Raw genomic sequence first — 70,577 nt, forward strand, 5'->3', positions numbered from 1 at the left:
GGAGAAGTTACTGCTAGAGCAGGAAGTTATGAGGACCTCGCTTCTGCAATGGTGCTATGCCAGCTACAGTGAGGTACTTAGTCTTTTCCAACATATTCCAGTAGTCCTATGATCCCTACCCGCAAAAGCATTTCTGCAATGATCAGATGCTTCATTGTTGTGGTTATGCAGTTTGCTAATGTTTGATTTGGTTTCTTTCCCATGCTTATCTTGCTTGCGCAACAACGACTCCACCTTGTGTGGTTGGCTGGGTCAAGTCTCTTTTGCGTAAAAGTTCCTTCACAAGGGCCTGTTCCTTGAACGGCTGTAATTATTTCTGTGCAGGTTTTCAGTTCCTGGATGCACTTCTGCGCCGTGCGCATATTTGTAGAGAGCATTCTTAGATACGGTCTGCCACCATCGTTCCTGGTAATCCGCTCTGCTAGTCTCTGACTCTTTGTTGTGATACTTAACTCTATCTTGTGTGTCTTGTTGTCTGATCTCTCTATTGCATCAGTCTGCCGTTCTTGCTCCGTCTACAAAGGGCGAGAAGAAAGTGAGGAGCATCTTAGAGGACCTTTGCGGCAATGTCCATAGGTGATTCTTCAGTGCTTGGACTGCTGCAGTAACTACTTTGTTAAGTCATATAGTATCTTTTTTTTTCCCACTGAAACGCAACATTTGGATTACAGTATTTATTGGAAAGGCGAAGATGACGTGGCAGTTGCTGGTCTGGGAGGTGAATCAGAGGTCCATCCTTACGTCTCATTCACCATAAACTTTGTTTGAGCATTACTGGTGTTACGCCGTCAAGTAAATCGAAACGATGGAATGGTTCTGTACATTGCTAGTGTTACGGCAATTCTTTGTTGATCTGTCAGCTTTTATCTGATCATGTAATTTATATATTGGATATATAAGCCGATCAATAATGTAGCTTTTGAGGAGACTGGAAGTAGATGGATCACGATCACCATGTAATTTGTAAAATGGGGCTACTGTTACTGTAATAAAGGCACATGTCAAATATCTTCAGCTGCGGTGGCCTCTTGCTGAGCTCCCTCGGCCTCCTCGGTACTAGTACTGGGCGCCTCAACCACCACCGTCTTCCTTACACGGAACATGGCCAAGTGGATGTCACCTGCAGTAGACACAGAGACAGATCGATCGATGCAAGAGCTAACAGCTAGTGATGGACGACGGTTCGAGATGCATGCATGCAGCAGACCGAAGATGAGTAGGCTGCCGGGGTCGACGGACGCGGGGAAGCCCGGGTTGAGCCGGCGCTCGTTGATGTAGGTGCCGTTGGTGCTGTCCAGGTCCGTCACCAGCAGGCTGCCGCCCTTCTTCTCCAGCCGGGCGTGAGCGCCTGAAACTGCATGACCACCTTGTCGGCGACCGTGCGTGGAGGATAGCATAATAGCAACAGCAGCTAGCTGACCTGTGGCGACGGGGAGCACGATGTCCGCCTTGTCGGCGACCCGGCCCACGGTCACCGCCGTGTCCTCCTGTGGGAGAGTCGTACGTGAGTGCCAGTGCCAGAGCCAGACAGGGGGGGTGTCATGTGTGGAGAGAATGGATGGATACTGCACTTACCGAGACTATCTCGATCGCCCCAGGGCGCGCGACTTTGTAGCCGATGTGGCGCCAGTCACCGTCTCCTGCAACAACAACAACAAAAATGGTATCCAGACGTTGTTCATGCAGCAGATGGAGCGAGGAGGAGAACCTGACCTGCAGGGTCGAGAACCCATCTTTCCGACGACGACGAGACGGCGGTCGACCGGCCGCCAGTGGCACTGGAAGAGCGCCTCCAGCTACCCCTCTTGCTGTCCAGCGGCCTCGTTCTTGCAGCGAGGCAGAAAATAACCAGACGCTGCTGCTGGGGCGAGGGGGAAGGAGGCAAGGTTGCTGGCCACCTCCTGGAGCCGGAGGCAAGGAGTAGGGAGGACGTGGCAGCCATCGCTGCTTCCATCAAGACAGGACACGGAATGCACCGGAGCCGGAGAAGAATGGGGGCGTCGCTTGTGGGCGCAATCCCGTCGTGCTGAGGCTCACACCTCACAGCCAGTCGTTTCGTTGCGCTCTGTCATCTGCTCCGCTCCGGGGCGGGGCGACGTCAGCATCAGCTATGACCACCTGGTCGTTATCCAGACCGTTGGATCATCCGAGTCGGGATGAAAAAAAAAACAGCGGAACGTCTTTTTTTTTCTCTCTCTCTCTCTTTTCCTTTGCTGGCCCACGCCCACCTGACCGTCCTCCGCCTTTAGGCGAAAAACGCCTGCCCCTCGTTAGGCGGCCTGGGCCCTTTCGTTATTATATATTATATAAACATGGCCCCATGGCCTATGCTTGCATATCCCACCACGGCGGGCCCGGGCTGCAATCAGCCTGGTGGGCCGGGAGCGCCCAAGTTCCCGTCCGTCCATCGACATAATTCCCCGTCACAGTTTCACTCCCACTCTAACTCAACACCATCGTTTCCCTCTTCTAAGCAACTCCAAGACTCTTTATATTATTCCTAATCTATATAAATAGAGTTTTTTTTAAAAAAAAATACCCTCCAACAACATATCTAAATGGCTATCCAAATATATTCATCTTATATTCCGAGTTTCTGGGTAGCCAAATATACAACAAACGTGAATAGACTCTCTAAAGCGCAAACAATATATAGAAAGACAGTTGGAAACTGAAAAATGTATAGAAAGTGGTTTTTTGTATATACAAATGACTGTCTAAATGATAATTTAGATAGTGAAATTTAGAAAGACTCTTAAATATGCTCTTCATTACCATTTGAAGCGTCATTTGCATAAAAATTGTTTTGTTGTGCATTTTTCACTCTCCAACAGATTTTATTTATCTTGTTTGCACTATAAAGAGACATTCTTCGTCTCCTATCGTTAGCTAGGGAGAAATTCAAATAAAAGATGTCTATATTTAGAAATCGTTCCAAGCAAGCAATTAGAAAAAGGGTGTGGAGAGCCTCTCCGCTATCTACAGTAGATCTTTATCTCATCCACTATTTCAAACTCCACTCTACAAACAGTGTTAAACAATGTCATCCCTATCTATTAGAGACATGTTTAGTTTCCTCCTCAGCATCAACTGCCGCCGCTCCTTCAGAGTTCCGGCCGCCGTGCCGTAAGTTCAGAACTAGACACGGACACCAGAACCTGAACGACAAACAACAATCCAATTACTCAACTCCTCGCCAACATTCCCTTGGCAGCGCTTGAAAGTAAGCCTAAAGTGGCAGTTCATATGCAGCCGCTCTGCTCATGATCGAACTGCACCTTTTTTCAGAAGAAAAAAAAAGGAAAAGCGAGCGGTTGATTTATCTGCATTATTCCTCTCTTTACTCAGTAGATGTTAACCTGATAATGCGTGCAGCCTTTCTTTTTTGATTGCACCCGCCGTGATCTTCCCTGTCTGCTTCCATGCAATGCAATCATCACGACAACAGATTCGACGTGCTGGACGAGATGGCGAGACGGTTTTTCTTGTAACTCATGCATTGGCGAGGCAGTAGTTGCATAATTCTCTATGCAACTCATGCATGAGAAGTTGAGGTGGCGACATCAAGTTCAGAATTTGCTGTTGGAGCCGATTTTCAACCCCACAACTCACGCTATATGAGGTACAGAAGGAGAGAGGAGCAGACATGAGGGCTGATTTGGTGATCAGGTATTACGATTTACGAGAGGATGAGAGGGAATTGAGGGTAAAATTAGTTTATTTTCCACTCAATCCTCTACAATCTCTCTGTGATCAACTTGTCACCAAATCAATCCTGAAAGTCTTGATGTGTCTCTGTAGCGCGAGCAGCGCCGGCGTCCAGCAAACAAAACATGACGGCGACAGCTATATATAGGCCCGGGTCGTAGAGGTACCCTGGCTGGCATCTAATACCAATCATTAGCCAGGTGAAGAAGGCAGGCCCTAATCAAACCTAGTCATGATCATGATAGTACAAACAACCTGCAGCTCACAAATCCTGATTAGGATAAGGATCGGATGCCCCGGTCTAATCTGGACAAAGATTTGCATATGCCTCCCGCGCTTCGATCAGTATACTGTATTTAAAATGGCCATTGGCGGCTCAAAAGCCACTGCCAATTAGCCCACGGCTGTTGAGCAGTCAGTCTCACACACATTATTTTCTCAACATTGTTTATCAGTCCATAAGAATAAGATAAAGTGCCTGGGGCCCAGATAATCTAATCTTGGGTACTACCCACTACTATAATATACAGCAAGCAGTCATACGAGCTGAGCTGTTTGTGCACAAAACCATGGTATCATGTCGAATCAGAGAGCAACTTGGACCCGTTTGGTACCGTACAACATTTCCAATAGATTCTAAAGCCCTCTTTGGTATAGCTTCACTTCAACAATTTTAATTTTATTCTAACTTCTTAGAATATATTCTAAGGCCCTCTTTGGTAGAGCTTCACTTCAACAATTTCAATTTTATTTTAACTTCTTCCATCTAAACAGATCTAGCTCCACGAGCTATAGCTTTAAAAAACTAGCGGCCAGTTTCATGAAATTCTTAAAGCTCCTTAGAGGGTACAACTTCACGAGGAGTACATTTTTGAGGTCTGTCAAAACAGCATTTCGAGAGGAAAAAAAAACTTATCAACGAAACGAACGGCAGTTCCTGTCCCTGAGAAGCAGTTCCATACGGTACTTTGTTTCTTGCAATTAATCATAATCGTGAACGCGACGTGACAGCCTCTCCAACTGAGCATCGCTGCCGGCCGTGCTAGCTACACCCCCCAAACGAGCAAGCTGCAGATGATCTTTGGCCCATCAAATTTGAATGGATTTGTCACTCAACCACTGGCATGTGCCCTAGGGCAGGAGCTAGCTAGCGGGTAGCCGGTAGCAACACGAATGAAACGGTTTGGTGCACCCCAACAGAAATGGACGACATTTACTAATCTCGCCAGCTCCAGCTAAACTATTGTTGCACGGACGATGTAGCAGAGAGCACACATATATAGATATGCTTGCGCTTGAAGCTGGACAAGCGCAACAAGATCAGCATAAATTTACCTCGTCGGTGCAGGTAGGACCTTTCTCTCATACATCATCGTTGGTGGGATGTTTCTGCATGTCCTTGTTCTCTCATTGCATAACATGTATGTCCATACTCATATACTTCTCCTATATAGACCTTTCATAGATGATCCTCCTCCTTGTGATGATCTTACCGCATGTAGTGCTCCTCCTTCTACCACTGACACTCCACCACCACCACCACCGTCACTCCTCCATACTCGTATGGATATCCGTATAGAGGACAAGGAGGATCATCACTAAACCATAAACCCATGACTCCCTCGCACAGTACCTCCAAGCAGCTGAAGCACTACCGGAATTTGGCTCTTTGCCGAGTGCCATATTCTTTGCCGAGTGTTTTATTTCGGGCACTCGGCAAAGAGCCTCGGCAAAGAGCTCTTTGCCAAGTGACACACAAAAAACCCTCGGTAAAAGAAAACACTCGGCGAAGAAGCTCTTTACCGAGTGTTTTATTTTTGACACTCGGCAAAGAGTTTCTTTGCCGAGTGTCTTTTTTTTGACACTCGGCAAAGGGCTCTTTGCCGAGTGTCACAAATACAACACTCGGCAAAGAGCTCTTTGCCGAGTGTTTTTTCTCCAACACTAGGCAAAGACAATTTAAAAATCACATTTTAAAGTAGTAAATTAATTCAAATGAAAAAGTTTTCAACTACAAATTTGTATAACTCATCATGATGTACAATTTATATATTGAACATTTCTTCATATGACAAAATAAAAATAAATTTGTTCACAAAACCTATATCTCTCTCGTAGTTTATGAAACTACGAGAGAGACGTATAGAATTTGTGTATATTGTTAGAACCATCATCTGAGATAAACAAATTACCAAACAACCAAAATAAACTTTGTAGATCTTGAGAAGTTATAGAAGTTTATAGTTGACAACTTTTTCATTTGAAGTCATATTGTCAACGAAAACTATGTCTGAATTTTAAAAATTTAAAATTTGAATTTTGAAAACGACTTCGAAAGGAAAAACCACCAACATGAAAGTTGTAGGTATTGAAGAGTTATGAAACTTTGTAGTTGACAATGTTTTAGTTTGAAATCATCTTGTTATGCAAAACTATGTTTGAATTTTGAAATTTGAATTTTTCAAACTGTCTCGGATGGAAAACCCACCAAAATAAAAGTTGTAGGTCTTGAAATGTAATGAAACTTTGTAGTTGACAGTTTTTTGATTTGAAATCATCTTATCATTGAAAATTTCGTGTGAAGTTTTTAAATTTAAATTTCAAATTTTATAAATGGTCTCGGATGTAGAAACTATTAAAATAAAACTTTTAGATCTCAAAAAGTTATGCAACTTTATAGTTGGTCACATTTTCAAATGAACTCATTTAGTGCCTTAAATAATCAAATTACTCTCGATTTGTTATAGTACATGAGGAATGAAAACGTAGTATAAACATAATTGGTGTAGTAGTGTAGTGGTATAGGAGGGTATGCGCGAGAGATAGGTCGCGAGTTCGAATCTCACCATTTACAAAACATATAAGTTTGATTCAAAATAATAGTGAAAAATGATAGGGCAACAGGTAAGGTAGTAGGGTATGGTTGGAGAGTTGTTCCTAGAATTAAAAAAATGTTTTGCTGTTTTTTTTTAAATTTTTTCGATTCTTAATTTGCCGAGTGTTTTTCTTTGCCGAGTGCTTTTTGACACTCGGCAAAGTCTTTGCCGAGTGTCCGAAAAAAGCACTCGGCAAAGAACCCTTTGCCGATGAAATCTTTGCCGAGTGTTCTTTGCCGAGTGTTACACTCGGCAAAGCCTTTGCCGAGTGTAAAATAGCCTTTGCCGAGTGTCTTAGACACTCGGCAAAGAACGCGATTCCGGTAGTGAAGGATTGGTAGGCCTGCAAATGGGTTGGATGTAAACGAGTATTTTAGGTGCGTTTAAGAAATGGGTTTATTTTGGTGGGTTGTGATGGATTTTAATTGTGAATGGGTTGGGTTGGGTGGGTTTATTTTGTATTGTGGGTCAAAATGGTTGATACCCATGGGTGTAGATGGGTTTACATAGGCGTGATCTTCCATGGGTCTTCACAGACCGTAGGACTGTATTCAAGTCGACTCTCAACTTAGTCCCAAGTATAGATGGCCAATAAGCACAAGGCCCGCGAGCCCGGCATGAAGCCCGCTGTTTGGGCTCGGTCCGAGCTCGGCACGGCCCGGTTCTATGCGGGCCCGGTCCGGGCTCGGACCAGAAACTAGGCACGGTGGGTAGCCCGGCACGACCCGTTTACCTCTAAGCCCGTTAAGCCCGTTTTTTACAATAAAATGTGCTTACCGGCCCGCATAGCCCGCTTTTTTCGTGCTAAACGGGCCGGGCCGGCCCGTTTAGGCCCGCTGCGGGCCAGGCTCGAACAAGAAATTGCCCCGACGACCGGAGTCTCCCCTCTTCCCATGTCTACGCCTCGGCGGACGGAGCTCCCCTGGCTCCTGCTGACGCCCGACGCTAATTAGACACTTTCACACTTAGACGCTGACGCCCCCTGTCCCCTGGTGCTATAGATGGCCAATTGACACTAACACGATGGACCAGTCCAGGCACGACACGAAAAAGCACGACCCGGTCCGGTTAGTATAGTGTCGTGCCTGGGCCGCCATCTTGACCCATAGTGCTGGCGCAGACACGGCACAATTACATTTTTATTTTAAAGATAATAGTTTGTATATATTAAGTATAATAATTCAACATATAGCACAATAAAATTGCAACCACATTGGCTAGGTTGGTGTGTTTAAGTCTCTCATATACGTGGGTGTGTGTTCAAGCCCCCATAGCTACCATGCCGGCCTGGCACGGCTAGCAGGCCGATGGGCCATGCCCGTACAATATACTCAGATGTGCCAGTGTGATACCATGCTGGCCCGGCACAGCTAGCAGGCCGACGGGCCATGCCCGTAAGAAGCGAACAAACTATCGCCCCGAGACCGTTCACACATAGTTCTTTTCTTTTCAGTTCCAGGGAGATTTATGTGTCGTTCGGTGGGCTTATGATGCTACCTAGACGTGCCCTTCCACTGTTGCTAGCTTCGAGCTTGATCAGAGACTCTTTTCGCTGCTGCTAGTTTATATTTCTTGCCAAAAAGATAATTGTTCATTAAGGATCTTTAACAGATGTTTTTTGTTATTTTCTCGAGACCTAAATGTTCATCGACCAAACTTGTTTTTGTATCGGTGTATAATATTATTGTCACTGTTTTTTATATCGTGGACTATGTTTTTTGTACGCCGTTGAAACTACCTATAAAATTGTCACTGTGTATCAGTGTATGTGTATGCAGTTGGCTTGATGTGAGACAATAAGCTGAACCCATGGTGTTTCCATGGGTTTCCACCCAATTACGGGTTGGTTTGGGGTCAATAATATTATTGGATGGGTTGGGTTTAATGTTCTTCTTATATTTTGGGGTGGGTGTGGGATGGATATCAAAGTTATTATATTTAGATATGGGTGGGAGTGAGTTGGATTTTTTGCCATTAGTAGGTCTAAGGATTGGTGGGCGACGAACAATTGGAATATCACCATCTTCAAACGAGTATCTACAACGGTTTGTACATATTCTATTCAAGTGGAGCAGACGATGCTATGTTGAGAACTTCCACAACAAGTCTCAAAAAACCAACATGAAGCTAGAGCACATGTGGCACATTCTCTGTCATCAACATAAGTGGTGCGTGAGGCACGGTCACATTGACTCGAGTGATGGAAGTAAAAGATCTCATCTAATTTGAAAGGTGATTATAACTCTCTGTCATGGAAAAGTGTGGATGCATCATGTCATATTAGCTACAATGAGGCAAGAGCTCAATGGAAGGGGAAGGCCTAGCGACAACTAGTAGCAAGTCCACATCTACGTAAAAATATATATGTTAAAGAAGTTCATAAGGCTAGCTAGAGGATTACTTAAACTAAATTGTTTGAGAAATTAAACAAATTATTGAATCTCTCTACCCGCTAACATAGAAGAAGACAAAAAAAAAACCATAGATTGGCCTTAAAATTGACATAAATTGTTTTTAATTATTTGTATGGATTACATAAATTTTATTTGCGTAATTATGTAATAGGATGTGTTATATTGTAATAAGTAATGTGTTTCATATCAACTAAAAAGCCTATAAAATTAAAAATGGATGTCACATCGATGTAACAGCAGTCTAATGCTAATAAATATTGTACAATAGAATGTTCCGATAAATAAAGTATAATAACAATGATCGACATTACCTGATATAACTGATATAATGCGCGTAGTATTAGAAGAACCTGGATGCTCGACTGCTCCCCAACAGGAGGAACCAACAGTTCCTGTCCTTGTCCGTTCCAGCCCAGCCACCTGCCAGCGCCCACTGCCACGTGGGACCCAGACTGCGACGAGTGGGCCCTTCACCATGTGACCGGGGTCGCACGGACGGATGGGTCCCTCTTCCCACCACCCGCACATACAGCTGGGCCTACACGGTGCGCGGGGCCCGCAGTGGGGGTCGGGTCAGATTGGACCGGTACTGGCGTGGGCCTGGCCGGGCCACCATGCATGTGATGCGAGGCGGACTGGCATGCCCAGCCCAACCATGTTTTCAGTGAGTAAGAGGTGTGGATCTAAGTGCATTTTGTTTGGTGAATTTAGTGAGGTAGATGTGATTTAGTAGGGTGGATCTTGCAAAATATAAACAGGTGGATTATATAGTGATGATTACGATGATGAATAAGATTATTAAACCATCCCAACTTTTTAAAAGCCAAGCTTAGTTTGGTAATTATCTAAATATAAGTGCGTCCATGGATCACAGCCCCCTTTTTACTGTCCAAAATCTAGATTATGTGTTCGTTTCTAGTTTACAACTCACTCTCTGCTTTGCTTTAGTGCTTCTCATCAGGGCCGGGCGAATGAAGCTAGGTTAACCCTAGGGTGTGCAAGTGCAAATACACCTTCAAAAAAAATATTTAAGATTTCACCATATATGTAACTATAGAGTACATTCTTATACACTTGCAATATAAATGTATCCCTAAATTTGCTCTAGATTGGCCGCTGTTTCCAACGGTAAATGTGTGCTCACATAAACTACCTAGAGGACCACGTCTCCAATAATAAAAAGCAAACTTTAACACTTATAAGCTACTAGTACTATGAAACATGGAGGAGAGAGGCATCATGAAACATGCGACTGTCTCTTTTCTTTTTGGTTCCACACTAGTCTCTTTGTCTTTTGCGCTATTGGACGAGTTGTGGATTCTACCGAGGATTGTTTGGTTGTACCTCCGACTCTTGGGACAATTAATCAGTTTTAAGCTCTCCAGGTAAATTGTGACGTGTCGTATTGAATTACGTGCATGTATTTTATAATCCTATGTTGAGGAGCCAAATTATATATATATATATATATATTTAAAAAAATGTTATGTGTCGTATTGAATGTGGCATGGCACGAGCCAGACATGGTGTGGCAGGAGGGAAAACGATAGATATATAGAGAGAGGAGAGAGACAAGAAAGAGAGGGTGATGAACTGACGACGGCTAGCAGTGCATGAAACCTGCGTCAAATGTATTGACCCGAGGTCCCGCCATGTCTCAGTTGACGTTTAAGTTCTTTTTTATTTATGTCGGATTAGTTAAAAATAAACTAACTAGTGATAAATATTCAAGAAAATATGTAATTTTGATACCATGCCATCGACTAATGAGTCTAAAATTGCTATTGGTTTCTCTAGATGTCGAACGTAAAACTTTTTTTTGTCTTACAAAAATGAACCAAAATAGACACAAATTCGGGATGAGGATCGCAAATGCAAGCGATATTTACGGTCACGGCTAATCGTGACTGTAACTGCGAGCTACTTTTGTTTTTATTATTGGCACCACCTGAGTTGCTGCGGACAGCTCATTTAAAGTTGGAGTCCATGGAAAAGGCCAAGAAAAAAAAACACCCATCTATATGGTTTTTATTTGGAACAGCTCCAGGAGCTAAAAAAAAACAACAACGCATGGATGCGACGCGCACGTCGGAACGGCTGGTTGTGCTGTGCTGTGCTGTGCGCGGTGACGCACACGAGTGCCGTTTCGCGTGAGCTCAGCGCCCTGTCACTGTGCTGTGCTTCATCGTCTACGTGCTGCGTGCGTATGGCCGACTGGCCGTGAGCGAGAGACCCCGACCGAGGGCGTGGCCGGACAAGGCGGCTTCGTCGCCTTGCCGGCCGGGGCTGGAAGCAAGCAGCAGCACCAGCCTGTGACGGCCGCTACGTGCCAGCATAGTTTCCTCGCTGTCGCTGCTGGCATGGATGGCTGCCAAGCCAAATCACTCACTCAACCAACACCATAGTTTCAGTTTCAGTTTCAGTGCTCGACGGGGCGTACTAAGCGGAGCAGTGACTTGACTGACAGTCGCAAACAGGGGTGGAGGCGTGGAGCCATAATTACGACGTAAAAGGGTCCAAACAATTCAAAAAGACACAAAACAATCCATCAATACTATAAGATAAAAAATACCATAGGATATATACATGCGTATACTGATTTATATATATCATATATATATTAATTAGTAAACCGAGTAAACTCGTTAACGAATCAATCTAGGATGTCAGTTCAGCCAGTGAAAAAACATCAAACAAGTCGATCCGATTTGAACCAAGTTGGTCACGAATCGAGCGAGCCTCGAGTTGTATCTTTGAATTGTAGTTGCACGAGTTAGAACAACTGATTTTAAGCTGAAAAATCTAAAACTCCAATAGGAACAAAATCCACAGCAGTGATAAGCACAAGCGAGCGGCGTGTTACTCAACAAACCTCTCTGTCGTCGTCAGAATAGTAGCAGTAGGCAGTAGCATCACTTGTTGGGGTGCATTTGAGTATTTGACTCTTGCCAGCGAGGAAAGCCAAAACAACCGCTGAATTCAAAATCCACCACCCACCGAAAATTTCCCAAAAAACATTGATGTAGGGAACGGAAGGGCCCGGTTTTTGGTGTCCAACACCCTATTTAATTCACCACACTGTGCTTTTTACTCCAACCGCGCCCCCACACCCCGCTCCTCTCGCTCCTCGCTCCCTTTTCACCTTCCCCTTCGCAGGCTCCCCCTCCCGTGCCGTGCTCTCTCAACAAGGGAGAAGGGGAAACCACCACCACCACCACACTTGATAAGAAGGGGGCCGCACGCGCCTGCCCGCTCCCGCCGCTACGCCATGGACGCCTGGGAGGCCACCAAGGCGGTGTTCGACCGGGTGCGGGCGCTGGACCCGGACAACGCGTCCAAGATCATGGGCCTGCTGCTCATCCAGGACAACAGCGACAAGGAGCTCATCCGCCTCGCCTTCGGCCCCGACCACCTCCTCCACGCCTTCGTCTCCGCCGCGCGCGCCGACCTCGCCGCCAAGCCCGCGTCCCCGCCGTCGCCCGTGCTGGGCCCGCTCCACCAGACCTGGGGAGCGCCGCCGCACCCGAGCCCTACCGCTGGCTCCGACCACCAACACCAGGCCCCCTTCGCCGCCGACCTCGCGCTCGGCTACGACTTCGACGGCGCCGGCGCCGGCGCTGACGCGTTCTTCCCCGACGACTACGACTGCTGGTCACCGGCCGGCGCCGCCCACCGCCGCAGCTTCTCGCTCAGCGACGCCGAGGCCACCGCCGCCGCCGCCGGAGGCGCTGCGTGGAGGCCATGCATGTACTTCGCGCGCGGGTTCTGCAAGAACGGCTCCTCCTGCCGCTTCCTCCACGGCTTTCCGGAGGACGATGACGCCGCCGCGGAGCGCGAGATGGTCGTCATGCGCGCCAAAGCCCTTGCCGCCGCCGCCGCGCGCCCCCAGCAGCAGCAGCAGCTCATGGCGTCCGCGTTTCCCTTCTCGCCGTCGCCGCCCAAGGGCGTCAACCTCAACTTCCTGCTCCACCAGCACCAGCAGCAGAACGAGCCGCAAAGGTGCCGTTTTTAGTTCCTCGTCACCACCAAAGACTGCATTTTCGTTACAGTCTTGTCTCGACTGCCGGCCGGCCGGCCTTGCTGATCTACTAGTCTCTCGCTCGCTGCTTCAGGGCGGCGGCGGCGGCGGCCATGCTGCTCCAGGGCGGCGACGACATGCACAGCAGGTTCCCGGTGCGGTCGCCCCGGATGGACCGCGGCGAGCTCATGTCCAGCCCCGCCGCGCGGCAGATCTACCTCACCTTCCCGGCCGACTCCACCTTCAGCGAGGAGGACGTCTCCAACTACTTCAGGTACCGGGCACGCCGCCATTATTGGGGTTTCTCCTCTCTCTCTCTCTCTCCTAGTAGCCCAGCCCAGTCCAGTAAACGGGCGAGCGAAAAAAGAAACCGACTGATTGATGCATCGATCGCGACGCGCACGCGCCCCGTCTGTCTCTCTTTGGCAGCATGTACGGGCCGGTGCAGGACGTGCGCATCCCGTACCAGCAGAAGCGCATGTTCGGCTTCGTCACCTTCGTCTACGCCGAGACGGTGAAGATCATCCTCAGCAAGGGCAACCCGCACTTCGTTTGCGACGCTCGCGTGCTCGTCAAGCCCTACAAGGAGAAGGGCAAGGTCCCCGACAGGTTCAGGTCCGTCGCCTCGCCTGCATCCCATCCTTCTCATCGTTCCTCGGACCCTCCAACATATCACATTGACAGTTTCCGTGCTCGTAGTAAACGGAAGCATCATTTTTTTTCTGGTTTGGTTGCAGGAAGCTGCAGCACCCGCACCACGGCGACTTCGCCGGCTGCACGTCGCCCACCGGACTGCTGGATTCCAGGGACCCCTTCGACCTGCAGCAACCGCAGATTGGTGAGAGTAGTAACCGCTCCTCCGCTCTCTTTGCATCGCATTGCATGCACGCGTTGCATTCTTATCTTTTCTCGCGGCATTTCTTATGTTGCGGATGGAGTTTGACATGTCTGTTCGGCGACTACTAGGACCTAGGATGATGTACGGGAACGTTGCTGGCCACGAAGCATTCCTGAGGAGGAAACTGGAAGAGCAGCAGCAGGCGGCCGAGCTGCAGCAGGCCATCGAGCTGGAGGGGCGCCGCTTCATGGGGCTGCACCTCCTCGACCTCAAGAGCAGGGGCCACCACCACCTCGGCTCCTCCCCCGCGGCCATGGCCACCACCACTCTGGGGCAAGGCGACGACGGCTGCAAAGGCCGCAGCGCCAACGGGAATGACAATGCCGTCGCCTTCCATTTGGAGGATGCCAACATCCAAGGTCCGTTTCTTGACCACCCACCCTGACAAGGTTCTTGAGGTGCTTTATGCTTTGATTGAATGAATTGAATCAACCATGGTTCAGAGGTTGTGACATCTGATCGAATCCTGTAGCAGATACTCCTACCAAGATGAACAGTAACAGCCTTGCAATGAGTGGTGGGCCTGCAGCCGGTGCAGGAGGCGAGCACGAGGAGCAGCAGCAGGATGGGGACGGGGATGGCAGTCCCAAGCAGGCAGTCAACCCTGGGAAAGAGGAGAAGACGGAATCTGGTCCTGTCACAGCCACGCCCATTGTTGCCTGTGGATTCCAAGAAAGGTTAGATTGTTGTTGTGGAGGATTTTAAAAATACCTACCAAATGGAATGGGCACACCACACCACAGGCTAGTACAGTATTTCTTTTTGGGGGAAAGGAATGGGAGGAAAGGTAGTTTAGAGAAACAAAGCAAGCAGGCTGGCTGCATATAACTTTCCCTTCATTCCTTCAGGGCATGTTTTGCTGGATCACAGAAACAGTTTAGGCACATTGAACCAAAAAAGAGGTCCTGCCAAACAAAATTGTTGCATCACCCTAGCTATAAGTTTGGCAAAGAGGTTGGTTGGGCAATCCGCGATAGCAAAGCAAATCCAACAAGTTTGGTTTTAGACAAATTTCTGGGCTTTAGACCTAATGTCCCTCTATAAACAACTGCAAAAGAGAAGTCATTGCCGCATCTAATGTCTATTGTTTTAAGCTGTATTACACTTGTTGCAACTTGTTCCCTTTCTTTTGGGTTTGTCCGTCCCTGATCTTTCCTGGACTGATATGTTTCTTGTTTGCTTGGATGACAGTGGCGTGGTGGAGCACATCTTGCCTGACAGCCCCTTTGCGTCCCCCAGCAAGGCCTCCACTCAAAATGGGAGCATCATCAGCAATGCGGCTTCATCCCTCTTCCCCCCGCCTGCATCCACCATGGAGCTGCCCCCGTACAGCTCTTGCTTCTTCCAGGCGCCCAGGTAGAAACCCAGCCACTTCTCTTCAGTCCTTTTTTTTTTCAATACAAGAGCAGAGTCGTTTGGTAGTAAGAAGCTGTTTGTCTTTCATCAGGTTTTCTCCTGGGCATGAAGCCATTGGGCTGTGAATACAGAACAAGGGGAGGGGGTCTGCTTTCCTCTAATCTGTGAGTAAGTGTCAACATCCCTACCTGTCTTTTTGAGAAAGCTGTAACAGTCAGCTGCTCAATCATTACACATAAAAAAAACCAGCCTTCCCTACCTGACGGTCGTGTTAATTGTTTGTTTATGCTGTCAACTGCAGGGACTATCGGTGACCCCGTCAAGTGGAGGCAAGAGTTAGGAAGCTTTGATTAACAAATACTAGGTGTATGTTCAGAGAGAGGGACAGCAACAACAGCAACCAAAAAAGAGAGAGAGAGACAGACAAGTCTAGGTTGTTTTAGCTCTAGGCCCTAAGTATATGATGATAGCAGTCGTATAAATAACAGTGTTTTAGTAAGTATCTCCTGCCGGGTATGAAGACTCAAGAACAAAGGTCAGATCTCGCGTATGCTCGTTTGTAGCAGTGTGGATCTGATACAGGTAATTGAAACCTTTAGATGGTGGTAGGGCTAGTAGTGAGCAGTAGACGACAACTAGTCCTGGCAGCCAGTTGTAGTGAGGTGACATGGCTGCATACAGACATCCAACCAAAGGAAACAGAGGGTGTGGTGTGGAAAGAAGGGGAGAGTGGACAAAAGCCAGACATGGCTGGCGCTGCTGCTGCATAGGCACAGGCACAGGCACAGGGAAAGGTGATGAGACGAGAGGGGTGGGGTGGTACTCTGCTGGGACCGGCGCACTCACGGGTGCGGAGAATCAGCTTCGCCTCACGAGCGATGCAGCAGCGGAGACACAGACACCTCTCGTCTGCGTACTGTTTCGCCCATGCTCTTGTCTTGTACGCATGCAGCAGCGCTCCTTGTCCTTTGGCTCCATCGATGTATTACCTGCTCTTCTTTTCAACTAGGAGTTTAGCGGACAAAGAAATGAAAAAGTAATTAGCAGTCATTTATCTTGGTCAATGGAGTTTATGTTTTGGTTGGTTCTTACTGCTCTCTTGTTTCTAAACTATACTCCCTCTATTCTTTTTTTATTTATCGTGGTTTAGTTAAAAATAAACTACCGGGTAACAAATATTTGAAAACGGACTAACTTCTAGAGTTCGTACAAAGTTATTTTAAGTTTCACTGGAATGTTAATTACTGGTGAAAATTGGTACCGATCTTTGTGATAGTAAAGAGTACAACTTCTACCAATTCACCTAAGAAAATGAATTTTTTTTTGCTCTGTTCTGTTCTAGTTGGGCTAAAAGTTGCTAGATTCTTTACGCTTGTATTAGATTTTGTGCTTAGGATCCAAATATAGCTAAAGGTTGGCTACATAATTGATATGGAATATTTGATCAGAATACATTGCACCTATTAAATGCTACAATTTATATATGCAATAGGCAAACGAAATTGCATCGAGAGACTGGGTTTCATTCTAACCCCCTCACATCTTCAAAATTAGGACAGGAAACTCGTCGTATATGATGATGTGCCGTCGCAGAATTTCGAAATTGAAAGTTCTAGGTTAGCAAGTTGAACAATGTATCGACGTGATTCGTGGAGCGACATAAGTAAGGGTATCGGCCCATATGTCAGTTAGCGGAACCGTTTGCTCACACGGAATTGTTTCTAAGCAATGTTTTTCTAATTAAGTTTTTAATTGTATTATGGATCTCGAGTTTAGCTATGTATTGATTGTTGCTAAAGAATTTTGTGAGATATTGATGTAGATGATAATATATCTATTGTTCGTTTTCATGTAATCGTTGTATGGTAACATTTTATCGAATACTTATGTGTCGTCGCAACTGAAAGGGAAATGGGCTTTAAAGCCATCTCTACATTAGTTTTAGTGTTTTGTGACCATCACAACATTATGGACTAACTAGTCCGTTAAGTGAAAAGTTGCAGGTTCATAATTAGAAGATTCAATATGAACAAAAATCTCAAAACTTAGCAATAAAGGGCATAATTTGTAAAATATGAACTATGAGTAGTTTAAGCACTTGGATAAGTTTTAAATGATCCTAGGAACATATTTGAGCACCTTAGAGAGGTTGGAAAGACCAGACATTAAAATTGGTATTCTAGAGCTAAGTTTGAGCAGGAATAAGAATCTGAGTTGAAGTGATAAAAAGATAAAGATCTATGGTCTAGACCAGTTGGATGGACTCTAGATATGTTTGTCTAGTCATAGAAGTACTCAAGAAGACAACAAAACAAAGACAAGGAAAGCATAAAAGGGATGAATTCTACTATTCTTCAGGGTATGTATTTACACTCTAGTTCTTGGAAAAGTTTCAAACAGACAACATAAGCTTCATCGACAATGCACGCCGAGTTTGAAGCTACGTATGAGGCAACTGGGCAGGCGTTGTGGACAAAGAAATTTATATCCGGATTAAGAGTGGTTGATAGCATAAAAAAATCACTAAGAATTTACTACGATAATGAGCAAGCAGTACTCCTATAACAACAGGTCATCAAGTGGCGCTGTCAAGTTTATTGACATTAAGTGTTATGTTGTTAAGGAGAAGATTCATGGTCAAACCATAAAAGTTGGGCATAACAGAACACAACAGATGCTAGCGGATTCGCTCACAAAACGCCTTCTACCCAACGTGTTAAGACAACGCATAGCCGACATGGTGGGTTTAAGGGGGTGCCTATGTCTTGAATACAGGGGCTACAGAATGTAACCTATTAAAGTTTTTTTTCCGTTCCGAAGTAGGGGAGCATATTGTAGTCAATAGGTGTGAAGATATTTAATTGGTCATCATCACACATTAATCTCGATGTGTAAACTCGTCAAGGAATGGAATACATAAAAGTTGAGTATAAGAAATGTAGAGAACAAATGGGAGAATGTTGGGTGTGTACTATATAGCCGGTCAAGAGGGGACCAGATTAGGCTTAACCTAACTAACCATCTCCTTAATCCGCGCTCCTGATTGGGTTGGCACCTTAACCCTGATTGTAGCCCTGGTCACACGGCGACATATCTCTACTAACTATTAAGAGAGGACTGTAGACCGCCCCCGCTCCCTATCCCGTCCACCCGCTCGTCTGCCGCGAACGCCCCCCGCCCTCCGCAATCCCCGCCCGCCATGGCAGGGGCGCGACACGGGCGGTGCGCTGCGGTTCGCGCACCGAATCCTCTCCAGCCGCCTCGCCCCCGCGGTCCTCCCCGATGAGCACGCGAGGTACCCGAGCGCGAGGCCCACGACGACGGCGACAAACACACCGCCGTTGAACGACATGACGGCGAGCATGAACAGGTAGCCGAGGCCGGAGTTGACCCCGAACATCGCGGCCACGGCCAGGCGCGCCGGCCAGTGCCCGACGACGGCCGCGAAGGCGGGCGCGAGAAGCGGCGTCCGCGAGTCGGAGCCGGCGGGGTGGCGGGATGGAGGAGGGGGCTGGCTTGGCGCCTCCTCCCGCGACGAGCTTCACGCGGACCCGCAGGGCCTCGAGGTACTGGTAGAAAGCGGCGGCCACTGATTTCCTCAGTTCTGCAAGATGGAGAAAAAAATTATCTTGCCTCTTCGCTGGTGAATCTGCAGATTGGGATCTGTGAGCTACCACTGATTCATCCAGAGGTCTAAAATTGTGGTGAGTTCATCTCCTAATTTGCGCAAGCTCCTGCCGCCCACCGCCAGCTCCTCCGCTTCCACTTCCTCGTCCTCGTCTTCCTTCTGGAAGAAGTCCCTGACCGCCATCTCGCACCTGGGCCGCCGCCGCGTCGACTGCGCGTTCGCGCTGCACGTGCACTCCGTCGACGGCCTCCCCGCCGCGCTCGATGGGTCCGCGGTCTCCGTCCACTTCCGCCGGATGTCCGTGTCCGCCTCCACCCGCCCCGTCGCGGCCGCCCTCGGCGCCGCCGCGTTCGAGGAGGCGCTCACGCTGCGGTCCCCGGTCTACTTCTCCCGCGGCGCCAAGGCCGTCGTCAAGTACGAGCCCCGCGCCTTTGCTGTCTCCGTCGCCGCCTCCACTCTCGACCTCGGTAAGCACGACGTCGACCTCACCCGCCTTCTCCCGCTCTCGTTCGACGATCTCGAGGACGGCGGCGACTCCGGCTTCGGGAAGTGGAGCACCAGCTTCCGGCTGTCCGGCCCCGCCCGCGGCGCGCGGCTTAACGTAACCTTCTCTTGCTCGCTCCTCAAACACAGCCTGAGTGCAGTGCAGTGCATATTACCAAAGGAGTGGGAGGGAATCTACTTTGGGGGGCTGGGGAGGGCGGTCATGTACTTGGACTTGGACTGCCGATTTGATGTGCTACGGCTGGCTCAAATTCTGAGGAATCGTATTGCAGAGGGCTGCCGTAAGTTCCACTCACATACTCAATTTTGTATTCTTAACTTGCAGTGTTGTATATTGAAGAGCCTGGGTTCAACCTAAACCTTTTTTATATGTTCTAGAATTTTATCAATCTGCACTGCATATCTTCATAGAGCCCCTTTCACATTTGACAGGTTTAGCACACCTTGGAAATGGAGACCCTGAAAATGATGTCACTAAAGATGAGTTTCAGTGTTCTCTTCAAAATACACTGTTTTCTGATTGTATGCAGCGCTTCTTGTATGCTCGATGTTGCAAAAGTCCTGAATTCATAGATGCTTTGAAGGTAAGTTTTCTGTGTTTGCGGCCATATCTCAGGAAATCACTACCTGGTTGGCATGCTCATATATTCCTCACTTGCTTGAGATGGTGTATAAATAAACAGAAATTTATAGCAACTGGTCTACCTTAAATTGCTTACTGCTAACCTATAGAACCATTGGAATTTGAAAAGAACTGGCTGGATTATTTGTGGTTAGTATTTGGAAAGAGTATATAATTTCTTTTTTCTATCGGCCACACATGAAAATTTCACTGTGTGCTTGGAAAAGGATGATATTTGCTAGCAGCCAACTATGTTGTATGTTACACATTTATCATCAAACACTTCTGAAATCATTCGTGAGTTTTTTTCCTTTCGTTAGTCTTGTTAAAAAATTGGATTTTACTAGCTCCAAATATGATAGGTGTTTTGAGCCAGCTGTTGCAAATACTTGTCTGAGACCCCCTTGTGTTGCAAATTCTTCATCTGGATGGTGGTACATAATTGGTGTTGGACGGTTGACCGCCTAGCAAAACGGGGTCTGCCCCACTCAGAGGTTTGCCCCTTCTGTGACCAAGCCAAGGAGTCGATTAATTACCTTCTGGTTGGCTGTGTTCTTCCTTGCCAAGTCTGGACCTCAATTTTTCAGCACCTGGTTATAACACAATTAGCACCTGATCCTTCAGTGGGTCGTTTCTGGATGTTGGAGAAAATTAATCACTGCAGTGCCAAAAGAAATGTGTAAGGGCCTCAGCTCCTTGATGATCTTGGTGGCGTGGGAGGTCTGGAAACACCGAAATGATAGTGTGTTTGAGAATTTGAGTCCAAGTACTCAGGCTGTGCTTAGGTCAGTAAGCATGGAGCAGCACATGGGCGGGGAAGTGGCGGGGCTGCGGCGCGGGTCGATGGCGCGGCCAGTGTCAGTGCAAGCGCCGACGCCTTTGCCCGCGCGGAGCAGGGACGTGAGGGTTCTCCACGAGGTGCTGCCTAGCTTGAGGTCTGCCAGGCCGGTGCCTTCTTCTGTTGCTGACGGGGTTCCTGATGCGAGGAAGGAGGAGCTGGCAGCACCGGACTGCACGGAAGAGGGGTCTCCGGAGGCAAAGCACTGCACATCGGTAGAGGTTAAAAAGGGGGACTCGGTGCATCCAGATGGCGATTGGGGCACGGTGGAGTTCAATGTTGTGGAGCATGGAGTTGAGGTTGCTTCAGATGACCCGCAAAGGCTCAAACATGTGGAAACCAGCAATGCGGCTGGCCAGGAGGAGGATTCAGGGTTCAAAATTGACGAAGAGGGATCGTTCAGGCCTTTGCAAGTAAGTGGTGATGTCGCTGAAGATCAGACTGTTGGAGTGAAAACTGAGGTGGCCGTCAGTGACGTTGCTGTTCAAAGGGAGAATATGGAAGACAAACAGGATGGAATAGTCAAAGCTGCTTCACTGCCTACCGCTGCTCTTGAAGCAGAGGGTCAGTTTGGAGCAGATGCGGAACTGGAGGACCTGGAAAGTATTTTGAACGAGCTCTCAGTTGCTGAGCCAGAGGAATTTGAATCACCAGTTGTAGAAGATAAGCATTCTCGGCGATTGAGCTGCACAGGTGTGACTGATAGTTACAAGTCTGCCAGTAGGAAGGGCAGATCACGCAGCATGGATGCTTCAACAGATTCTGTTGCTAATGAGTTCCTGGATATGCTTGGAATAGAGCATAGCCCAGTTGGGCAACCCTCAGATAGTGATTCCGAGTCGCCAAGAGAACGGCTTTGGAAGCAGTTTGAAAAGGAAGCCCTAGCATCTGGCAATGCTATTCTTGGCTTGGACTTTGACGATGGAATTGAAGGACCTATTTGTGATAATGTTGTGGAGGATTTTGATCTCTCTGCAATGATACATGAGGCTGAGCTCGAGCTTCAGAATGGAAGCCAACCCATTGATACCAAATTTCGAGCTAAGTCGCTGGAAGACGAAGAAACTGAGGCCTTAATGCGTCAATTTGGTCTAAACGAGAAGTCCTTCCAATCTTCTCCACCTGAAAGTAGAAGTGGATTTGGTAGCCCCATTAGCCTCCCACCTGAGCAGTCCCTGGAGCTACCGCCATTGGCTGAAGGTTTAGGCCCATTTATTCAGACCAAAGATGGAGGATTTCTGCGATCAATGAACCCAGCCCTGTTCAAAAATGCAAAGAACAAATGCAGCTTGGTTATGCAGGCTTCTTCTCCGATTGTACTGCCAGCGGAGATGGGATCTGGGATTATGGATATATTGCATGGTCTGGCATCAATTGGAATTGAGAAGTTATCAATGCAGGCAAACAAGCTTATGCCCTTGGAAGATGTTAATGGTAAAATGATGCAGCAGATTGCCCGGGAGGCTGCTCCAGCTCTGGAGTCTGCTGAAAGGTTTGTAATCTCCCTTTTTTTGCTTGTTTGTGCTTTTTCCTAATTTATGCCATGCCTTGCTTAAAGTTTTTTTCCCTCTTTCGTCAATACAGATATGATGCATTGGACTATCATAGCATCGGTGCTTTGGTAGAAGGGTGTGGAAATGCTCCCTCTGGTAAGAAGACAGGTAGGTGTGCTGATCTTTCATCCTTGGGTGGGGAGAATGCTTCGGAATATGTTTCACTTGAGGACCTTGCACCATTAGCTATGGAAAAGATTGAAGCCCTGTCCATTGAGGGTTTGAGGATACAATCTGGCATGTCAGAAGAAGATGCACCCTCCAATATCAGTGCAAAGCCTATTGGGGAATTTTCATCTCTGCAAGGAAAGTGTGCAGAGAATACTTGGTCCCTTGGTTTAGAGGGAACTGCAGGTTTGCAGCTTCTGGATGTTAAGCAAAGCGGAGAAGTTGATGGATTAATGGGCTTGTCCATCACTCTAGATGAATGGATGAGGCTTGATTCTGGGGTAGTGGACGAAGAAGAACAGTACAGTGACCGGACATCGAAATATAAGATTCGATCAGATATGTGTCGATGCTCATCCGAGCGTACTCCCGTTGCAACGCACGGGCACACACCTAGTAAAAGGATTAAGGGGGGGCACACGAATAAGCCAACGCTAAGCCTCACCCAAACCCTAATCGACAGTGAGGCTCTCATCGCCTAGGCGTGCGCAAGTGACTCGAAAGGCTAACCTATAAAGGCGGTTGTGGATCTCGGCACCCTAGCGGGCCCAGGATCCGAGCCACCTTCTCTGCAGGTGAATGGAGGAGGCGGCGACAACTGTGATGGCGATCGGACTTCTCCACCACCACCGCGCCAATATGAAATCCCACTCCCCTTCTGTAATTGTGTTTACAGTGATAACAAGACTAGATCTACTCTATGTTCATGACAAGTTCCTCGGGTTAATGAAGTTGGACATTGTTAAAGACCCTATAAAACCATCATCAAAGTCTATTGTGCCATTCACATTTCCTCTTGCCTGACCTTCTTCCTAAGTTCCAAGCTTGAATAGAGTAGTTGTTCTGGATGATGATTTGATTGTCCAGAAAGACTTGTCATCTCTCTGGAACCTCGATATGGGTGGTAAAGTGACTGGAGCAGTCCAGTTCTGTGGAGTGAGATTAGGGCAGTTGAAACCTTATGTAGCGGACCAGAATGCCAATGCTAATTCTTATGCAGCGTCCCTCCATTTATCCAGTTTGCATGATCAATCAGTCCAAAAGGTCAGTACAACTCCCTGCAAGTTTACTTGCCTTTGAAGATGTGGTATATCCTTTGGAAGATTCATGGGTTCAGTCAGGCGGCCTTGGACATGATTACGGAATTAGCCGTGTCGATATAGAAAAAGCTGCTGCTCTGCACTACAATGGTGTGATGAAATCTTGGCTTGACTTGGGGAAACATGATTATAAATAAGAGCTACTGGAGGAAGTACATGACTAATGGAGAGAAGTTCATGACGGAATGAAATATTCACTAATTCATAGGACATGAAACTAACCAAACACTCATTTTTTGGGCATGTGAACAACAGAACAACAGACTTCACGGGCTATGTTTATCATGAAAATAAACAGAATCGCACATGTGTATCTATGATGCCACTGATACACCTAGGGGTGGTCTTAATTATTTTTAGTTCAAAACCGAATAGGAATAGAGATTGATTTTAATCTGATTTAATTCTTAAAATTTATAGTATAAAACCTAGATGTCATTACCACCTCGACGAGGCAGTGCCCCAATGCTGCCGTAAGAGTACGATGTCTGAAGGATGCCAGCACGAAACCTGAGTTATGTTGCAGAATACCAAGATATGATGTGGATTATTTCACTGTTCGTTATGGTTTGATGATTTTTTTTTCATTATGCAACTTGGAGTTGCAAAAGTGCAGTTCCTTGCTGTTCGTTTTTAGTATGAAATATTTGGTAATATTCTTTTTGCTCATCAGTCACTATGCAATAGCAATACTGAGGGAGTCCAATGCTGACTGCGGCGGCACATCATGTACATGAAACAACAAATGATGCCTGAATCAGCAAGTATGCCCTTGTAACCATTTTTTTAAAAAAATATTAGGTTATTTTTGCTGTCCGAATCTCAAAGGAATGAGAATTCAGATAGTTGTGTCTGACATACTTTGGATTTTGGTCCTGCAACCAAGCACAGCAAATGAAAAAAAAAGAAGGAACGGTCTTCTTTGTCACCTGCAAAATTTGGAATATATTCAAGCATACTTCAGCATGCAAGGGTCCTTCAAAACAATTTGTCAAAATACACATAGGTCAGTTCGCCTCTGATAAGCAGGCAAAGGGTAGCTAACTAGTATATGATCCATGTCTGTCAGGATCACATTGCTTGCTGTCTCGAACGATGAGGTCGTGTAAATAAGTAGTGGCTATCGTGCAACCTATAGGGTGTTACAAGTCATGAAGCTCAGGGACCACGAGGGCCATGGCCTTCCAGGGGACATCTACAGTGCTTCTGAAGCTCCATGAACCTCTCCATATCGAACTTGTGCGCCGCACAAAGCTTCCTCTGCCTCGACAGGAACAGCCTCTCCATGAAGTCCTGGTACGTCGGGTCCCTCGAGGTGATGAGGAAGTAGGCGTAGCCGACGAGCAGGCCGGACGCGGTGGTGAAGAAGGCGATCGGCTCCATCACGTCCCACGAGAACTCCCAGAACGTGAGGCGGAAGAAGAGCCCGACCTGGCACATGAAGAACCCTAGGCCGGACCACAGGATGCGCCGGACTTGCTTGTGCGCTAGCCTGTCGATCGCTTCCTTCTTCTCTCGGAGCAGTTCGAACTCCTCTTTTCTTGGGTCGTTCTCTGGCGCGAGCGCGAGTGGCACGGCCCTTCTAACCAGGTCCACCACCTGAAATCGGTCAGTAATTAATCAATGCAAGCAAGATTCAGTCAGAGAGATTGCATCATGACTCCTTTTGCTCGTTTTGCACGTAATTGAGGGGGGAAATGAACTTTGACTGCAAGCAAATTGGCTGGATATTCATTGTTTTCGCTGTCAATAATAGTGAAATTGAGACCTTCCTACAGGCAACAGCTGAAAGAAACGGGAAAGAAGAAGAAGAAAAATCTCACCCTGACGAGGCAATCCTTTTCAGATACTAAACATTTTAGCCTTTGTCAATGTGCTGTCCACACTTCAAAGGATAAATTAATACCTTAATTCCAGGTGGATGCTTTCTACAGCGCATGCATGCTATGGTCTTTGTTTGTTCCGATCAGAGTAGGTGAAGAACAGACAGTAGCTGTGGAGGACCGGAAGGTACCAAATCAAAGAGCATGTGATGTGGCAGTTATGTGAATCTGCACGTTGCTCCAATCCCATGTACAATCTTGATACTTTCCAGCTACCTGCATCCTCACTCTACCGAGGATTCCTAACCGCGTCCTTACGTTACTGAGGATTCCATGAGCGCGCCTTGACTTACGACCCCCTTCTTGATTATTCCCAATTTTACTATTTTGCTCAGCCATCTGCTAACTGATGCTAAAACCCCATTTCACACAAAGGAATATGTCATTTCACTTTTGCCGGTTAGTCTCCAATAACATAACTATATTTAAGAAGACTGAAACAGGGCATTGCTCTGGAAAATTTGGTGGGGGTTTATTTTCATAAAAGACGGATTTCTACGAAACGAGTTCGGATTTTAACTGACTAGCAAGGGTGTAGACCCAATTTGAAACAGGATAACAAAAAGAGGTTCACCCGAATTTTGGAATCTGGAATAAACCGTTACGGGAGCAGCAAGCAGTTTCGAATTCGAATTCGGAACGAGGTGGCTGCGGACGAAGAACCTATGACGATGCAGTGACAAAGTGATGTAACGCTCGAGAAATGCGACCTTCTCGGGGTGGAGGTAGGCCTTGTCGCGGAAGAGCAGCACGACGCCGGCGTGGTCCAGGGCCCGCGCGAGCGCCTCGGCCTCGGCGTGCGTGCGCGCGGCTCCGGCCTCGACGCAGGCGTCGAGGAGCTGGTCGTACCCCACCACCTCGTCCCGGCCGTCCCGCAGGCGCCGCTTCAGCGCCTCCACGCCGACGAGGCGCACCAGGCGCCGCGCCTCGGCCGGCGTGACCTCCGCCTCGGGCTGCGCCTGGGCCGGGCGCGGCGGCGGCGGGGAGAAGGAGCGCGCGTGGAGGAGGAGAGCGGCAGTGGCGGCGGAGGGAGACGACGGCGAGTGGCGTGTGAGGAGGAGGCGGGAGGCGGCCGCGCGCCAGAGGGACATGGTGGTAGAGAAATGGGATGGCGGTGAAGATTTGCTTAGCAAACAGTGTTCTGGTGTGACTGGGTTTTGCTCAAGCATGAAGCCAGATCTACCCTGTTCTCAACATTTCATCCCTCAGGTCAATCTTTAAAAATGTGTTATTTTATTATTTCCTCTGTCCCAAAAATATATCACTCTACCTTTATCTTAGATCAAGTTATTTAAAATTTGATCAAACATTTTTTACAGCAATTAGCTTCATCTAAAACTATCTTTCATGATGAATCACGAAACTAATATATAAAACCGTATAAATATTATTTTTAATATAAATATTGTCATACAAATATAAGATAGTTTTTGACTTTTGACGAATCTAAAATGCTATCCTTCTAGATGTTTCGTTTTGATGAATGAAACGGCCCTCTAGTGAATAATCACAAATTCATTTTGATGTCTTTGCATTTAATTGTGATGCGTTAATTAGGGCCATTTTGATGTAATGACCCTCATATTTCAAAATCTTACAAGTTAGAACAGTTTTTACCCATATTTAATGTCACAACCAACAAGCATCGGAATGTGACCCTTTAATATGACACATGATATAAGATTAAAATAATTACAACAACAATGACAACAATATTAGGAATGACAACGGGTATATACCGCCGGTTACTAGCATTTTATACCTGTACACATAAAAAATCATACCTATCGAATTATCCATATATGCCTAAAAATAGAAAAATCTTACCCATACTCTTACCCGAGCAAGTAATTTTACACGTCGGGTGACCCGTACTTGCTAAGGTCTCAAATTCTAATATTCCAATAACTCAAAATGTCAAATAAACACACAAAAAAAGTTCAAGTCAAAATATAAAAAACCATATAATCACATAACTTGATAGTTAAACAAATAATAGTCGAAGAAAGGTTTTATTTTAACTAAGATGGACTTTATTAGACAATAATAGTTATACGATACGAGTATATTTTACCTACAGGTACGCGGGTATGGGTAGTACTCACTCATACTCGTACACGTCTACCTAACAGGTAGAGGTTATTATCTATTAACATACCCATGAGTAGGGCTGGAAAAAGCTCGAGGCTCGTAGCGGCTCACGAGCCACGAGTGAGCCGAGTCGACGTGTGCCTATTTTCGAGCTCATTGGAATAGTGAGCCGAGCCAAGCTAGATCGTTCTGGCTCACGAGCTGTGCCAAATTAATTAATCTGTAAAATAATAATGAACATTGGATGATTCTATAGGTAATAGGCTCGTTTCTTAGCTTTTGATGATCAATATATGACAATTCATAATTTAAATTATTCATAATTTTAAATGATGATTTTATATTTCACATTTATACATTTTATTTTACTTTATAATACAATAATATTTACTAGGATACTGCTCGCGAGCCAAGCCAACTCGCAATCCCACTTCGAGTCGAGTCGAGTCTGCCATCATTCTTAAACTTGTGAAACAGATGAGTCAAGCTGAACCGAGCTCGATCAGCCACCGAGCCATGCCAAGCTCGGCTCAGCTTGTTTCCAGCCCTACCAATGTGTATAGAAATCATTCCCATGTATGTATTGCATGTTGTGACAACAACAAGATCGCACAATGGATGTTGTGATTAATCTGTGATCTTGCCATGGATGATCTTATTATACCCGATGGGTACCCGATACCTGCTTGATACACGACGGGTACGGACATGGGTACAAAATTTTACCCACGGGTATAGTTGTGGGCGAGCACGAGTGATCCCCGTGGGTATAGTCGCGGGTGGTTATTTACTCTACCTGATCCGAACCTGACCCATTGCCATCCCTAATCAGGGCACGGGTCACCTGCGGTGGAGGATGCTTGAAGAAGGGGAGTGGGGTGGGGACGACTGGAGAGGAGACCAAAGAGGGCCCATTGAGCAGGACAAGAGGTGCGGGTCGGTCGTGGTGGGGCACAGAGGTGCGGCGGTGCAGTTATAGGTGTACATTCGGGCCGCCCGGCCTAGCCCCGCCCAAGCCCGAAAAGGGTCGTATTGTTTGAATTTCGGGCTGGCCTGACCCGTTTGAATTTCAGGCCGTGCCGGGCCGGCCCACAACCTGGCCCGTAATTGCTTAAACGTGTCGGGCTGATTTCGGACGGCCCGAAATTATAAAAGCCCAAAATTCACATTAGGGCCCGAAATTCAATTTTTGGCCCGAAATTCACATCAGGGCCCAAAATTCACATCAGAGTTAATAAAACAAATAAAAGATAAGACAAATAAATTTGACCAAAAGCAAACTTAATATTTGTATTAAGTTACCAGAGCTATGCAATGAGTACCTTGTTTACAAATCATTTTGTTAGAAAAAAATAGAGTATAATCAGCTCTATATAAAGTTCGTAAGTTCAGTTCATTATCTAATGTTCATAACAAAAATAAAATTACATCACATACTCTAATTCAAAGCTACAAAAAACATCTAACTAACATTATCTTTAGCTTTGTGTTCTTTATCAAGTACATGAAAGTGTGCAATGAAGTGTGGTTTTAATAAATATATGGGCCTTTTCATGCCTCTAGGTCATTTCGTGCCTGCCTTAAACGGGCCGTGCTCGTGCCCGCTCATGGGCCGTGACCTCGGCCCAAACCCGGCCCGACACTAAAATATTTCGGTTCGTGCCGTGACTGGACCGTGCTTCGTGCTGGTCCATCAAGCCCAGCCCAAATGTACACCTGTAGGTGCAGTGTAGGAGGGGCAGGTGGTGGTGGTGGAACTGTAGAGGTCCAATGGCACGGTGTAAGAGGGGCAGGCTGCATGGGTTTGGTGGGCCGGTGATGGGGAGGTGCAACTCGGGGTGGGAAGGGGCCGGCTGCCAATGGGGCACGGGTGGGAGGGGCCAGCGACCAAGGGTGGGGGTGGTTGTGGGATGGAGGGATGGAGAAACCTAGCTCGATACCATATTGGAAAGTGTGAAGCCCTTGGTTGGGAGTGTATTAAATAGAAGGGTTAGGTGAGCCAAAGTCTATTACAATGAGGGTAATCACGGAAATACATGTAAACCCTAACCAAACTACCCTAACAACAGTCTAACATGGAATATTGAAAGTCATACCTTTCATCACTATGAATTATTTTCCAGTAACATACTTGTAGCTTCGACCACTATCAATTCAAAAGTTATGAACTCCCAGGTATACCATTTATTTTCAAATAGTGTGGAATCCATCTTGACGACAAACTTATGGCCGTACTTCTATGCTATGAAGCTTTGGTTTGATAGAAATTCATGTTAGAAATTTAGGCATTTTCAGTTTTAATTTAATCCAGAAAAAAGTGCGGTATATGTGATAACATGTATGTGCATGTGTGTATAGCTACTCGCATAAGCAGTTAACATCAAGAAAACATGCACAAATACGAAGAACATATAATACCCTGCGGAGGGACCAATCCTCAAGGCACCAGTGACTCCATTCACACGAGACATCTCGTGTGTTCGTTCACTGTAGTCGTACGAAGTCGATGCAGGAAGATGTACGCAGTGTAGTCTCTCGAACGGTCACCACTTGCAAAACGTACAACCGCTTGGAATATTGGGACCAAAGGTCCGATCTACCACGACCACAGTCATGACCTTACCTCGCCTCGCTTTATAGGTCTTAAAAAATATAAAGCTTCATTTTTTATTTTAAAAGAAACACAACAAAATCTAATAGAATCATCAATAAAAGTAATAAAATGTTCGCTTGCCACTTTTAGTCAATATTCCGTTCATCTCACATAAATCGAAATATATTAAGTCTAGTGGTGTCAAATTCGTCCTCGCCTCCGTAGCCTTATGATGCTTGCGAGGTTGCTTAGATTACACACACAACTGGCACTTAGAACCTTTGACTAAATCAAAATTTGGAATTAAATTTAAATTTGCTAGTTGCGAGACACAACCAAAATTAATATGACAAAGTTATGAATGCAAAATATTCTACTCGTTCGAAACAACATTGTTTACAGACTTATTACATGTGCCATGCAAAGATAAGCGAAGCAAGCCTCCGTTGTCATAGCTTTTTTCAACAAATGTTCCATACTTAGACAATATATATTTATTAGATTCAAAAACAATTTTGTAGCCATCTCGAAACAATTGAGAGCCACTAATTAGATTCTTTTTGATGGAGTGGACATGCTCTTCAGAATGACTGTGCCAACAACAAGAACACGCGCATGCGACTCGTTCACCATCAACAAGGCTCCAATCCCTTTTCACTAATAAGAACAAAAATAAATATCAGCACACACATGAATATTAGCACTTGTCTCAGCCACCACTCAGATGAATGACACACTAAAAGAATAGTAGGTAAATAATGACCATACCCCGATGTTCCTTCTCCAGTCTCGCTAATAATAATGTTTATTGTTTTCTTCTCTTGAGATGATTTTTTCGCTTGCTTAAATTTGCGGTCTAGACAAGCGCTTGCCAAATGATCAGTGCTCCCACAAACAAAGCAGCCAGTTTCTTTGTTCTTCTTTTTGAACACGGTTGTTTGCTTGGGCTTCGTGGCGTTCTGTTGCGTGTTCTTCTTTTTATTATTATATAATATGCATTATAATTCTTCTTTTGTATCATATTGGCACTAGAAGTCTCAACTCCTTTTCCACAAGTGTCTTTTGTTCTTGCCCTCTCCTCAACATCAAGAGTGCCAATAAGTTCAGCCACACTAAACTCTTGTATCTTGTATTTTAAAGTTGTAGTAAAATCCATCCAAGAAGGCAGTAGCTTAGCGATAATACCGCCAGCCACAAACTTGTCCAGCAAGACACATGAGAATTGTTCGAGTTTCATAGCCGGTGCCTGTATTTCATGAGCTTGTTCAACCACATGACGGTTATCCACCATCTTATAATCAAACAGGTGCTCCATGATATACAACTCGCTACCGGTATCAGAAACTCCGATTTCTCATCTAATGCATCCCATAATTGTTTTGCAGATGTGCACGCAATATAATAATCAACATACTTATTAGTAAGATCACTAATCACGGCGCCTCGAAACATGTTATCAGCTACCTCGAACGCTCCCTCCTCCTCATGAGTGAACTATTCGGGGTTTCCCTGTGCGGCGTGATAGCAGTTCATTGCTGTCAACCACAGTATCATCTTACTACACTATCTCTTATAAAATCAACGTCCCATCAAATGACTCACTTGGTTTTAATGCAGCAGCAAAACCACTAACAGAAAAAATGCCTAATATTAGTCAGGAAGATGAGAGGCAGTAAGCACCATTCTTATAAGGAGAACAATCAGGAGGCAGAGGAAACAATTGCACGCAGTGACTGGAAACTGACGACTGTTACGAACGTAAAGACTAGAAATGGATGGATTTTATACTAGTCAAAACGTACAACCGTGTGGAATATTCGGACCAAAGGTCCGATCTACCACGACCTTGCCACGCGGCGCGCGTGTGTGACAGACCCTTCATCCTTTATCAACTTTTCAATAGATACACTAACCTTCTACCTATTTAAGTTGATTGACTGTTTCATGAACTTGCAATACGGTACTAATCAATTTGTGCACTGTTGCATTAATGTGGGCATTTGCATTTAATTCATCATTGAATAAGTTTAAAATGGGACAAGCCCATATTTATCCAACAATTCATACTTGGCAACTATTAGTGTAACTAACATTGAGGGCAACCTGCAGAAGCTCTCTAAGGATGTAGGTTCCCTTGAGATGCAACAATTATGACCTGCAAAGGAATACCCTGTCACAATTCGTGATCATTTTGGACCTTATGTCACACCCGGTTTTTGAAGGCAAACCGAATGCGAACCATGTACGTGCCAGGATCAGCAATTCACGTACATAGCAGTTACATAACTGGACATCATCACACAGTGCTCAAATGATAATATAAAAGGGAAATAATAGTCGATTACATCATATGTCTGAGACATCCACATAGTCTTTACAATAATCAAAGTGCGAAAACGAAACATAGATAAACGCGGCCCTCACAGGCAGCCGGCTGGGGGTTGCCGCTAACCCACGCCTAGAACTCGTCGTAGTCTTGGAACTCCTGGAAGTCTCCTTCCACAGCTTCATCTTCTCCTCAGCAGTGGTTGCAATGCTGACAACCTGGGGATGGGGGGTTTGGTGTGTAGATCAAGGGTGAATACACATCAACATACTCAACAAGTATCCTGTTTGGCTGTAGTGGACTAGCTTTATGTGGGGGTAAGTCAAGCATTTGCTTTTAGTTGGTCAGATTATTATTACTAGTAGAGAAAGCCAAGTTTTAGAATTAACCCATGTTATTAACCCAAACGTACTCCTTTCCAAACGGAAGGAGTACCACTTACCATTACCAGAGTAAATACCAAGAACCATCAATCTCATTGCCACCTGCAATCCGAACATCTCTGATCAAGTACCACTAATCAATGGAGCTCCCTTGGCCGCTCATAACCGCGAGCACGGCTGATATATCAGTTTTCATACACTCTGCAGAGGTTGTGCACTTTACCCACAAGCCGTGATTCCCTTTCTGCCCGAAGATCATGACTCTCCATTGATCACTACCAAGGTGACCCGGCAGGGCATCACTACGTAGCCTTTACAAAGACTCCCCGGGGCTGTAGCCACCCGTTAGGTTTTCTAAATGTACCGCACTCCTCCCTAAGGGGCGAACCAAACTTGGCAGAGCGAGCCGCATACATCGAGCCCCATTGACAGCACGACGGCTAAGCAAACTACACCCCGGTTCCTCTAATTATTCAGCTAAGGGCATCCCATTCCACCCTCATGGTTGCACTGTTTTCCCGGGCGGACATCCAACGAACAGGTCCTTACGGAGAGGCACTCGAGAAACCGCTCGAGCCCCCTTGAATGCCACAAGAATAACATCATAATAAAGGAGGGGAAAACAGTGTATCATCGATAAATCTCATCATGTTCATTGATTAGAGTTGAGCAATAGCATAAAGCTAAACAATAATAATCCAACCCAAATAGGTAAACAAGGACATGGATAACAAAAGCTAGTCAATCCTTAGGTATAAATGTGAAATGCGGGAGGTGAATTAAGAATGTATAGGACTGTCACACCCGGTTTTAGAAGGCAAACCGAATGCGAACCATGTACGTGCCAGGATCAGTTATTCACGTACACAGCAGTTACATAATATGGACATCATCACACAGTGCTCAAAATAGTATTAAAAAGGGAAATAGTTGATTACATCATACGTCTGAGACGTCCATATAGGTCTTACAATAAATAAGTGCGGAAAAGAAACGTAGATAACCGCGGCCTTCACAGGCAGCCGACTGGGGGTTGCCGCTAACCCACACCTAGAACTCGTCGTAGTCTTGGAACTCCTGGAAGTCTCCTTCCACGGCTTCATCTTCGCCTGAGCAGTGGTTGCAATGCTGACAACCTGGGGATGGGGGGGGGGTTTGGTGTGTAGAGCAAGGGTGAGTACACATCAACATACTCAGCAAGCATCCTGTTTGGCTGTAGTGGACTAGCTGTATGTGGGGATAAGTCAAGCAGTTGCTTTTAGTTGGTCAGATTATTACTTACTAGTAGAAAGCCAAGTTTTAGCATTAACCCAAGTTATTAACCCAAACGTACTCCTTTCCAAACGGAAAGAGTACCACTTACCAGCATCATAGTCATAACCAGAATCAACAATCTCATAACCACCTGTACCAAAGTATCTCTGATCAAGTACCACTAATCACTGGAGCTCCCTTGGCCGCTCATAACCGCGAGCACGACTGATATATCAGTTTTCAAACACTCTGCAGAGGTTGTGCACTTTACCCACAAGCCGTGATTCCCATTCTGCCCGGAGAGAGCTACTCCCCATTGACCACTACCTAGGTGGCCTAGCAGGGCATCACTACGTAGCCTTTACAAAGATTCCCCGGGGCTGTAGCCACCCGTTAGGTTTCCTAAATGCACCGCACTCCTCCCCAAGGGGCGAACCCAAACTTGGCAGAGCGAGCCGCATACACCGAGCCCCATTGACGGCACGACGGCTAAGTGAACTACACCCCGGATCCTCTAATTATTCAGCTAAGGGCACCCCATTCCACCCTCATGGTTGCACTGTTTTCCCGGGCGGTCATCCATAGAACAGGTCCTTACGGAGAGGCACTCGAGAAACCGCTCGAGCCCCCTTGATGACCACAAGTATCACATCATAATCAGAAGAGGGAAAACAGCGTATCATAGATAATCTCATCATGTTCATTGATTATAGTTGAGCAATAGCATAAAGCTAAACAGTAATAATCCAACCCAGATAGGTAAACAAGGACATGGATAACAAAAGCTAGTCAATCCTTAGGCATAAATGTGTAAAGCGGGAGGTGAATTAAATAATGAATAGGACATAGATAGGTCAAGGGACACTTGCCTCCACCAACCGACTGCTGCTCAGGGGCTTCTCCTGCGAATTCCTCGGGCTCTTCGACCGGATCGTTCTCTATGCGATTGCAAACATACATACATCCATCCACATATTTAATACAAAAGAACAGTACACCATACAAGATGACAAATAAAGTGAATATGCATCAAGTATGACATTCGATATCGCATTTGTTATGGTTAGAAAGAAACGGGAAAGGGTCTCGCAGGGGGTTAAATCTTATGCACTAACGATCAATTACAATTGGTTCTTAACAAAAGAATTCTGTTATATACACTAATGGAAACTTAGTCATTTTAAGTTGATCAACATTGAACGAGATAAACAGTTAATCACATGAATCAATTAGCGTAACAGAATTCTAAATTAAGCTCCATATTTCAATAACATTAACAATGATTAGCCTACCTAAAATAAAATAACTATGATCACAGAAAGTAAATAAAATAAAATAATAAAAAAATAATAAAAAAACAGGGGGGGGGCGGTTGAACCGGCCCTAGGGCGGTTGAACCGGCCCTGCGCAGGGGGACGCGGCCAGGGGCCAGGGCGGCCGGGGGCGGCCAGGCGGGCGGCCGGGGCTGGCCAGGGGCCGGCTGGGGCTGGCCAGGCGGGGGCTGGGGCGCGCGGCCAGGGGCGGCCGTGGCCGGCTGGGGGCGCGGCCAAGGCGGCCAGGCCAGGGCGGCCAGGCGGCCGGGCTGCCGAGGAGAGAGGAGGGGGAGGGGAGAGGGAGGGAGGAGGGAGAGAGGGAGGAGGGGGGGCTCACCGGCGAGGGGTGGCCGACGGCGAGGGCGGCGGCCGGCGCTAGGGCAGGGGGGGTAGGGGCGGCGGCGGCTTAGGGTGGGGGAGAGAAAATGAGAGAAAATGAGAGGGAGGGAGAGAGAATTGGGGAAAAAGGGGAGGTGGGGGGGGGGGGGGGCGGTTGGGCCTTTTTGGCCCCAAAAGGGGGCGCAAGGGGCGGCTGGGCCGGCCGGGGTCGGCCCACGGCGCGGGAGAGAGAGAAAAAGAGGAGAGAGAAAAAGAGAGAGAAAAAGAAAGAAAAGATCTTCTCCTCATTTTCGAAATCCGATCTTTCTACATGAATGCATTTGCACTTTCAAAGCAATCAAAAGAAATGCAAGGTTCAGCATGGTGCATCAAACAACATAAAGTATTTAGGGTTTTTCTTACACGGGAAATCCAAACCGAATCCCGCTAGAACTTTGGAAAAGGTCAAGGTTTAGCGAGGGAAAAAAGAAAAAGAAAAGGTAACGCCCGAATTTTGGCGAGTAAAGAAAAGAAAAAATTCAACTGCAAAATTCGGGGCGTTACAAACCTATCCCCCTTAAAAGAATCTCGCCCTCGAGATTCAGGGCTGGCTAGCAAAGAGCTCTGGGTACTTGGCCATCAGATCATCTTCACGCTCCTAGGTTGCTTCTTCCTCAGAGTGGTGATTCCATCTGACTTTGCACATTCTGATGGTCTTCCTTCGGGTGACTCGGTCTGCAACCTCAAGGATTTGCACTGGCTTCTCAACGTAGGTCAAGTCCTCCTGGACTTCAAGACCTTCCACTGGCAACTGCTCTTCTGGCACACGCAAGCACTTCTTCAACTGAGACACATGAAAGACGTCATGCACAGCAGACAAATTCTCGGGCAAACTGAGCTGATAGGCCACTTCTCCACGTCTTGCAAGAATCTGATACGGACCAATGTAGCGGGGTGCTAGCTTGCCTTTCACTCCGAACCTTCTGACTCCTCTGATTGGTGACACTTTCAGATAGACAAAGTCTCCGACTTCGAAACTCAGCTCTCTTCTTCTTGTGTCTGCATAGCTTCGCTGCCTCGATTGCGCTATCTTCAGATTCTCTCGAACCATCTTGATGTTCTCTTCGGCTTCAAGCAAAATGTCTGGCCCAAACACTTGCTTTTCTCCAGGCTGATCCCATTGCAACGGAGTTCTACAACTCCTTCCGTAGAGCGCCTGAAATGGTGACATCTTCAAACTAGCCTGATAACTGTTGTTACAGGAAAACTCTGCATAAGGCAATCGCTTATCCCATCCGGACTGATCTTGCAATGCACAGGCTCTCAACATGTCTTCAAGAATTTGGTTGGTCCTTTCGGTCTGGCCATCCGTCTGCGGGTGATAAGCTGAACTGAAATTCAGATGCGTGCCCAAGGCTTCATGCAACTGCTGCCAGAAATGAGAGGTGAACTGCATTCCTCTGTCTGACACTATCTTCTTTGGCACACCATGAAGACAAACGATCCGAGACATATACAATTCTGCCAATACTGCACTGCTGTAATTGGTCTTGACAGGTATGAAGTGGGCTGACTTGGTCAAGCGGTCCACCACTACCCAAATGGAATCGTAGCCGGCTCGAGTGCGAGGCAATCCGACTATGAAATCCATACCGATTTCATCCCATTTCCACTGAGGGATCTGCAACGGTTGCAACAATCCAGCAGGTCTCTGGTGCTCTGCCTTAATTCTTCGGCAACTATCGCACATAGCCACATGCTCTGCGATTTCTCTCTTCATTCCGTACCACCAGAATTTCCTCTTCAGATCCTGATACATCTTCTCACTGCCAGGGTGAATCGAATAAGCTGTCTCATGAGCTTCCTTAAGGATCAACTCCCGAATAGACTGGACATTGGGAACACACAAGCGGTCTCTGAACCATATCACGCCTTCTGCATCTTCTCGAAAATCTTTGCCTTTGCCTTCTAGAATCAGTCGCCGGATCTCACTGATTTTCTCATCATTCTTCTGCGCTTCTTTGATTTCGCGCTCCAAGGTAGGTTCCAACTCAACTGTGACTCCTCGCGAATTGTTCAGAAATCCGAGACTCAACCTGTCAAACTCCTTGGCCAACTCATAAGGCATCGGACGAGCAACCATCAGATTGACTTGACTCTTTCTGCTCAAAGCATCTGCCACTACGTTTGCTTTGCCTGGATGGTAATGAATCTCCAACTCATAATCTTTAATCAACTCTAACCATCTTCGTTGCCTCATGTTCAACTCTGACTGAGTGAATATGTACTTCAGACTCTTGTGGTCTGTGTAAACATCGCATTTCTGTCCATACAGATAGTGCCTCCAGGTCTTCAGTGCGTGAACCACTGCTGCCAACTCTAGATCATGGATTGGGTAATTCTTCTCATGAACCTTCAGCTGTCGGGACGAGTAAGCCACAACTCTTCCCTCTTGCATCAACACACATCCCAAACCTGTGTAGCAAGCATCGCAATACACCGAGAAGGGCTTGTGCACATCAGGCAAGACTAGGACAGGCGCTGTAGTCAACTTCTCTTTCAGCGCTTCAAAGGCCTCCTGGCATTTCTGGGTCCACTTGAACTCAACCTTGTTGCCTAGCAACGCTGTCATTGGTTTCGCAATCTTCGAAAACCCTTCAATGAATCGCCGATAATATCCGGCCATTCCAATGAAACTCTTGATTCCTCTAGCATCTGTTGGCGCTTTCCAGTTCAGAATGTCTGCCACTTTCTTCGGATCCACAGCCAATCCTCCTTTGTTGATTATGTGACCCAAGAACAGGACTTCACTGATCCAGAACTCACACTTGCTCAACTTTGCATACAACTGGTGCTCTCGCAATCTCTGCAACACCATCCTCAAATGATCTGCGTGCTCTTCTTCGCTTTGAGAATAAACCAGAATATCATCAATGAATACCACCACAAACTTATCAAGGTAATCCATGAATACACTATTCATCAAGTTCATGAAGAATGCTGGCGCATTGGTCAAACCAAAAGACATCACTGTGAACTCATACAACCCATACTTGGAAATGAATGCCGTCTTCGGAATGTCCGAAGGTCGGATCCTGAGCTGATGATAACCTGACCTCAGATCTATCTTGGAGAACACGCTGGCTCCTCTCAACTGGTCGAACAGATCTTCTATTCTGGGCAAGGGATACTTGTTCTTGATCGTGACCTCATTCAAAGCTCGATAATCGATGCACATCCTCTTGGTGCCATCTTTCTTCTCCACAAACAGGACAGGGGCGGCCCAAGGCGAGGTGCTTGGCCGAATGTAACCTTTCTCTGACAGCTCATCAATTTGCTTCTTAAGTTCATCCAACTCTGGTCCAGATATTCTGTAAGCTCTCTTGAAGATAGGGGCGGTTCCAGGAAGAAGCTCTATGGCAAACTCAACTTTCCGCTCTAGCGGCATACCCGGTAAGTCCTTTGGAAACACATCTGGGAATTCGGAAACAACCTTGATACTCTCGATCGAGTCTGCTTCACTGCTATCAACAGCCATCTGATAACAACTTCCTTTCTTTGGCTCAGGCGGGACTAACTCGGTCACCACTTCCTCTCCTAGTGGGGACACCAACTTGATTGTCCTTTTATCACAACTGATAACTGCCTGATACTTATCTAGCCAATTCATCCCTAGGATGACATCTATTCCCTGAGTACCCATTACTATAAGGTTGGCGGGAAATGCTATCGGCTCGAATTCTACCACCGGCTGAGTCAATTTGAATGGGGGTTGACATGGTAGTTATTGGAAGATTATGTGCTTCTACCCATGATGCAGTAATGAAAGAATGCGTTGCTCCAGTATCAAATAACACTTCTGCAATATGGGAGTCGACTGGGAACATACCTACTATCATGCCGGGGGTCTCCTGAACTGCTTCAGCCTCCAAGTGGTTCAGTCTTCCATGATTATAGCGCGGCTGAGAGCGATTGCCTGCTCCAGGCTGAGACACATTCTGTTTGGCTGGGGCATTGGGGCCTGACTGCTGCTGGGCTGCCTTCTTCGGACATTGCATCACCCAGTGGCCTTGCTCTCCACAGTGGAAACATGCTCTGTTTCCAACCTGAGCTGGTGCTGCCTGATTGTTCTGCTGATTTGCTGGGGCAGGAAGACGAGGTGCCTGCTGATTCTGCCTTTGAAACTGACCTCCTGACTGATTGCTCTGACGGTTCTGGTACTGGTGCTGAGGGTACTGCCTTTGGAACTGCTGATGCTGGGGTGGACGCTGGTTCTGCCTAAACTGCTGAGGTTGATTGCCTGAGAAACGAGGACGACTGCTGCTTCCAGGCTGGGGTCCACTGATCTTGCGTTTACGATCTTCCATCTCCTTACGCTTTCTCTCTGTCATGATCGCTCTATCAATCAGGTGCTGGAATGTCGGGAAGGTGTGATTCATCAGTTGATACTACAGAGGGTCAACCAGGCCTCTCAGGAAACGGTACTGTCGCTTGGCGTCGGTGTTGACATCTTCAGGAGCATAGCGAGACAATTGCAGAAACTTGTCCCGGTACTCACTGACAGACGATGGCCCTTGCTTGAGAGCCAGGAACTCCTCCTTCTTCACTGTCATCAGACCTGCAGGAACATGGTACTGACGAAAGCTACCTCTGAACTCTTCCCAGGTGATGGCGTCAGGGTGGGCATGGGTGGCGAGGTAAGACTCCCACCATGACTGGGCTGCTCCTCTCAACAGACGGGGACCATACAGGACTTTCACCCTGTCATCGCACTGAGCGGTATGCAACTCCCGCTCCACAGTGCGCAGCCAATCTTCAGCATCCATAGGGTCAGAAGAGTGAGCGAACGTTGGGGGATGACCTCTCATGAATTCAGCACGCTTGTCTCTGGGCATCTGAGGCATCTGAGGCTGGGGTGGAGCCTGCTGCTGCTGCTGCTGAATGGCGGCCAAAGTCTGACCGATGGCTTGAACTGCCTGAGTCTGCATCATAAACATCTGCTCGATGGACATCGGGGGCGGGGGCGGGGGCGGCAGGTGCTGCTGCTGAGGCACCTCTTCCTGTTGACCGGCTTGCTCCTGCTGAGCACGCCTTCCTCCTCTGCGCCTGTTCTCTGACATCTGCAGAATGCAACCACACATCAGAACTGATCTGGCAAATCTTGCAGCATAAGAAAAGAGAATAGAATTCTTCAACAGCACTGAACAGATGAGCGTCTTCACTGATCTCCAACACAGGCCACACAGCTTCTCAGATAGAAAGGAAAGTGGAATAAAAGGGGTTTCCCAACTATATAACTAACTCCATTAACATAATAGATAAACCAAAATGCAGGGGATACCCACACTCTGGTGACAGTCATTACAAAGATCCAAACCAAACATAGTTCATCATGACAAACATAGATGCACAGGACATAGCAAACTACCCTGTCTAACTAAAACTAACTAAGACTGAGACTAAAGCTAAAACTGAAGCTTCTATGTATATATACTCCGTATGAATTACAAGATCCAACTCTAACGATCTATGGTTCTAGAGTTATCTTGGTCTTGCAGTCGGGATTGCCATAAGACTGGTGTCCACGCTGAGGTGAGCGGTACGGGTGCTGAGTCCCGACGGGAGCGGGGGAACCACCATCCAGATGACGACGTTCCGCGCGCTCAGCCCGCAGCAGGGCGATCTCAGCACGAGCCCTACTCAGCTCGTCTAATGCATGGTCCAGCTCCGTGTTTAGCACGGCGACTAGGTTGACTGTGCTGCTCAACCTAGGATTGCCCTCACCGACAGGTGAGACAATCACGCCTCCTGTGCTGCCAGATGGACGGCGGGGGTAATACTTCAGGTCAAGACCATCAGCTGCCCCACCGAAAACCGAGCAGTAGTGCGAAAGCGCACGCCGTGCAGCATCTTGCATGGCTGCCTCAGCTGAGTCCCGTTCAGAGATAGAATAGTGCTCTGAGCAGGCCTCTGCACCCTGGAGGCTGTCCTCCGGGCAGCGCACCAAGCAAGTCGCCTCCTAGCGGTCCGGGTAGACCCCGCGACTGTGCTGGTAGACCACACAGCGATACTCGACGGACCAAGTATGCCGGTTAAATGCCCGACGTAGCAGGGTGTCGAGCGCATCGTGGAAGTGACACCCGCGAGCAGCGTCGCGAGTGATGGGTCGAGCAACCCATCCTTCCGGCTCAGGGTTAGCAGAGAAGTCGGTGTCGTGGCTCGAGCTGTCGTCGCCATCTCCGTCGTCTGGGTCTCCTCCAGCAGCTACTCCAGAAGCTGGGGCGCCCAGTGGTGGTGCAGGGGGCGGCTCCAGAGGAAGCACAGGGGAGCAGCTCCTCACAGACTCTATCTCCTGGTGGAGCGAGAAGGAAGAGCTCTGCTGCTCCTGTCGTCGACGCTCCTGCTCCTCACGCAGGCGGTGGTGTAGTCTCTCCAAGTGGCTGGACTGTCCGGCCACGGGACGGCGAAGCGGACGCTCAGCAAGGCGGGAGGGTAAGAAGGGGATGACTGACTTTCGTGCAGTGTGTCTAAGTCGAGCCATCTACAAAAGACATCGCAAGCAAGAGGGTGAGAACAGAATTAATATGACCAGCAAATAATGAATCATAAGTAAATGAAGGATTAGAATAAAACACAATTTTCAGCAAGGTATTATATATAGTAGAACATAGGTTTGGTCGGTATGACCAACTTTTGAAGAGATATCAAAGTCAAGGCAGAGACAGAGGTCTATAGTCCTTAGAACGACCATTCTACTCTAGGTTAGCGGTCCTACAGTCAGCACGGCTTTGATACCACTTATGTCACACCCGGTTTTAGAAGGCAAACCGAATGCGAACCATGTACGTGCCAGGATCAGTTATTCACGTACACAGCAGTTACATAATATGGACATCATCACACAGTGCTCAAAATAGTATTAAAAAGGGAAATAGTTGATTACATCATACGTCTGAGACGTCCATATAGGTCTTACAATAAATCAAAGTGCGGAAAAGAAACGTAGATAACCGCGGCCTTCACAGGCAGCCGACTGGGGGTTGCCGCTAACCCACACCTAGAACTCGTCGTAGTCTTGGAACTCCTGGAAGTCTCCTTCCACGGCTTCATCTTCGCCTGAGCAGTGGTTGCAATGCTGACAACCTGGGGATGGGGGGGGGTTTGGTGTGTAGAGCAAGGGTGAGTACACATCAACATACTCAGCAAGCATCCTGTTTGGCTGTAGTGGACTAGCTGTATGTGGGGATAAGTCAAGCAGTTGCTTTTAGTTGGTCAGATTATTACTTACTAGTAGAAAGCCAAGTTTTAGCATTAACCCAAGTTATTAACCCAAACGTACTCCTTTCCAAACGGAAAGAGTACCACTTACCAGCATCATAGTCATAACCAGAATCAACAATCTCATAACCACCTGTACCAAAGTATCTCTGATCAAGTACCACTAATCACTGGAGCTCCCTTGGCCGCTCATAACCGCGAGCACGGCTGATATATCAGTTTTCAAACACTCTGCAGAGGTTGTGCACTTTACCCACAAGCCGTGATTCCCATTCTGCCCGGAGAGAGCTACTCCCCATTGACCACTACCTAGGTGGCCTAGCAGGGCATCACTACGTAGCCTTTACAAAGATTCCCCGGGGCTGTAGCCACCCGTTAGGTTTCCTAAATGCACCACACTCCTCCCCAAGGGGCGAACCCAAACTTGGCAGAGCGAGCCGCATACACCGAGCCCCATTGACGGCACGACGGCTAAGTGAACTACACCCCGGATCCTCTAATTATTCAGCTAAGGGCACCCCATTCCACCCTCATGGTTGCACTGTTTTCCCGGGCGGTCATCCATAGAACAGGTCCTTACGGAGAGGCACTCGAGAAACCGCTCGAGCCCCCTTGATGACCACAAGTATCACATCATAATCAGAAGAGGGAAAACAGCGTATCATAGATAATCTCATCATGTTCATTGATTATAGTTGAGCAATAGCATAAAGCTAAACAGTAATAATCCAACCCAGATAGGTAAACAAGGACATGGATAACAAAAGCTAGTCAATCCTTAGGCATAAATGTGTAAAGCGGGAGGTGAATTAAATAATGAATAGGACATAGATAGGTCAAGGGACACTTGCCTCCACCAACCGACTGCTGCTCAGGGGCTTCTCCTGCGAATTCCTCGGGCTCTTCGACCGGATCGTTCTCTATGCGATTGCAAACATACATACATCCATCCACATATTTAATACAAAAGAACAGTACACCATACAAGATGACAAATAAAGTGAATATGCATCAAGTATGACATTCGATATCGCATTTGTTATGGTTAGAAAGAAACGGGAAAGGGTCTCGCAGGGGGTTAAATCTTATGCACTAACGATCAATTACAATTGGTTCTTAACAAAAGAATTCTGTTATATACACTAATGGAAACTTAGTCATTTTAAGTTGATCAACATTGAACGAGATAAACAGTTAATCACATGAATCAATTAGCGTAACAGAATTCTAAATTAAGCTCCATATTTCAATAACATTAACAATGATTAGCCTACCTAAAATAAAATAACTATGATCACAGAAAGTAAATAAAATAAAATAATAAAATAAAATAAAATAAAAAAAAACAGGGGGGGGCGGTTGAACCGGCCCTAGGGCGGTTGAACCGGCCCTGCGCAGGGGGACGCGGCCAGGGGCCAGGGCGGCCGGGGGCGGCCAGGCGGGCGGCCGGGGCTGGCCAGGGGCCGGCTGGGGCTGGCCAGGCGGGGGCTGGGGTGCGCGGCCAGGGGCGGCCGTGGCCGGCTGGGGCCAGGGCGGCGCGGCAGCGGCCGGCTGGGGGCGCGGCCAAGGCGGCCAGGCCAGGGCGGCCAGGCGGCCGGGCTGCCGAGGAGAGAGGAGGGGGAGGGGAGAGGGAGGGAGGAGGGAGAGAGGGAGGAGGGGGGGCTCACCGGCGAGGGGCGGCCGACGGCGAGGGCGGCGGCCGGCGCTAGGGCAGGGGGGGGTAGGGGCGGCGGCGGCTTAGGGTGGGGGAGAGAAAATGAGAGAAAATGAGAGGGAGGGAGAGAGAATTGGGGAAAAAGGGGAGGTGGGGGGGGGGGGGCGGTTGGGCCTTTTTGGGCCCAAAAGGGGGCGCAAGGGGCGGCTGGGCCGACCGGGGTCGGCCCACGGCGCGGGAGAGAGAGAAAAAGAGGAGAGAGAAAAAGAGAGAGAAAAAGAAAGAAAAGATCTTCTCCTCATTTTCGAAATCCGATCTTTCTACATGAATGCATTTGCACTTTCAAAGCAATCAAAAGAAATGCAAGGTTCGGCATGGTGCATCAAACAACATAAAGTATTTAGGGTTTTTCTTACACGGGAAATCCAAACCGAATCCCGCTAGAACTTTGGAAAAGGTCAAGGTTTAGCGAGGGAAAAAAGAAAAAGAAAAGGTAACGCCCGAATTTTGGCGAGTAAAGAAAAGAAAAAATTCAACTGCAAAATTCGGGGCGTTACAAGGACAAAGGTAGGTCAAGGGATATTTGCCTCCACCAACCGACTGCTGCTCAGGGGCTTCTCCAGCGAGTTCTTCGGGCTCCTCAACCGGATCGTTCTCTGTGCGAGCGCAAACATACATACATCCATCCATTCGAATTAGAAAATAAACAGTACACCACACAAGAGAGCAGATAAGTCAAATATGCATAAAATATGACATACGATATTGCATTCGCCATGGCTAGAAAGAGAAGAAGGAAGGTCTCACAGTGGTTAAAGCTATAGTCGAAGCGTATTACGGGTAGATACATAACTAATCATTATGTGATCTAATTCCCTCGAGTTACACTAACAAGTATTAGCCACATGCACTAATAAAGTTATAACTATTTTCAATTGATCAACATTAAATGAGATCCAAGATTAGCTACATGAAATAACTAACGTAACCAATTTCTAAATTGAGTTTCCATTTATTGATATGAATAACGTGCTTAGCACGCATAAAATACACGCGGGGGGGGGGGGGGGGGGGGGGTAGATGAGCACGTCTAGGGGTAGACGAGCGCGCCGAGGGCACGGCGAGCCGTGCCAAAGCACCGTGCGCACCACACGAGCACGTGCACGCGCAAAGCCACGCTAACGTGACGCGAACGAGCCACGCACACGTCGGGGCCGAGCTGCGCGTTGCGTGCCGCGAGCGGCAACAGGGCCACGCCGGGGCCAAACGCGGGGGGACGCGCGCTGGCCGAGCTCTAGGCCACACGCCATAGGCGCGCCAGGCCGAGCTCAAGGCCGCACCGGGACAGGGGAGGGACAGAGCACGCCGAGGCGGGCACGAGCACGCTGGCGTGCCACGCCGCGTCGCCGCGGGCTGCTGTGTGGGGAGGGGACACGCGCACAGGGCGGGCGAGCCGGGCCGCGCCAGGCGAGCGCACCGGGGCCGGCAAGGCGAGGCTGCGTAGAGAGGGGGCCGGGACCGCACGCGCCAGAGCGGGGAACCGCGCCGCGGCCGGGGGAGTGAGGTCGGGCCGCGCCGAGGTGAGGCCATGCCGGGGCGGGGAACCGTGCCACGTGCAGGGGCGGCGAGGCCGAGCGGGCGTGCCAGGGACGGCGGCCAAGCACGTCGGGGCGGGGGAAGCCGTGCGCGCCGGAGCGGGGGAAGCCGCGCGCGCCGGTGCGGGGAGGGCGAGAGGGTCGCGCCATGGACGGGCCGCGTCCTGGCCGGACAGGACCGCGCGCTGGCCGTAGCCGCCGCTACCGCACGCAGGGGAAGGGCGCGAGGGGGGAGGCGCGCGGGGCCAAGCGGACGCGATGGGGGCGCCATGGCCACGCGCCGGCGTGCCGAGCTGTGCGCCGCGCCAGGCCACACCATGGCCGCGACGCGCGCCGCGCCGGGCCGCGCGAGCAGGGGAAGGGGAAGGGGAAGAAGGGGCGAAGGGGAGGAAGAAGGGGGGGCAGGGCTCACCACGGAAGGGGCGATGGCGGCGCAGGCGGACGGCGGTGGGGCAGGTCCGATCGACGACGAGGTGGAGGGGGAAGAGGGAGTCGTGCGCTAGGGGGTAGAGGGGGGAGAGAGAAAGAGGGAGGCGGTTTTGGGGGAGGGCGCGGCTGACGGGCGGGGCCCACCCGGGATGGCGGCGGCGGCGGTTGCGCCCACGTGCGCGGCGCGCGCGCAGGACGTGGGGTGGGGCGGTTGGGCCGCTGCGACGCTAATTCGGCCCAAGGCAGGGGGGAGAGGCGGGGCGGGCCGCGGCTGGGAGCCGGCTTGGCTGCGGCTGAGAGCCGGCCCAAGGGAGAGGGAGCTCGGCTGGGCTAAGGGGGAGGGAGGGGGCGCGGCCGAGCTAGGCCGCGGGACGACGACCTAAGAGGGGGGGGGGAGAGGGGAATTACCTTCTTTTATTTATTTTCCTATTTTCCCATTATCTATTTCCCTTTAACCTTCTACTAAGCGCATTCTTTATGGAAACCAAGCAAGTATCACAAGAAAAAGATGCGTGGTTCGGCATGATGCAACAACCAAAGAAAATAATTTTAGGGATTACTCACACCAGTTGTCGAGCTAATCCCCGCTATAACCTTGGAAAAGATCAAGGCTTAGCGAGGAGAAAAGGAAAAAGAAAAGGGTAACACCCGAATTTGGCGAGTGAAGAAAAGAAAAAAAAATTCAACTCCAAAATTCGGGGCGTTACAAACCTATCCCCCTTAAAAGGGTCTCGCCCTCGAGATTCAGGGTTGGCTAGCAAAGAGCTCAGGGTACTTGGCCATCATATCATCTTCACGCTCCCAGGTCGCTTCTTCCTTAGAGTGATGATTCCATCTGACTTTGCACATTCTGATGGTCTTCCTTCGGGTGACTCTGTCTGCGGTCTCAAGGATTTGTGTTGGCTTCTCAATGTAGGTCAAGTCCTTCTGGACTTCAAGACCCTCCACTGGCAACTGTTCTTCTGGCACACGGAGACACTTCTTCAGTTGAGACACATGGAAGACATTATGCACAGCAGACAAATTTTCTGGCAAACTGAGTTGGTAGGCCACTTCTCCACGCCTTGTGAGAATCTGATACGGACCAATGTAGCGAGGTGCTAGCTTGCCTTTGACTCCGAATCTTCTGACTCCTCTGATCGGTGACACTTTCAGATAGACAAAATCTCCAACCTCAAAACTCAGATCTCTTCTTCTTGTGTCTGCATAGTTTCGCTGCCTCGATTGCGCTATCTTCAGATTCTCTCGGACCATCTTGATATTCTCTTCAGCTTCAAGCAGAATGTTTGGCCCGAACACTTGCTTTTCTCCAGGCTGATCCCATTGCAACGGAGTTCTACAACTCCTTCCATAGAGCGCCTGAAATGATGACATCTTCAAGCTGGCCTGATAACTGTTGTTATAGGAGAACTCTGCATAAGGCAACCTCTTGTCCCATCCGGACTGATCTTGCAACGCATAGGCTCTCAACACGTCTTCAAGGATTTGATTGGTCCTTTCGGTCTGACCATCTGTCTGCGGATGACAGGCAGAACTGAAATTCAGATGTGTACCCAAGGCTTCATGCAACTGCTGCCAGAAATGAGAGGTGAACTGCGTTCCTCTGTCTGACACTATCTTCTTTGGCACACCATGAAGACAAACGATCCGAGACATGTACAATTCTGCCAATACTGCACTGCTGTAGTTAGTCTTGACAGGTATGAAGTGGGCTGACTTGGTCAAGCGGTCCACCACTACCCAAATGGAATCGTAGCCAGCTCGAGTGCGAGGCAATCCGACTATGAAATCCATACCGATTTCATCCCATTTCCACTGAGGAATTTGCAACGGTTGCAACAACCCAGCTGGTCTCTGGTGCTCTGCCTTGATCCGTCGATATCTATCACACATAGCCACATGCTCTGCGATTTCCCTCTTCATTCTGTACCACCAGAATTTCTTCTTCAGATCCTGATACATCTTCTCACTACCAGGATGAATCGAATAAGCTGTCTCATGAGCTTCCTTGAGAATCAATTCTTGAATAGATTGGACATTGGGAACACACAAGCGGTCCTTGAACCATATCACACCCCCTGCATCTTCCCGAAAGTCTTTGCCTTTGCCGTCTAAAATCAGCCGCCGGATTTTACTGATCTTCTCATCATTCCTCTGTGCTTCTTTGATTTCCCGCTCCAAGGTGGGTTCTAACTCAACTATTACTCCTCGTGTGTTGTTCAGAAATCCGAGACTCAACCTATCAAACTCTTTGGCCAACGCGTAAGGCATCAGACGAGCGACCATCAGATTGACCTGACTCTTCCTGCTCAAAGCATCTGCCACTACGTTCGCTTTGCCCGGATGGTAATGAATCTCCAATTCGTAGTCTTTGATCAACTCTAACCATCTTTGTTGCCTCATATTCAGCTCTGACTGAGTGAATATGTACTTCAGACTCTTGTGGTCTGTGTAAACATCACATTTCTACCCATACAGATAGTGCCTCCATGTCTTCAGTGCGTGAACCACTGCTGCCAAATCTAGGTCATGGATTGGGTAATTCTTCTCATGAACTTTCAGCTGTCGGGACGAGTAAGCCACAACTCTTCCCTCTTGCATCAACACACATCCCAAACCTGTGTAACAAGCATCGCAATACACCGAGAAGGGCTTGTGCACATCAGGCAAGACTAAGACAAGCGTTGTAGTCAACTTCTCTTTCAGCGTTTCGAAGGCCTCCTGACATTTCTGGGTCCACTTGAACTCAACCTTGTTGCCTAGCAGAGCTGTCATTGGTTTCGCAATCTTCGAGAACCCTTCAATGAATCGCCGATAATATCCAGCCATTCCAATGAAGCTCTTGATTCCTCGGGCATCTGTTGGCGCTTTTGAGAGCACCTAGAGGGGGGGGTGAATAGGTGATCCTGTGAAACTTAAACTTTAATGCCACAAAAACTTGGTTAGGAGTTAGCACAATAAAGCCAAGTGGCTAGATAAGAGTCTTTGCAAGACACGATAACCACAAGAAGATCAATCACAGATAGACACATTGGTTTATCCCGTGGTTCGGCCAAGTTCAACACTTGCCTACTCCATGTTGTGGCGTCCCAACGGACGAGGGTTGCAATCAACCCCTTTCAAGCGGTCCAAAGACCCACTTGAATACCACAGTGTTTTGCTTTCACTTTACTATATCCCGCTTGCGAGGAATCTCCACAACTTGGAGCCTCTCGCCCTTACACTTTGAAGTTCACAAAGAAGCACGGAGTAAGGGAGGGATTAGCAACGCACACAAGACACGAAATCAGAGTACCAACACGCACACAAGTCACAACAAGAGCTCACAACACAACCCAGCGAGTTCACAACTCAAATGGAGCTCTAATTGCTATCGCAAAGAATCAAATGCGCGGAATCGAAGTCTTGGTGCTTAGGAATGCTTAGAGAATGCTTTGTGTCTTCCTCCATGCGCCTAGGGGTCCCTTTTATAGCCCCAAGGCAGCTAGGAGCCGTTGAGAGCATTCCAGGAAGGCAATTCTTGCCTTCTGTCGCCTGGCGCACCGGACAGTCCGGTGCACCACCGGACACTGTCCGGTGCGGATTTCTTTCCTTCTTTGGCGAAGCCGACCGTTGCAATCTTGGAGCCGTTGGCGCACCGGACACAGTCCGGTGCACACCGGACAGTCCGGTGCCCCATCCGACCGTTGGCACTTGCCACGCGTCACGAGCGGATTCCGCAGCCGACCGTTGGCCCGACTGACCGTTGGCTCACCGGACAGTCCGATGTACACCGGACAGTCCGGTGAATTATAGCCGTACGCCATTAATCACTTCCTGAGAGCAGCGAGTTCGCCTGAGCCAGCCTGGCGCACCGGACAGTCCGGTGCACCCAGACAGAGCTGACTTTGGCTGAACAAAGCCATCTTTAATTTCAACTTGATTTTTCCTGTTTCCAGCACTTAGACACAATACATTAGTCTCTAAAACAATGTACTAAGTCTGAGAAACCTACCTTTATACTTGATTTGTACTTTGTCCACCATTTAACACTTAGGCACTTGTGTTGGACACTAAATCGCCAAAATACTTAGAAATGGCCCAAGGGCACATTTCCCTTTCAATCTCCCCCTTTTTGGTGATTTATGCCAACACAACATAAAACAAGTAGAACAAGTGCAAAATCACTTCGAATAAGAACTCAAAATTGTTTTGATTCAAATTTGACATATATGGATCTTTCTTTGCCACCACTTGGTTTGGTTTTGCAAATCAAACTCAATTTCCTATCTCTAAGTCAAACACACATGTTGAAACATAAAGAGAGATATTTCACGAGAAATTGATCAAGGATTCAAAAACTCCCCTTTTTTTCCCATAATTAAGCCTTCTCCTCACAAGAGACCAACTTGATAATAAGAGACAAAAAGGAGTATTTTGACAAACCAAAAGCTCTATTATACTATTTTCAAAATTCTCAAGTGGTAGCTGATCCATTTATTGCTTTGGTCTTATTTTCTCCCCCTTTGGCATCAAGCACCAAAACGGGATCAATCTTGGCCCTTTAACCCCATTGCCTCACCAAAATCTTCAATTAAGAGTAAAAAAGGCAATAAGAGTACAAGGATGAACTTGGAATAAGTTACTCTTTCATCGGAGTGCAGTGGAAGTCTTGCATGGTCCAAGTCCACCTTTTCCCTTTCAAACCTCCTTTGAGACTAAATTAAGCAAACTCAAGCACACAATTAGTCTCAAAGGGTCAAATTGTAGCACATCTCCCCCTAAATATGTGCATCACTTGCAAGTGGACTTGTGAGGTCCGGGGAGTGTTTGTACAACTTGAGCACCATAAATAAACAACAAAATGCTTAAGGAACATGATCAAGGCGTAAAACACATGTATGCTATGAATCAATCCAAGTTCCGCGAATCTAAGACATTTAGCTCACTACGCAGCCTGCAAAAGGTCTTCTCGTCTAGAGGCTTGGTAAAGATATCGGCTAGCTGGTTCTCGGTGCTAACATGAAACACTTCGATATCTCCCTTTTGCTGGTGGTCTCTCAAAAAGTGATGCCGGATGTCAATGTGCTTTGTGCGGCTGTGTTCAACAGGATTATCCGCCATGCGGATAGCACTCTCATTATCACATAGGAGTGAGACTTTGCTCAGATTGTAGCCAAAGTCCCTGAGGGTTTGCCTCATCCAAAGTAGTTGCGCGCAACACTGTCCTGCGACAACGTACTCGGCCTCAGCGGTGGATAGGGCAACAGAGGTTTGTTTCTTAGAACTCCACGACACCAGGGACCGTCCTAAGAATTGGCAAGTCCCCGATGTACTCTTCCTATCGACCTTACATCCAGCATAGTCGGAGTCTGAATATCCAATCAAATCAAAGGTAGACCCCTTTGGATACCAGATCCCGAAGCAAGGCGAAGCGACTAAATATCTAAGAATTCGCTTCACCGCCACTAAGTGACACTCCCTTGGATCGGATTGAAATCTAGCACACATGCATACGCTAAGCATAATATCCGGTCTACTAGCACATAAATAAAGTAAAGACCCTATCATAGACCGGTATGCCTTTTGATCAACGGACTTACCTCCTTTGTTGAGGTCGGTGTGTCCGTCGGTTCCCATTGGAGTCTTTGCGGGCTTGGCGTCCTTCATCCCAAACCGCTTGATCAAGTCTTGTGTGTACTTCGTTTGGGAGATGAAGGTGCCATCTTGAGTTGCTTCACTTGGAACCCAAGGAAGTAGTTCAACTCGCCCATCATCGACATCTCAAATTTTTGAGTCATCACCCTGCTAAACTCTTCACAAGACTTTTGGTTAGTAGAACCAAATATTATGTCATCGACATAAATTTGGCACACAAAAAGATCACCATCACAAGTCTTAGTAAAAAGAGTTGGATCGGCTTTCCCAACCTTGAAAGCATTAGCAATTAAAAAGTCTCTAAGGCATTCATACCATGCTCTTGGGGCTTGCTTAAGTCCATAGAGCGCCTTAGAGAGCTTACAGACGTGGTCGGGGTACCGTTCATCCTCGAAGCCAGGGGGTTGCTCCACGTACACATCCTCCTTGATTGGCCCGTTGAGGAAAGCGCTCTTCACATCCATTTGGAACAACCTGAAAGAATGGTGAGCGGCATATGCTATCAAAATACGAATGGACTCTAGCCTAGCCACAGGAGCAAAAGTCTCCTCAAAGTCCAAACCTGCGACTTGGGCATAACCTTTTGCCACAAGTCGTGCCTTGTTCCTTGTCACCACCCCGTGCTCGTCTTGTTTGTTGCGGAACACCCACTTGGTTCCCACAACATTTTGCTTGGGACGAGGCACCAGTGTCCAAACTTCATTACACTTGAAGTTGTTGAGCTCCTCTTGCATGGCCAACACCCAGTCCGGATCTAGCAAGGCCTCCTCTACCCTGAAAGGCTCAATAGAAGAGACAAAAGAGTAATGCTCACAAAAATTAACTAATCAAGACCGAGTAGTTACTCCCTTGCTAATGTGTCACACCCGGTTTTAAAGGACAAAGCCGGGTGCATCTCATACATGCGCCAAAGAAGACAACATATATAATAACAGAGTGTATAGAGATAAATGTCACAATATAATCAGAGTACTTTATTACATAGCGGAAGTCTTACAAAATAAGAGATAAATATCGCAGGATCTAAAATCTATCCTTGGCGCCAGAAAGCTGACTGGGAGACGCCACCTAGATCGAATCGAACTCCTTGATACTTGGCTCCACTTGAACCACCTGTTCTTCTCCTGTGGGGGGGGGTGTGAGACAGCAAGAGTGAGCTCACATACGTTCATAGCTCAACAAGTCGTGGGGAATAATGTGCATGAACTCGCCAAAGGTGGGAGTTCATGAAGTGTAAGGCCGATCAATGAAATAGAGGCTGAAGCTGAGCATTGCTTTTATAAGTTGGTCAAAATTTTATTAGCAATTACTAAGTGTAAGTAAATACCAAACCTTAATAATAATAAAGAAAAGTAATAGTAAAATAATCCCAAATGCGATGCAAATGTCAAATTGAATTTAAGTTCCATAAATTAATCATGTGAGGGTCCAAGCCGCTCATGACCGTGAGCACGGCTAGTATACCAGTTTTACACTCTGCAGAGGTTGCGCATCTTTACCCACAAGTCATGTTACCCATCTGCCAAGAGATGGCCAATCCCATACACCTCTACCGAGGAGGCGAGGCAGAGTAACACTACGAGGCCTTTACAAAGTTCCACTAGCTTCAGAAAACCCGCTACAGTTTATAGGAAGCTCCAATGCAGGGTTCTTGCCTGACCGCCATCGCAGCAAAATCAACCAAGGACCTCCCTACACTGACCACTCCCCTACTGCCCTTGCCCCTTTCGGGTAAGGAAGACTTCCACTAGCTTTCCTAGTTAATCAGCCAAGGGCGTCCCATTATACCCTTGTGGTAGCACTGTTTTCCCGGGTGGTCGCTCTATGTTCCCATTAACATAATGATCTTAACATGAACAGTAATAATAAAAGAGAATAAAAGAGTAATTATGAATAAAGTATCTTCATACCCAAATCCACATAAAGCAATAGCAGGTACTACCCAAAGAAATATTTCAGTGGTGAACAAGGTATAAAGATAGCCAAAACTAGGGTAACCTATTGGGTCCCATCAAAATTATCCTATGCAGATCATTATAATTAATAAGGACATGGCTGGGGAAAAGTAAGTGATCAAGGGCACAACTTGCCTTCAATGAGCTCCTGCTCAGCTACTTCTACTTGCTGAACCTCAGGATCCGTAGTGGGTTGCTCGTCTACTCGCATCAACACAATACATACATAGTATAACATAAATTAACATCACATCAAACATGTAAATAAAATATACAGTAAAAATCTACACATTAAAATGAGAACCTAGGAACAGAAATCATTAAATTTGGAGTTATAGATTTTGAATTATGAATTTCCAAAGGTTTAATGTGCTTGAAATGGAATTACATGAGAAATAAATTTTCTTTCTGTGTTCATGTCAAAACAGAGACTCTAGGTGATAGACATTAATATCACAAAATTTTAGGGATTGGAATGGATCAATTTGGACTACAAATGGATTTTCTATGATTTAATCAAGTTCTAGCATTTATTTTTGTATTAAAAATCCATTTTTCCAGTTCATTTATTCGATTTCAATGGGCTCTGGACTGGGAGCAAAAAATCTGGGAAAGATAGGGACTAACTCAGAAAATTCTATAGACTCAATGAACACCTGGGTGGACTGCGGGTTTTATTCTCTAAGATCATAAGGATTCTTTTGCAAAACCTGCACCGCGAAGGGGTATGAAACGATCTTAGCCGTCCGATCAAGCGGCAACACACACGATTAGAACAAGGAGCTAATGAATCGGTGCACACCCTATGCGCTTGATTTGAATCGAACGGCCGGGAGTGATTCAGGCCGAATCGGTCACAGGACCCCTAATCTCTACCGCCAGGTACAAATCTAACGGTCCCAGTCCATCTTCAACCTCCACCGCACAGATACGGCGGCAGGCCAACCCCGCGGCGGGCACACGCCGGTGAGCCCCCACCCCATCCAACGAGTCCGAGCACCAATTCAAAGTCCGACGAGCCCTATGAGAGGAGAAGGTGAACGCGCACCTAGGGATAAGATTCTTACAGAGAGATTGGGCGTAGACGCGCACGTATACAGTGAAGGACGGACCCGCGGTAGTGCCCACCGACGGTGAGCAATCGCCGACCCTCCGGTCGCCTACAGGCTTTGCGGCATCACCGAACACACCCGGGGCTCACCGACGAACGCCCCCAAACGCGCCGTGGGTGCCCAGCAAGTACGGAGATGAGGGACGCCGGTGGCGAATCTCGCGCCCGACCTTGACCCGCGCTGCCCCAGAGTCCGTCGTTGAGGTCAGCTCGAGTCTTGATGCGGATTAACGGGCTCAGTGACGGATCTATCTTATAGGGCAGGGGAATGAAGGGCGCGACGGTGGTGCTCGCTCTCTCCTCTCGCCAAGCTCTGCTCACTCACGCACTCGGCGCTACAATGGTGAGGGCCCTGGCACCACGAGAGAAGCCGCCCCGATGCAATAGTTTTGGGCGTCAAGGCGGATGTGGCGCAGGCGATCCTACTAGAGATGGCAATGGGTACCCGTGACCCGATACCCGATGGGTATTTACTCCATTAGGGTATGTATGTGGGCTAAATATTCTACCCGTAGGTCTGTTATTGGGCAAAAATCTTCACCCAATGGGTAAACGGGTATTAGAACGCTCCACCTTCACCCATACCCGTTAACCCGTGGGTATTAAATACCCAATACAAACTTAGTCCAAGCATGAACTTAGACTTTAGTCATCCATCTTTTTTACTATTTAATAACCTTTTAGACCATTATATTATAGAAGGCTTAACGACAATTTAATGACCATGTAATGGAACATGTAATTCACCCAATGTGTGTTGAATGGATGGTTAAATGATGCTAGAAATTTTATAATGATATTTAGATGGATATACTTGATATTTGTATAATATAATATTTCGATAGATGTTTAATTTTTGTGGGTACGGGTGACCCGTACCCACATGGGTATGGGTATGGGGGTAAATCCATACCCACCAGTGTATATGGGTGACCCGATGGGGTTATTTTTTTGTCGTGGGTATGGGTATGAGGTAGTAATACCCGGTGGGTATTTACCCATTGCCATCTCTAGATCCTACCGCACTGTTATAGGAGAGGAGATTTTTCCCCAGGTGGGCGCGCCCGGTCATGGTCAGCTGCGCCATTGCCGCGGAGATCCCGGCGGCTGGTGCGCGGTCTCCGTCTCCTGAGCGCACGCGCCCCGGAGAGGATAACCATGACAACTGGGCCCCACACGTATGTCATAGGCGCGCCCAGGCAGTGAGCGCGCGATGCATAGAAGGCTGATCCCCGGGTCCACATGTCGGTCAAAGTGAGACCGAGCGGCTGAGGGGGAATGGGTCGGCTAACGCGGGTTAGGAGGGGATTTTGGGCCGAAATGGGGTCTGAGGCCCAGGTAGCTTCCCTTCCCCTTTTTTTATTTCCTTTTCTTTTCCATTTTGTATTTCCATTTTGAATTCAAATTCAAATTCTGAGTTTATATTTGTGGAGTTCATACTTAGGTTAAATTTAAATAACCAAATCTAGTTATTTTATATATCTATTTTATCTCATTTGTATAATATTTCTTCTCTTTTTTCAAATCCCAAATCCTAAATTTCCTTTAGAACTTAAATTCCACTTTTGGGCTTTTTAATATATTTCTCGTCACATTATATATATATATATATTATGTTGTCACAAAATGCACACAACATGAAAACCCAGCATGATGCATATTTTGGTAGCATATATCTTAATAGTTATTTGTTTTTTTAATTATGGTGTTCACGTGTGATGGTACATAAAGGTCAAACTCACATAAAGAGAAATTGTTTCTCCATTTATATTATTTCTAACAATTTGCAAATTGGGTATTACATAATGTCACCCAAAATCTGGTCGACGGGATGATCCCTTTGAATCATCGCTCGGACTTGAGTTGGAGGTGCCGGTTGTGCTTCTTCCTCTATCACATGAACATCTTGTGCTCCCCCTTGATCATACGCCTCCTCTTGATGAACCTGTTCATCGTCTTGAGTTGGGGGATGCACCATTGTTGAGGAAGAAGGTTGATCTTGCTCCTTTTGTTCCTGTGGCCGCACATCTCCAATCGCCATGGTGCGCATTGCGGCCGTTGGAACGTCTTCTTCATCTATATCATCAAGATCAACAACTTGCTCTCTTGGAGAGCCATTAGTCTCATCAAATACAACGTCGCTAGAGACTTCAACCAAACCCGATGATTTGTTGAAGACCCTATACGCCTTTGTATTTGAGTCAACCTAACAAAAACCCTTCTACGGCTTTGGGAGCAAATTTGGAATTCCTACCCTTCTTCACTAGAATGTAGCATTTACTCCCAAAAACTCGGAAATACAAAACATTGGGTTTGTTACCGGTTAGTAGCTCATACGAAGTCTTCTTGAGGAGGCGATGAAGGTAGACCCGGTTGATGGCGTGGCAAGCCGTGTTCACGGCTTCCGACCAGAAGCACTCGGGGGTCTTGAACTCTCCAAGCATCGTCCTCGCCATGTCTATAAGCGTCCTGTTCTTCCTCTCTACCACACCATTTTGCTATGGTGTGTAGGGAGCGGAGAACTCGTGCTTGATTCCTTCCTCCTCAAGATACTCCTCCACTTGAAGGTTCTTGAACTCGGACCCATTGTCGCTCCTTATCTTCTTCACCTTGAGCTCAAACTCGTTTTGAGCTCTCCTTAGAAAGCGCTTGAGGGTCCCTTGGGTTTCAGATTTATCCTGCAAAAAGAATACCCAAGTGAAGCGGGAAAAATCATCAACTATAACAAGACCATACTTACTTCCTCCTATGCTTAGATAGGCGACGGGTCCGAAGAGGTCCATATGAAGTAACTCCAGGGGTCTTAATGTTGTCATCACATTTTTGGCATGATGAGAGCTTCCCACCTGTTTCCCTGCTTGACAAGCTGCGCAAGGTCTATCTTTTTCGAAAGTAACATTTGTTAGACCTATCACGTGTTCTCCCTTTAGAAGCTTGTGAAGGTTCTTCATCCCCACATGTGCTAAGCGGCGATGCCACAGCCAGCCCATGCTAGTCTTAGCAATTAAGCATGCATCTAGACCGGCCTCCTCTTTTGCGAAATTAACTAAATAGAGTTTGCCGTCTAATACACCCTTAAAAGCTAGTGAACCATCACTTCTTCTAAAGACAGACACATCTACATTTGTGAATAGACAATTATATCCCATATTACATATTTGACTTACGGATAACAAATTATATCCAAGCGACTCAACTAAGAATACATTAGAAATAGAGTGCTCATTTGAAATTGCAATCTTGCCTAGGCCTTTAACCTTGCCTTGATTCCCGTCATCGAATATGATTGAATCTTGGGAATCTTTATTCTTGATGTAGGAGGTGAACATCTTCTTCTTCCCCGTCATGTGGTTTGTGCATCCGCTGTCGATAATCCAGCTTGATCCCCCGGATGCATAAACCTGCAAGGCAAATTTAGGCTTGGGTCTTAGGTACCCAACTCTTGTTGGGTCCTACAAGGTTAGTGACAATATCCTTAGGGACCCAAATGCAAGTTTTATCACCCTTGCATTTTGCCCCTAGTTTTCTAGCAATTACTTTCCTATCCTTTCTACAAATTGCAAATGAAGCATTGCAAGCATGATAGATTGTAGAAGGTTCATTTATTATTTTCCTAGAAACATGAACAACATTTCTTCTAGGCATGTGATTAATAACATTTCTCCTAGCTAGATTTCTATCATGCATAATAGAAGAACTAGAAGCAACCATGGCATGATAATCAAAAGCATCATAATTTCTATAACCATTTCTAGAATGTCTCCTATCATGATACATGAAGGCATGGTTCTTTTGAGCACTACTAGCCATAGGGGCCTTCCCTTTCTCCTTGGCGGAGATGGAAGCCTTATGGCTTGTTAAGTTCTTGACTTCCCTCTTGAAGCCAAGACCATCCTTAATTGAGGGGTGTCTACCAATCGTGTAGGCATCCCTTGCAAATTTTAGCTTGTCAAATTCACTCTTGCTAGTCTTAAGTTGGGCATTAAGACTAGCCACTTCATCATTTAATTTAGAAATGCAAACTAGGTGTTCACTACAAGCATCAATATTAAAATCTTTGCACCTATTGCAAATCATAACATGTTCTACACAAGAGTTAGATTTATTTGCTACTTCTAGTTTATTTAAATCATCATTAACACCTTTTAAAGTGGAAATGGTTTCATGACAAGTAGATAGTTCACAAGAAAGCATTTCGTTCCTTTTAACTTCTAGAGCAAGAGAATTTTGTGCACTAACAAATTTATCATGCTCTTCATATAAAAGATCCTCTTGCTTTTCTAATAACCTATTCTTATCATTTAAGGCATCAATTAATTCATTAATTTTTATCAACCTTGGTTCTATCTAGGCCCTTGAATAAACATGAATAATCTATTTCATCATCATCACTAGACTCATCCTCACTTGAAGAAGCATAAGTACTAGTATTACGAGTGCTTACCTTCTTTTCCCTTGCCATGAGGCAAGTGGGATGCTCGTTTGGGAAGAGGGATGACTTGTTGAAGGCGGTGGCGGCGAGTCCTTCGTTGTCGGAGTCGGACGAGGAGCAATCCGAATCTCACTCCTTTCCAAGATGTGCCTCGCCCTTCGCCTTCTTGTAGTTCTTCTTCTTTTCCCACTTTCCACTCTTCTTTTCCTGGTCACTATCATTATCGGGACAATTAGCGATAAAATGAACAATCTTACCGCATTTGAAGCAGGAGCGCTTCCCCTTCGTCTTGTTCTTGTTGGGGTGCTCCTTGCGACCCTTTAGCGCCGTCTTGAACCGCTTGATGATGAGGGTCATCTCTTCATCATTAAGCCCGGCCACCTCAACTTGTGCCACCTTGCTAGGTAGCGCCTCCTTGCTCCTTGTTGCCTTGAGAGCAATAGTTTTAGGCTCTTGGATTGGACCATTTAATGCATCGTCGACGTATCTAGCCTCCTTGATCATCATCCGCCCGCTTACGAACTTTCCAAGGATCTCTTCGGGCGTCATCTTCGTGTACCTAGGATTCTCACGAATATTGTTCACAAGATGTGGATCAAGGACGGTAAAGGACCTTAGCTTTAGTCGGACAACGTCGTGGTCCGTCCATCGCGTGCTTCCATAGCTCCTTATCTTGTTGACAAGGGTTTTGAGCCTGTTGTACGTTTGGGTTGGCTCCTCCCCCCTTATCATCGCGAATCTCCCGAGTTCTCCCTCCACTAACTCCATCTTGGTGAGCATGGTGACATCGTTCCCCTCATGTGAGATCTTGAGGGTATCCCAGATCTGCTTGGCGTTATCCAAGCCGCTCACTGTATGGTATTCGTCCCTACACAAAGAAGCTAGGAGAACAGTAGTAGCTTGTGCATTTCTGTGAATTTGCTCATTAATGAACATGGGAATATCAGTACTATCAAATTTCATTCCATTCTCTACTATCTCCCATATGCTTGGATGGAGAGAGAACAAGTGACTACGCATTTTGTGACTCCAAAATCCGTAGTCCTCTCCATCAAAGTGAGGAGGTTTGCCAAGAGGAATGGAAAGCAAATGTGCATTCGAGCTATGCGGAATACGAGAATAATCGAAAGAGAAGTTTGAGTTAACTGTCTTATTTTTCTCGTAGTCGTTGTCGTCGTCCTTTTGGGAAGAAGAGGACTCGTCGCTGTCGTCGTAGTAGACGATCTCCTTGATGTGCCTCGTCTTCTTCTTCTTTCCATCTTTTCGTTTGTGGCCCGAGCCCGAGTCGGTATGCTTGTCATCTTTCGGCTCGTTGACGAAGGACTCCTTCTCCTTATCATTGATCACAATCCCCTTGCCCTTAGCATCCATCTCTTCGGGCGATTAGTCCCTTTCTTGAAGAGAACGGCTCTGATACCAATTGAGAGCACCTAGAGGGGGGGTGAATAGGTGATCCTGTGAAACTTAAACTTTAATGCCACAAAACTTGGTTAGGAGTTAGCACAATAAAGCCAAGTGGCTAGATAAGAGTCTTTGCAAGACACGATAACCACAAGAAGATCAATCACAGATAGACACAGTGGTTTATCCCGTGGTTCGGCCAAGTTCAACACTTGCCTACTCCACGTTGTGGCGTCCCAACGGACGAGGGTTACAATCAACCCCTTTCAAGCGGTCCAAAGACCCACTTGAATACCACGGTGTTTTGCTTTCACTTTACTATATCCCGCTTGCGAGGAATCTCCACAACTTGGAGCCTCTCGCCCTTACACTTTGAAATTCACAAAGAAGCACGGAGTAAGGGAGGGATTAGCAACGCACACAAGACACGAAATCAGAGTACCAACACGCACACAAGTCGCAACAAGAGCTCACAACACAACTCTGCGAGTTCACAACTCAAATGGAGCTCTAATTGCTATCGCAAAGAATCAAATGCGCGGAATCGAAGTCTTGGTGCTTAGGAATGCTTAGAGAATGCTTTGTGTCTTCCTCCATGTGCCTAGGGGTCCCTTTTATAGCCCCAAGGCAGCTAGGAGCCGTTGAGAGCATTCTAGGAAGGCAATTCTTGCCTTCTGTCGCCTGGCGCACCGGACAGTCCGGTGCACCACCGGACACTGTCCGGTGCGGATTTCTTTCCTTCTTTGGCGAAGCCGACCGTTGCAATCTTGGAGCCGTTGGCGCACCGGACACTGTCCGGTGCACACCGGACAGTCCGGTGCCCCATCCGACCGTTGGCACTTGCCACGCGTCGCGCGCGGATTCCGCGACCGACCGTTGGCCCGGCTGACCGTTGGCTCACCGGACAGTCCGGTGTACACCGGACAGTCCGGTGAATTATAGCCGTACGCCGTTAATCACTTCCCGAGAGCAGCGAGTTCGCCTGAGCTAGCCTGGCGCACCGGACACTGTCCGGTGCACCACCGGACAGTCCGGTGCACCCAGACAGAGCTGACTTTGGCTGAACAAAGCCATCTTTAATTTCAACTTGATTTTTCCTGTTTCCAGCACTTAGACACAATACATTAGTCTCTAAAACAATGTACTAAGTCTGAGAAACATTCTTTTATACTTGATTTGTACTTTGTCCACCATTTAACACTTAGGCACTTGTGTTGGACACTAAATCACCAAAATACTTAGAAATGGCCCACGGGCACATTTCCCTTTCAGCTTTCCAGTTCAGAATGTCTGCCACTTTCTTCGGATCCACAGCCAATCCTTCTTTGTTGATTATGTGACCCAAGAACATGACTTCACTGATCCAGAACTCGCACTTGCTCAACTTTGCATACAGTTGGTGCTTTCGCAATCTCTGCAATACCATCCTCAAATGATCTGCATGCTCTTCTTCGCTTTGAGAATAATTCATAATGTCATCAATAAATACCACCACAAACTTATCAAGATAATCCATGAATACACTGTTCATCAAGTTCATGAAGAAGGTGAAAGGGAAATGTGCCCTTGGGCCATTTCTAAGTATTTTGGTGATTGAGTGCCAACACAAGTGGTCATGTGTTAATCTATGCCAAATGATGGACAAAGTGAAAATCAACATAAAGGTATGTTTCTAAGACTTAGTACTTTGTTTTAAGGGCTAATGTATTGTGTCTAAGTACTGGAAACAAGAGAAATCAATTTGGAAAAGAGATGACTTTGTTCAGCCAAAGACAGTTCAATCTGGGAGCACCGGACTGTCCGGTGGTGCACCGGACTGTCCGGTGAGCCAACGGTCGGCCGTGCAATCCGCGCGTGACGCGTGGCCGACCCAATGGTCTGAAGGGGGCACCGGACTGTCCGGTGTGCACCGGACAGTGTCTGGTGCGCCAACTGCTCCAAATCGCCAATGGTCGGCTGCGCCAAAACAGGAAAGAAATCCGCACCAGACAGTGTTCGGTGGTGCACCGGACTGTCCGGTGCGCCAGTCGACAGAAGACAAGATTTGCCTTCCTGGAATGCTCTCAATGGCTCCTAGCTTCCTTGGGGCTATAAAAGGGACCCCTAGGCGCATGAAGGAGAACACTAAGCATTCTCTAAGCATTCCTAAGCACCAAGACTCCAATTCCGCGCATTTGATTCTTTGTGATAGCAACTAGAGCTCCATTTGAGTAGAGAACTCTTCGGGTTGTGTTGCGAGCTCGAGTTATGACTTGTGTGCGTGTTTGTGCTCTGATTTTGTGTCTTGTGTGCGTTGCTCATCCCATCCTTACTTCTGTGCTTCTTTGTGAACATCAAATTGTAAGGGCGAGAGGCTCCAAGTTGTGGAGATTCCTCGCAAACGGGATATAGTGAAACAAAGCAAAACACCATGGTATTCAAGTGGGTCTTTGGACCGCTTGAGAGGGGTTGAGTGCAACCCTCGTCCGTTGGGACGCCACAACGTGGAGTAGGCAAGTGTTGGACTTGGCCGAACCACGGGATAAACCACTGTGCCTATCTGTGTTGATGTTCTTGTGGTTATTGTGTTTTGCAAGAACTCCTCTCTAGCCACTTGGCTTTATTGTTCTAACTCCTAATCAAGTTTGTGGTGTTAAGATTTAAGTTTTCACAGGATCACCTATTCACCCCCCTCTAGGTGCTCTCAGAAGGCTGGTGCATTTGTTAGACCGAAAGACATCACTGTGAACTCATACAACCCATACTTGGTAATGAATGCCGTCTTCGGTATGTCTGAAGGTCGAATCCTGAGCTGATGATAACCTAACCTCAGATCTATCTTGGAGAACACGCCGACTCCTCTCAACTGGTCGAACAGATATTCTATTCTAGGCAAGGGGTATTTGTTCTTGATGGTGACCTCATTCAAAGCTCGATAATCGATACACATCCTTCTGGTGCCATCTTTCTTTTCCACAAATAAGACAGGGGCGGCCTAAGGCGAGGTGCTTGGCCGGATGTATCCTTTCTCTGACAGCTCATCGATTTGCTTCTTTAGTTCAACCAACTCAGGTCCAGATATTCTGTAAGCTCTCTTAAAGATGGGGGCGGTTCCAGGAAGAAGCTCTATAGCAAATTCAACTTTCCGCTCTGGTGGCATACCTGGTAGGTCCTTTGGAAACACATCTGGGAACTCGGACACAACCTTGATACTCTCAATTGGGTCTGCTTCACTGCTATCAACAGCCATCTGATAGCAACTTCTTTTCTTCGGCTCAGGTGGGACTAACTCGGTCACCACTTCCTCTCCTAGTGGGGACACCAACTTGATTGTCCTCTTATCACAACTAATAATTGCCTGATACTTATCTAGCCAATTCATCCCTAGGATGACATCTATTCCCTAAGTACCCATTACTATGAGGTTAGCGGGAAGCGCTATCCCCCTTATTTCCACACATACATTCAAACAAATGCTATCGGCTCGAATTCTACCATCGGCTGAGTCAATTTGAATGGGGATTGGCATGGTAGTAATTGGAAGATTATGTGCTTCTACCCATGATGCAGTAATGAATGAATGCGTTGCTTCAGTATCAAATAACACTTCTGCAATATGGGAGTCGACTGGAAACATACCTACTATCATGCCGGGGGTCTCCTAACTGCTTCAGCTTCCAAGTGATTCAGTCTCCCGTGGTTATAACGTGGCTGAGAGCGGTTGCCTACTCCAGGCTGAGACACATTCTGTTTTGCTGGGGCATTGGGGCCTGACTGCTGCTGGGCTGCCTTCTTCGGGCATTGCATCACCCAATGGCCTTGCTCTCCACAGTGGAAACATGCTCTGTTTCCAACCTGAGCTGGTGCTGCCTGACTGTTCTGCTGGTTTACTGGGGCAGGAAGGCGAGGTGCCTGCTGATTCTACCTCTGGAACTGGCCTCCTCCTGACTGATTGTTTTGGCGATTTTGATGCTGAGGATACTGCCTTTGAAACTGTTACTGCTGAGGTGGACGCTGGTTCTGCCTGAACTGCTGAGGTTGATTGCCTGAGAAACGAGGACGATTGCTGCTTCCAGGCTGGGGTCCACTGATCTTGCGCTTGCAATCCTCCATCTCTTTACGCTTCCTCTCTGTCATGATTGCTCTGTCAATCAGGTGCTAGAATGTCAGAAAGGTATGATTCATCAGCTGATACTGCAGAGGGTCAACCAAGCCTCTCAGGAAACGGTACTGTCTCTTGGCATCCGTATTGACATCTTCAGAAGCATAGCGAGACAACTGCAGAAACCTGTCCCGGTACTCACTGACAGACAATGACCCTTGCTTGAGTGCCAGGAACTCCTCCTTCTTCACTGTCATCAGACCTGCAGGAATATGGTACTGACGAAAGCTACCTCTGAACTCTTCCCAGGTGATGGTGTCGGGGTTGGCATGGGTGACGAGATAAGACTCCCACCAAGACTGAGCTGCTCCTCTCAACAGACGGGGACCATATAGGACTTTCTCCCTGTCATCACATTGAGCGGTATGCAACTCTCGCTCCACTACGCGCAGCTAGTCTTCAGCATCCATGGGGCCAGAAGAGTGAGCAAACATTGGGGGATGACCTCTCATGAATTCAGCACGCTTGTCCTTGGGCATCTGAGGCATCTGAGGCTGAGGTGGTGGCTGTTGTTGTTGCTGCTGCTGAATGGCGACCAGAGTCTGACCGATGGCCTGAACTGTCTGAGTCTGCATCAGGAACATCTGCTCGATGGACATCGGGGCGGGGGCGGTAGTTGCTGTTGCTGGGGTACCTCATCCTGTTGAGCTGCTTGCTCCAGCTGAGCACGCCTTCCTCCTCTGCGCCTGTTTTCTGACATCTGCAGAATGCAACCACACATCAGAACTGATCTTGCAAATCTTGCAGCATAAGAAAAGAGTATAGAATTCTCCACAACACTGAACAGATGAGCATCTTCACTGATCTCCAACACAGACCAACACAACTTCTCAGATAAAAAGGAAAGTGGAATAAAAGGCTTCCCAACTAGATAGCTAACTTCATTAACATAACAGGTAAACCAAAATGCAGGGGATACCCACACTCTAGTGACAGTCATTACAAAGATCCAAATCAAACATAGTTCATCATGACAAACATAAATGCACAGGATAAGCAAACTACCCTGTCTAACTAAGACTGACTAAGAGCGAGAGACTAACGCTAAGACTGAGACTAAGACTAAAACTTCTATATTAAGCATTTATTACAAGACTCATCACTGACGATCTATGGTTCTAAATTTATCTTGGTCTTGCAGTCGGGGTTGCCATAGGACTGGTTTCCACGCCGAGGTGAACGGTACGGGTGCTGAGTCCTGACGGGAGCGGGGGAGCCATCATCCAGGTGACGACGCTCCGCGCGCTCGGCCCGCAGCTGGGCGATCTCAGCACGAGCCCTACTCAGCTCGTCTAGCGCATGGTCCAGCTCCGTGTTTAGCACGACGACTAGGTTGACTGTGCTGCTCAACCTAGGATTGTCCTCACCAACAGGTGAGACAATCACGCCTCATGTGCTGCCAGATGGACAACGGGGGTAATACTTCAGGTTGAGACCGTCAGCTACCCCGCCGAGAACCGAGCAGTAGTGCAAAAGCGCACGCCGTGCGGCATCTTGCATGGCCACCTCCACTAAGTCTCGCTCAGAGATGGAATAGTGCTCTGAGCAGACCTCAGCACCCCAGAGACTGTTCTCCGGACGACGCACCAAGCAGGTCGCCTCCCAGCGGTTCGGGTAGACCCCGCGACTATGCTGGAAGACCACACAGCGATACTCGATAGATCAAGTGCCCGACGTAGCAGGGTGTCGAGCGCATCGTGGAAGTGACACCCGTGAGCAGCGTCGCGAGTGATGGGTCGAGCAACCCATCCTTCCGGTTCCTGGTCAGCAGAAAAGTCGGTGTCATGGCTCGAGCTGCTGTCGCCACCTCCGTCGTCTGGGTTTCCTCCAGCAGCTACTCCAGCGGCTGGGGCGCTCAGTGGTGGTGCAGGGGGCGCCTCCAGGGGAAGCACAGGGGAGCAGCTCCTCACAGACTCTATCTCCTGCTGGAGCGAGAAAGAAGAGCCCTGCTGCTCCTGTCGTCGACGCTCCTGCTCCTCATGCAGGCGGTGGTGCAGCCTCTCCAAGTGGCTGGACTGACCGGTCACTGGACGGCAAAGCGGACGCTCCGCGAGACGGGAAGGTAAGAAGGGGATGACAGACTTCCATGCAGTGTGTCTAAGACGAGCCATCTACAAAAGACACCGCAAGCATAAGAGTGAGAACAGAACTAATATGACCAGCAAGTAATAAACCATAAATAAATGAAGAATTAGAATAAAACACAATTTTCAGCAAGGTATAATATATAGTAGAACATAGGTTTGGTCGATATGACCAACTTTTGAAGGGATACCAAAGTCAAGGCAGGGACAGAGGTCTAAAATCCTGAGAACGACCATTCTACTCTAGGTTAGCGGTCCTACAGTCAGCCTGGCTTTGATACCATTATGTCACACCCGGTTTTAGAAGGCAAACCGAATGCGAACCATGTACGTGCCAGGATCAGCAATTCACGTACGCAGCAGTTACATAACTGGACATCATCACACAGTGCTCAAATGATAATATAAAAGGGAAATAATAGTCGATTACATCATATGTCTGAGACATCCACATAGTCTTTACAATAATCAAAGTGCGAAAACGAAACGTAGATAAACGCGGCCCTCACAGGCAGCCGACTGGGGGTTGCCGCTAACCCACGCCTAGAACTCGTCGTAGTCTTGGAACTCCTGGAAGTCTCCTTCCGCAGCTTCATCTTCTCCTGAGCAGTGGTTGCAATGCTGACAACCTGGGGATGGGGGGGTTTGGTGTGTAGAGCAAGGGTGAGTACACATCAACATACTCAGCAAGTATCCTGTTTGGCTGTAGTGGACTAGCTTTATGTGGGGGTAAGTCAAGCAGTTGCTTTTAGTTGGTCAGATTATTATTACTAGTAGAGAAAGCCAAGTTTTAGAATTAACCCACGTGATTAACCCAAATGTACTCCTTTCCAAACGGAAGGAGTACCACTTACCATTACCAGAGTCAATACCAAGAACCATCAATCTCATTGCCACATGCAATCCAAACATCTCTGATCAAGTACCACTAATCAATGGAGCTCCCTTGGCCGCTCATAACCGCGAGCACGACTGATATATCTGTTTTCATACACTCTGTAGAGGTTGTGCACTTTACCCACAAGCCGTGATTCCCTTTCTGCCCAGAGATCATGACTCTCCATTGATCACTACCAAGGTGACCCGGCAGGGCATCACTACGTAGCCTTTACAAAGACTCCCCGGGGCTGTAGCCACCCGTTAGGTTTTCTAAATGTATCGCACTCCTCCCCAAGGGGCGAACCAAACTTGACAGAGCGAGCCGCATACACCGAGCCCCATTGACGGCACGACGGCTAAGCAAACTACACCCTAGTTCCTCTAATTATTCAGCTAAGGGCATCCCATTCCACCCTCATGGTTGCACTGTTTTCCTGGGCGGTCATCCAACGAACAGGTCCTTACGGAGAGGCACTCGAGAAACCGCTCGAGCCCCCTTGAATGCCACAAGAATAACATCATAATAAAGGAGGGGAAAATAGCGTATCATCGATAAATCTCATCATGTTCATTGATTAGAGTTGAGCAATAGCATAAAGCTAAACAATAATAATCCAACCCAAATAGGTAAACAAGGACATGGATAACAAAAGCTAGTCAATCCTTAGGTATAAATGTGAAATACGGGAGGTGAATTAAGAATGTATAGGACAAAGGTAGGTCAAGGGACACTTGCTTCCACCAACCGACTGCTGCTCAGGGGCTTCTCCTGCGAGTTCTTCGGGCTCCTCAACCGGATCGTTCTCTGTGCGAGCGCAAACATACATACATCCATCCATTCGAATTAGAAAATAAACAGTACACCACACAAGGGAGCAGATAAGTCAAATATGCATAAGATATGACATACGATATTGCATTCGCCATGGCTAGAAAGAGAAGAAGGAAGGTCTCACAGTGGTTAAAGCTATAGTCGAAGCGTATTACGGGTAGATACATAACTAATCATTACGTGATCTAATTCCCTCGAGTTACACTAACAAGTATTAGCCACATGCACTAATAAAATTATAACTATTTTCAATTGATCAACATTAAATGAGATCCAAGATTAGCTACACGAAATAACTAACGTAACCAATTTCTAAATTGAGTTTCCATTTATTGATATGAATAATGTGCTTAGCGCGCATAAAATACACGAGGGGGGGGGGTAGACGAGCACGTCTAGGGGTAGACGAGCGCGCCGTGCCAAAGCACCGTGCGCACCACGCGCGCAAAGCCACGCTAACGTGACGCGAACGAGCCACGCACACGTCGGGGCCGAGCTGTGCGTTGCGCGCCACGAGCGGCAACGGGGCCACGCCGGGGCCAAACGCGGGGGGGCGCGCGCCGGGCCGAGCTCTAGGCCGCGCCGGGACAGGGGAGGGACGGAGCACGCTGAGGCGGGCACGAGCACGCCGGGCGTGCCACGCCGCGTCGCCGCGGGCTGCTGCGCGGGGAGGGGCCGCGCGCGCAGGGCGGGCGAGCCGGGGCCGGCAAGGCGAGGCTGCGTAGGGAGGGGGTCGGGACCGCGCGCGCCGGGGCGAGGAACCGCGCCGCGGCCGGGGGAGCGAGGTCGGGCCGCACCGAGGCGAGGCCACGCCGGGGCGGGGAACCGCGCCACGGGCAGGGGCAGCGAGGCCGAGCGGGCGCGCCAGGGACGACGGTCGAGCACGTCGGGGCGGGGAAGCCGTGCGCGCCAGAGCGGGGGAAGCCGCGCGCGCCGGGGCGGGGAGGGAGAGAGGGCCGCGCCATGGACGGGCCGCGTCCTGGCCGGACGGGACCGCGCGCTGGCCGGAGCCGCCGCGACCGTGCGCAGGGGAAGGGCGCGAGGGGGGAGGCGCGCGGGGCCGAGCGGACGCGACGGGGGCGGCATGGCCGCGCGCCGGGCCGCGCGAGCAGGGGAAGGGGAAGGGGAAGAAGGGGCGAGGGGGAGGAAGAAGGGGGGCGGGGCTCACCACGGAAGGGGCGATGGCGGCGCGGGCGGACGGCGGCGGGGCGGGTCCGATCGGCGACGAGGTGGAGGGGGAAAAGGGAGTCGTGCGCTAGGGGGTAGAGGGGGGAGAGAGAAAGAGGGAGGCGGTTTTGGGGGAGA

The 70,577-nt window shown here is 47.7% G+C and overlaps 5 protein-coding genes and 2 pseudogenes across 9 annotated transcripts in view; 4 read left to right on the forward strand and 3 right to left on the reverse strand.

Annotated features, from left to right (window-relative positions):
- Positions 1-1,013, forward strand: part of LOC100274416 (uncharacterized) — a 5,761-nt gene extending 4,748 nt beyond the window's left edge. The window contains exons 8-11 of the mRNA NM_001148775.1: positions 1-73; positions 325-408; positions 497-576; positions 672-1,013. The exon at positions 1-73 is cut by the window's left edge and continues 53 nt beyond it. Coding sequence (NP_001142247.1) covers positions 1-73; positions 325-408; positions 497-576; positions 672-768 — 334 coding nt within the window. The 3' untranslated portion in view covers positions 769-1,013. The remainder of the gene's footprint in view (positions 74-324; positions 409-496; positions 577-671) is intronic.
- Positions 874-2,076, reverse strand: LOC100284014 (uncharacterized). Its single transcript, NM_001371974.1, has 5 exons — positions 1,714-2,076; positions 1,576-1,640; positions 1,421-1,487; positions 1,208-1,354; positions 874-1,120 (listed from the first exon to the last, which is right to left on the reverse strand). Exons 1-5 carry the CDS (start codon positions 1,952-1,954, stop codon positions 1,002-1,004), a joined length of 639 nt encoding a protein of 212 aa, NP_001358903.1. The 5' UTR covers positions 1,955-2,076; the 3' UTR covers positions 874-1,001.
- Positions 2,077-11,921: 9,845 nt separating this feature from the next.
- Positions 11,922-16,361, forward strand: LOC100192560 (uncharacterized). 4 transcript variants are annotated; one of them, XM_008673851.4, is made up of 9 exons: positions 11,922-12,997; positions 13,111-13,290; positions 13,446-13,631; positions 13,754-13,854; positions 13,983-14,273; positions 14,387-14,591; positions 15,106-15,270; positions 15,362-15,438; positions 15,572-16,361. In XM_008673851.4, the coding sequence occupies exons 1-8, from the start codon at positions 12,267-12,269 to the stop codon at positions 15,393-15,395; spliced, it is 1,893 nt and encodes a 630-aa protein (XP_008672073.1). In that variant the 5' UTR covers positions 11,922-12,266; the 3' UTR covers positions 15,396-15,438; positions 15,572-16,361.
- A 1,814-nt stretch (positions 16,362-18,175) lies between these two features.
- LOC103652648 (uncharacterized) lies at positions 18,176-19,081 on the reverse strand (annotated as a pseudogene).
- Positions 18,722-24,447, forward strand: LOC103651675 (Protein PLASTID MOVEMENT IMPAIRED 1-RELATED 1). 2 transcript variants are annotated; one of them, XR_004857437.1, is made up of 4 exons: positions 18,722-19,683; positions 19,835-19,986; positions 20,387-22,354; positions 22,447-24,270. XR_004857437.1 is itself a non-coding variant. In XM_008677383.3 (2 exons), the coding sequence occupies exons 1-2, from the start codon at positions 20,700-20,702 to the stop codon at positions 23,063-23,065; spliced, it is 2,274 nt and encodes a 757-aa protein (XP_008675605.1). In that variant the 5' UTR covers positions 20,368-20,699; the 3' UTR covers positions 23,066-24,447. The 2 variants fall into 2 exon arrangements, 1 of the variants encoding a protein (XP_008675605.1); XM_008677383.3 differs by lacking the exons at positions 18,722-19,683; positions 19,835-19,986 and having other exon boundaries at positions 20,368-22,354; positions 22,447-24,447.
- LOC109945236 (probable galacturonosyltransferase 7) lies at positions 23,163-24,447 on the forward strand (annotated as a pseudogene).
- Positions 24,448-24,613: 166 nt separating this feature from the next.
- Positions 24,614-26,750, reverse strand: LOC103651677 (calcium uniporter protein 6, mitochondrial). Its single transcript, XM_008677386.4, has 2 exons — positions 26,277-26,750; positions 24,614-25,282 (listed from the first exon to the last, which is right to left on the reverse strand). Exons 1-2 carry the CDS (start codon positions 26,733-26,735, stop codon positions 24,842-24,844), a joined length of 900 nt encoding a protein of 299 aa, XP_008675608.1. The 5' UTR covers positions 26,736-26,750; the 3' UTR covers positions 24,614-24,841.
- Between the last annotated feature and the right edge of the window lie 43,827 nt (positions 26,751-70,577).

This window comes from Zea mays, chromosome 3 (genome assembly GCF_902167145.1).
Source record: "Zea mays cultivar B73 chromosome 3, Zm-B73-REFERENCE-NAM-5.0, whole genome shotgun sequence".
NCBI lineage: Eukaryota > Viridiplantae > Streptophyta > Magnoliopsida > Poales > Poaceae > Zea > Zea mays.

What these genes read in the sequence shown, in the direction of transcription:
- LOC100284014 (NM_001371974.1), bottom strand. Translation starts at nt 1,954, where the DNA reads ATGGAAGCAGCGATGGCTGCCACGTCCTCCCTACTCCTTGCCTCCGGC. An exon ending in ATGGGTTCTCGACCCTGCAG is followed by an intron (nt 1,641 to 1,713) that starts GTCAGGTTCTCC and finishes TTGTTGTTGCAG; the next exon opens with GAGACGGTGACTGGCGCCAC. An exon ending in GGGCGATCGAGATAGTCTCG is followed by an intron (nt 1,488 to 1,575) that starts GTAAGTGCAGTA and finishes ACTCTCCCACAG; the next exon opens with GAGGACACGGCGGTGACCGT.
- LOC100192560 (XM_008673851.4), top strand. Translation starts at nt 12,267, where the DNA reads ATGGACGCCTGGGAGGCCACCAAGGCGGTGTTCGACCGGGTGCGGGCG. An exon ending in GACGTCTCCAACTACTTCAG is followed by an intron (nt 13,291 to 13,445) that starts GTACCGGGCACG and finishes TCTCTTTGGCAG; the next exon opens with CATGTACGGGCCGGTGCAGG. An exon ending in AAGGTCCCCGACAGGTTCAG is followed by an intron (nt 13,632 to 13,753) that starts GTCCGTCGCCTC and finishes GTTTGGTTGCAG; the next exon opens with GAAGCTGCAGCACCCGCACC.
- LOC103651675 (XM_008677383.3), top strand. Translation starts at nt 20,700, where the DNA reads ATGTGTAAGGGCCTCAGCTCCTTGATGATCTTGGTGGCGTGGGAGGTC. An exon ending in GCTCTGGAGTCTGCTGAAAG is followed by an intron (nt 22,355 to 22,446) that starts GTTTGTAATCTC and finishes TCGTCAATACAG; the next exon opens with ATATGATGCATTGGACTATC.
- LOC103651677 (XM_008677386.4), bottom strand. Translation starts at nt 26,735, where the DNA reads ATGCTTGAGCAAAACCCAGTCACACCAGAACACTGTTTGCTAAGCAAA. An exon ending in CCTACCTCCACCCCGAGAAG is followed by an intron (nt 25,283 to 26,276) that starts GTCGCATTTCTC and finishes GACCGATTTCAG; the next exon opens with GTGGTGGACCTGGTTAGAAG.